The 69,258-nt window shown below is 45.8% G+C and overlaps 7 protein-coding genes across 10 annotated transcripts; 3 read left to right on the top strand and 4 right to left on the bottom strand.

Moving 5' to 3' along the window:
- Positions 1–887: 887 nt before the first annotated feature.
- LOC101769267 (E3 ubiquitin-protein ligase At1g12760) lies at positions 888–6,166 on the bottom strand. 2 transcript variants are annotated; one of them, XM_004956088.3, is made up of 5 exons: positions 5,477–6,166; positions 4,316–4,435; positions 4,072–4,204; positions 3,455–3,619; positions 888–1,523 (listed from the first exon to the last, which is right to left on the bottom strand). In XM_004956088.3, exons 1-5 carry the CDS (start codon positions 5,944–5,946, stop codon positions 1,353–1,355), a joined length of 1,059 nt encoding a protein of 352 aa, XP_004956145.1. In that variant the 5' UTR covers positions 5,947–6,166; the 3' UTR covers positions 888–1,352. The 2 variants fall into 2 exon arrangements, with proteins under 2 accessions (XP_004956145.1, XP_004956144.1); XM_004956087.3 differs by having other exon boundaries at positions 3,455–3,622; positions 5,477–6,162.
- A 2,821-nt stretch (positions 6,167–8,987) lies between these two features.
- Positions 8,988–13,152, bottom strand: LOC101768606. 2 transcript variants are annotated; one of them, XM_004956085.4, is made up of 3 exons: positions 11,613–12,559; positions 11,365–11,508; positions 8,988–9,326 (listed from the first exon to the last, which is right to left on the bottom strand). In XM_004956085.4, exons 1-3 carry the CDS (start codon positions 11,832–11,834, stop codon positions 9,183–9,185), a joined length of 510 nt encoding a protein of 169 aa, XP_004956142.1. In that variant the 5' UTR covers positions 11,835–12,559; the 3' UTR covers positions 8,988–9,182. The 2 variants fall into 2 exon arrangements, with proteins under 2 accessions (XP_004956142.1, XP_004956143.1); XM_004956086.3 differs by lacking the exons at positions 11,365–11,508; positions 11,613–12,559 and adding exons at positions 12,599–12,742; positions 12,841–13,152 and having other exon boundaries at positions 8,990–9,326.
- Positions 13,153–26,201: 13,049 nt separating this feature from the next.
- On the bottom strand, positions 26,202–27,737 carry LOC101762654. The gene is made up of 2 exons (XM_022824667.1): positions 27,227–27,737; positions 26,202–26,481 (listed from the first exon to the last, which is right to left on the bottom strand). The coding sequence occupies exons 1-2, from the start codon at positions 27,623–27,625 to the stop codon at positions 26,473–26,475; spliced, it is 408 nt and encodes a 135-aa protein (XP_022680402.1). The 5' UTR covers positions 27,626–27,737; the 3' UTR covers positions 26,202–26,472.
- A 644-nt stretch (positions 27,738–28,381) lies between these two features.
- LOC105913749 lies at positions 28,382–29,712 on the bottom strand. The gene is made up of 2 exons (XM_022824275.1): positions 29,105–29,712; positions 28,382–28,421 (listed from the first exon to the last, which is right to left on the bottom strand). The coding sequence occupies exons 1-2, from the start codon at positions 29,710–29,712 to the stop codon at positions 28,382–28,384; spliced, it is 648 nt and encodes a 215-aa protein (XP_022680010.1).
- Positions 29,713–32,457: 2,745 nt separating this feature from the next.
- LOC101768197 lies at positions 32,458–35,562 on the top strand. The gene is made up of 2 exons (XM_004956084.4): positions 32,458–32,931; positions 35,018–35,562. The coding sequence occupies exons 1-2, from the start codon at positions 32,636–32,638 to the stop codon at positions 35,277–35,279; spliced, it is 558 nt and encodes a 185-aa protein (XP_004956141.1). The 5' UTR covers positions 32,458–32,635; the 3' UTR covers positions 35,280–35,562.
- Positions 35,563–38,184: 2,622 nt separating this feature from the next.
- On the top strand, positions 38,185–49,065 carry LOC101761833. 2 transcript variants are annotated; one of them, XM_022824554.1, is made up of 9 exons: positions 38,185–38,588; positions 40,539–40,839; positions 41,018–41,154; positions 42,188–42,301; positions 42,382–42,450; positions 44,170–44,287; positions 45,091–45,251; positions 45,322–45,451; positions 45,819–49,065. In XM_022824554.1, the coding sequence occupies exons 2-9, from the start codon at positions 40,540–40,542 to the stop codon at positions 48,483–48,485; spliced, it is 3,696 nt and encodes a 1,231-aa protein (XP_022680289.1). In that variant the 5' UTR covers positions 38,185–38,588; position 40,539; the 3' UTR covers positions 48,486–49,065. The 2 variants fall into 2 exon arrangements, with proteins under 2 accessions (XP_022680289.1, XP_022680290.1); XM_022824555.1 differs by lacking the exons at positions 38,185–38,588; positions 40,539–40,839; positions 41,018–41,154 and adding an exon at positions 41,171–41,549.
- Positions 49,066–64,197: 15,132 nt separating this feature from the next.
- LOC101767784 (clathrin light chain 3) lies at positions 64,198–65,607 on the top strand. The gene is made up of 3 exons (XM_004956083.2): positions 64,198–64,655; positions 64,773–64,926; positions 64,998–65,607. Exons 1-3 carry the CDS (start codon positions 64,198–64,200, stop codon positions 65,445–65,447), a joined length of 1,062 nt encoding a protein of 353 aa, XP_004956140.1. The 3' UTR covers positions 65,448–65,607.
- The last annotated feature ends 3,651 nt before the right edge of the window (positions 65,608–69,258 follow it).

Here is a 69,258-nt window from a genome sequence, read left to right as displayed (position 1 = left end):
TTAGATGTGGTGTGTAGGTGGGATGGTAAGGAAGCTACGCGCGAGGTTGAAGGTTGTGGATTCGAATCCCACGCAGCGCGCACGCGCATATTTCGCGTGACTTGTGGCTTGCGACGTGTGCGTGTGGGGGGCCTCCTAGGAGCCTAGGATTTTTTTTTCAGCACCTGCCGTGGTGACCCGTTTTATCCCGGTTGGTATTACCAACCAGGATAACCGGGATAAAAGGGGGTCTTTAGTCCCGGTTGAGTGACCCGGGACAAAAGACCCCCCGTTTTGTCCCGATTGGTTTATCCCGGATGGATTTTCGGAAGATTTGCACCCTACCAACCGGGACTAAAAACCACTTCTCTGCTAGTGTGCATTTACATATTCTTTTGGGATTTTGATGTTTAGGCTACAAAATTAACAATGTTACTTCATGAAATATACAACACTGAGTCAACTCAATAAACTGGTTTGTGCCTTTAGTTATTTCGCTTTGAATTTGGTATAAATACCGAATTCAGTTGAACTAAAACTCCCAACTCCAAGCTACATTCTGAACTGAAGATTTGGGAGGTCCAGAATCCAGATACAGCGCATCGAGCCCTCAACAAAAGAGCACAAGGATTTGGTGTAAAAGTGATCATGTTAAACACCAACCGACAAACACCAAGGGAGATGAAAGGCTACGAAGAACATATATAAAGAAAAAGAAGCATGCAAAGTTGTAATGCAAGATGCCTAGGCAGGACTGAAGATATGTAGCAGCCGCAGCAGTTCTCCAATATAAACTGAAAATTTGGCTTTCTACATGCCAATGGTCAATCTTGTTATGTTCTAAACACTTGCTATACCTTTACACTTTCATAGGACTCCAAGATCCCGTCTCACACCGTCACACGCAATTCAAAAGAGATGATACCGTCATTGTGCTCTGCAATGTTTCGAAAGTGAACACATACACAATATTTTGCAAATGCGCGTAAACCAATCTCGCATCATCTGCCTAGATGATCACACCCCATACTCCATACTATCCTCAAAACATTTACACCAAGAAACTGTATACTAGCCTCCAATTCATGAATTATTTTACAAATGGATGCCTGCGTTCCATATCCAACACAGCTAAGCACATATAAATCTGCAATGCAATCAGATCAAGAAGAAAGAGTAAGGATGTACAATCGCTGCAAGAAACTACTAAAAGAATATTCACGAGAACCACCATCGCAATCATCTGTGCATCACCTACAACTTGCAACTACATGATCGGTAATCACAACTCTGTTTGCAAATGCAGTAGTACTGAAGAGCACGACAGCTGGGACATGTCGAGAAGCTTTGGCACGAATTTTGTCTTGTGATACCTAGACCTCTTCTCTGTCAAGGTTGCTCTTGACGATGTTGAACTTGCACAGCGGGCATGTTGCGTTTATGTGAAGCCACTTGTCGATGCAGCTGCAGTGAAAATGGTGGTTACAAGGGAGCTCACGCAGTTCCGCACCATCTTCATACGGGCACAAGCAGATACAGCATTCCTGCATTTTAAATGGGGCAATCAGATAGTCTGATTAGAATAGCATTTTCTGACTAGTAAGAGTGAACATCCTCAAGAAATATGTCAGTGTAACCTAATTGTCCAATGCTACTACAGTACTGCTGTATAATCTCTTCATTAGCAAGTCAATAAAACTGGAGCCAAACAATAACACTTTCTAGGAAGACAACAAAGGTTTGAACTAGCCCAACATATTCACAAGTGAACATGAGCACTCCATAAGGACTGGCAATAAATAAAGTGAATAGCATACTGCAAGAGGCAGTAATGCCAACTAACCAGGTGTAATGCTCAACCAAACAGTTTAAGCTCACACATGGACAAATCGGGACATTAATCTTGCAAACACTGAGCATACTACTGAGCCTATCATTAATTGAGTTCAGTTGCCTGTCACATGTCCACACGTGTACGACACCGAACTTGATGCTTACAACAAAACATGGGGTTTCCCTGCTGCATCCAATTTTGGTATATTTGTTTCAAAAAACATAAAATAGTTGACCTCATGAGCCAGCTAGATAGGCTAGCACCAGAAATTACTTTAAAAAAATTCCAGATCTATATTCTATCATATAGAAATAGAATAGAATGCAATTGCAACAGAATTCAATTAGATTTCCTGATATAAAAATGGTAAGTTGCAAATGTACATGCTAAAATAAAGCTGTGCAGTTACGGATCTATTCTACCGTCATTTTTCTTCCTTTGTACATACATACTACTAAAATGATGGAGCATTGCATCATATTCCATCTAAACTAATTCATCGCCGTCAGAATTTCCAAAATCTCATTATTTTGAAAGGTTGTAGCTAGGTAAAACATTGTTTAAGAAAAAAAGATCAAATAGCAATAACTCAAACTCTTCTTAAATATGGATATTTCACATCTGAAATCAGATATAGGTTACTTCTATTTAATACAAATTTTGTACAATTTCAAACTAAGCTGGATTTTTTAAATGTAAAAATTAAATCATTTGGAATCAATGTACCAACCTTGCTTTACAACTTCAAATTTGGGTTCAAATTGCAGATATGATACATCTCTTTAGAAAGAATTCTCAAATTACTCAAATTATTTGCACTGAATTCTAAATCTTTAAATGTCAAAAGAACAACTGTAGCTCCAAATGTTTGGGGAAAAAACAAAGGTTGATCATTTCTGAAAACTAGGTAAGATGTGCATCAATAAAGCTCCCAAGTTTCAATAGTGCATACAACAAACCCAAAGAAGTATGGCAGTGCAATGCTGAATTTCAAACCCTTCCACATTCCTAATGCACAAAATTGGCCATTTCAAAACTGAGCTTATATGTACATAGATAACTAGGATCATAGGTCAGAACCACTGGGAGCTGATGAAGTAGTAGGACAGCCTATAGCATAGCAAGGTCTCATGCTCTATATAGGCACAAGGGCACATCCCACAACTTAGGAAGTTATGAGAAGAGAAAGGCAACAGAGAATTGAACAGATTGACATTCTACACTAAATCTAAACATAATAATGCCTAGCCACATGAAGACAAATGGATCTACGGAACGATGGAAGTAATATGGCAAAGGAAGGGGAACAACTTCCAAAATAGGACCCCTCTGATGTGGAAGCCATAACCTTTTTCCAAATATAGGCAACATCCAACTACATCTTCAAATTTGCTGAAAAGCAAACTCCAGTGTAGGAACTGATTATTCATAATATGGATACATAAATTTAGACCTCAAGCAACAAGAAACTTTTATATGATGTGAACAGTTTGCTCAAACATCTTAAAATCCAAAATCATTTAAACACTAAATGGTAATTTCTAGATTCTACACGTTCAGAGCTAATCACATATCTACAGAAGGGGAATGATAACAAGAAGGTGTCGCTAAAACTTCTCAAGATAATGATGAAAAACTTACTGCATCCTCAGCTGAAAGAATGTGTTCGACAGGAGGATTGGTGCCACACTCCGTCATCACTCCGCCCACAGGCGCCGCAATGCCAGCAACTAGCTTGTCGTGATCACCCATCGTACGGAATTTGAATTTAGAAAGGTTGTTTATGTCCTCTTCAGATGCTCCCTCCTGCTGAAATTAAAACAAGTAAATAGTATCAATACAAACGATAACAAACAGGGTGTTTCATTTCATTGGATTTGTGTAAAGACTCAAGTGGCAGCGAGGAGTTATTTCCTTTCTGCCAAAGACCATCTAAAGCATGAACATTCAAAAAAAAAGTTAGTAATAAGTAGTCGTGGTAGTGTCAAAGGGATAAAGCGAAAGTGAAAAGGTTAAAAAATGATGGTTACTGCATATCAGTATATGTAACATATAAACAATCAAGGGCAATGCTTCAGTTAAAATTACATATACCATTACAGAGCATTATATTCTCGATGTGACATGGGTGTATCAAAGTTAAGAAAGGGATAACAGGGTGTTTATATCATCTATATAGGGTATTAGCCATTGCATTTGACCGAAACGTTGGAGAAACATTATTTAGCAGACCATGGTGGTCACAGGAACTGGCATACCTGATCAGTTACAGCATATAAGATCGCAATGATGCACGGAAGACAGCAACAAACAGCAATTCCAATCACACAAGCCAAGGCAACGCAGAAGACCACAAAGAAAACATCAAATGCTAGAAAAACAATTGATAGCCTGTAAAACAAGAGAAAGAAGATAGCCGTCTTAGATAACAAATTTGATGAACTAACAGAAGACCATTCTTTTTTTTTCTTATTCACACATCAAGGTTAAAAACAGGCATACCAGTAAAGCTGAGGAGCATCATGTGATAAAGCTTGGCCACCTGCAGACACCCAATAGAACCCAATGATCCACCAAATGAAGGAAAACATCGTGTTTGCGGACTCCAAGTGCTTTGCAATACTGAATAAAGAGAGAATAAAATAATAAGTAGGATGTCAAGAGGAAGTGACTTTAAGCATTGTATTGCAGTACTTCGCAGTGTGATTTACGTAAAATCAGGGAAATCATGTGAAGAATGCAGTACTAAACCACCAAAAAGGCCAATTATAAGCAATTCCATAAAACCAATGGAAAATTTTTTGGGGTCATTTTCTCTGTTAAATATCAGTTCATATTAAACAGTCTCTGATAACAAGCTACCCAGCTCTTGCGCTGAAACTCTTGTTTTAATTTTTATACTGGATGATAATTCCATGTCCTATCAAATTCACTTGTTTCTGAATGGATTGCAATCAAGTGGCATATTAGCATGAAGTGAACCTTAAAGAATCAAAGGTAAATATATTGAAATCACATTTATGGCAATTACAGGGAACACATCAAAATCCAATAGAAGCATTTTGGCAATTATTAAGTTGGCAACTAATAGCATTATAAAGTTGTAGAGATTCGTTGTTTTAACATGGTTTTCGGCATTGCCAAATATTAAAGACCTTTTTCAATAGTGGGGATTCGGTTCCAAATCCTAAAAGAATCATAGAGAAATTGCTCAGACCCTAAGCCAATTTCCTAGTTCCACTGCAACTTGCAAAGTCGAGGGTGCTATCATCATCAACTCCCAAAAATTTCCATAAGGAGGCAACCTTAACCAAAATATCAGAGTTGCATCCACAATAAGCATCCAATCATGCCCCTATGCACAAATTTATAGGCATAGAAACATCACAAGGTCTCCAATAGGCATAGAAAGTCATTAAAAAACAAAGAAAAGGCAAAATCGAAGATTATTCCCATCCAGTTCACAACTCAATCGAGAAGTGCTTCACTGACCAACAATAAAATGTATTGCCGTCAAGGCGTTAACCTACAAGTTACTACAATCAACAGCATGAGCACAGAAATGGTCAACACAGCTCAACATAAGGAGGTCCTCAGGTGACATGGAACTATGATCAAATCATCATCAGCTCAAGTTGGGGATGGATCCGAGGAGAGGCTCACCTTAGCTTGAAATCCCCATCACCCGCGCCGTCCTGGTCCGCGTCCCTGCTCCGGCGCCTGTACTCGACGGTGACGCAGAGGACGTGGAGGAGGCACTGGAGCACGTAGCCGGCGAGCCAGACGCGGAGCGGCACGGCGGGCTGCTCGCCCAGCGACGCGGCGAGGACGGCGGCGGCGACGGCGACGAAGGCGAGGTTCCAGAGCACGTCGAGCACGACGACGGGCTTGGAGTAGGCCCAATCGGTCTGGCGCTCCTCGAGGTGCTCGGCGGCCGTCTCCCGCACCGCCACGGATGGCTCCCGCATCAGGCGCCGGCTCCCCGTGCGGCGGATGAACCGCGCCGCGCCGCGGAGGCCCGTGAGCCGCCCGAGCGGGCCGCCGGGCGACGGGGAGGCCGGCGAGGGGAGGAGCGGCGACGACGGGGAGGACGGTTCCCCGCCGGAGGAGCGGCGCGGGAAGGTCGACGCCATGGCGGGTGCCAATCAGCCAAACCCTAGCTCTGTTTTTTTTTCCCTCTCTTTTTCTTCTTCTTCCTCGCGTTATTTGGCGTTGCTGGCCGTGATTTGGTGTGGTTTTGTGGTGGCGAGTTGATTTTGCTCGTGAGTTCGGCAGAGACAGTTGAGGCCTGAGGGGAGGGAGGTTCCGGCGACGGGCCGGGGGTTGGCCTGGCCCTCGGAGGTTTCTAGCGCCGCTAATGGTGATCTTACGTTCAGGCCCTCGTTAAATTCGAGGGAGCCATCCTTGTTAAGTTCTCATATCGGTCCCTGGCCTAATATTAGCAGTCACTTTGACATTTGACAATAAACGTGGTCAAATGGTACTCATATCATATCACTGCCAGATTGGAGGATCAGACAGGCCAACAATTCAGAGGATAACTGGAGCTCAATAAAAATAGTCCAGGGCCAACCGCCCAACCGGAACGCTACAGAGGGAAAGCAACATCACGACCCATATGCAGATATGCTGGCTAGGAGCTCATGAGTCATGACTTTGCCTCAAGATGGGTTTGGATCATCTTATATGTTGCATCGAAGCATCTGCCACTTTGTATACATCATGTGTGAAGCATCTGCCATTTTGTATACACCACCTGTTGTTTCCGTCCACATTAAAATTTGAAAAATCTATTACGTATCATATCGACTATCAATGGTAAATCCCTCAAAAAAGTAATAAAAGGTTGAGGATATGTCTAACTAAGAGAGACATTTTGAGAAAGTATACTGGGAATGGTGAAATGGCCAAGTCAATCTTTTCTATAATGCGCTGAGACGAGCTGTGCGCATGCCAAATTTTTCTTTTTATTTAACCCCTTATAATCTAAAAGTTTTAGTAACAGTACATGCAAAACTATTTTTTATGAAATAAATCTTTTAGTCATGTCAATCAGTGGCGTGTGAGATTCATGAAAATCCCACACAATGACACAATCTAAAAGAAAAATCTCTGCCCATGCTTGCTTCGTACTATTCTAGGGTGTGAGATTTGTTCTTTCAAAATGAGAACAAACAGGATTCCATGAACTTAAATAAATAGTGTCTATTTGCACTCAGAGATCTACAACTCAAAACCAAGTAAGCTACGTTAGGAACGCCTTTGCCTTGGTTTATCCTTGATGCCCACTTTTTCTCAACATCTACACATACCTGACATTTTTGGATAAAATGCAGTCAAACTTTTGAGATAAATTTAAGAATATCAAGTTTGAAAATATAAAAAATCGTATATACACATTTTTTTAAAATTACTTTCATAATCTTATAAATTTGTCAGATTTTTAAGTACACTTAATAAAAGAATATCCGAAGTTACACATTGAAGATAGTCAGAAGTTAAAAAAAGAATATCAAGAACTCTTTAGTCTTTACTGAAGCTAGATGGCATACATTTAAAAGTGATTCATTATGCTAGGAGTAATAAGATAGATAAATTGGTTAACGGTAGCACTGGAGTTGGGGAAGAAATTGTAAAGTATCTAGAATATGAACACGATTATAATTTACAAACTCGAATCATAGTTAGCTCGATAGCGGTGTGATTAAGTTTTCGCATGCAAGGACGGCGTGGAAAATTTCAAGGTTCCTATGCCTTCTTATCAAGCCACTTGGGCCTGTGAAGTGCGGAACTGAGCCACTGGATTATGATGGCGTTCTAATGGACGTGGACCGTTTGGTACACCTGTAACAGCCATGAGCCCATGACTACATACATAGGCTAATACGATTACCACGTGCGAGAAGGATCGAGAGTAATCTATTAGCCCACTGCAAATATTTTTTATACATCCTCATTTTCTTGGAAAAATATGCTCATTTTACACGCCAATCATTTGACCTCGTTTGGAGAAAGGTCAAATGGTATTCCGTTGCGATTCGAGATTTTGAGTAATACGTGTGATGGTATGTTTTGTTATACTGTCGTCACGGTCTGACCAACCTTGGCTTTGAACGGAGGATTATCCCAGAATTCCAATATGGACCGTAGCTGTCGAGGTGAACTGCAAAGAGTAGCTGCGCAAGGTCGGATGTTGACTAAGGGGTGTTTGAATACCTGGTGCTAAATTTTAGCAGTGTCACATCGAATGTTTGGATGCTAATTAGGAGGACTAAACATGAGCTAATATAAAACTAATTGCAGAACCCTGTGCTAATTCGCGAGACGAATCTATTAAGCCTAATTAATCCGTCATTAGCAAATGGTTACTGTAGCACCACATTGTCAAATCATGGACTAATTAGGCTTAATGGATTCGTCTCGCAAATTAGACTCCATCTGTGCAATTAGTTTTGCAATTAGCCTATGTTTAATACTCATAATTAGCATCCAAACATCCGATGTGACAGGTGCTAAATTTTAGTAGGGTGTATCCAAACAGCCCCTAAGACCTATTTATTTGAACTTTCTAGCCATTTGTTCGAAACTTTCGGAAAAGCTTAAAAGCGGCGGGTGTGAGGGTGAAATAGAAACCTTAGCCTTCTCAAACAAGAGAGAGAGAAGAAGAAAAATCGGAAATATGGCAGATACGGTGTTGCACATACTATGGCCTCTGGCCTTGACCAACCCAGAGTAAAACAAACCAGACTCTATGGGCGCCAAGTATAATCATGTACTAAAATGAGGGCTATTCAAACCCCAATCTAGCCTCGACTCACATCTCCCTTCTCCTGGGTAAAGATGGGAATGACAATGTAACAGAAAATAATTTAGAATTTGTAAGTGTCCCTTTAGCTCAATGATTTTCGCAGAGAAACACAAGAGGCATTTCCTGACCTTAAAGTATCGGTTGATCATAATCGTCCACTTCCTTGATAAATCAGAACACAATAGCCTTTCTCCTTTTCTGCTGCAACTGTTGGAAACCTTATAGGAGCAAAAGTTAATACAACAGATACAAAAGGTGGCTTTTATATCTTGGGAAAATTGCAGATTTACTATTACTTTGAGCCCCAACTGCAAGCCACTGTTCCTTGATAAAGATGCAACCATATAAAATAATGCTCCGGTCGGGTTGAGCATGTCATCATCCTTATTAGTGATTTTCTTTTTATTTCTTCAGGGAACAGTTGCAGCAGCATGGCATCATGGGTCAATAAGATTTTTATTTTCGTTATTAATACACCATATATATGTTATCCGAGTTAATTATAAACAAGACAAAGTGGTCCTGTAAATACAACAAACTGCACGTATAAAACTTGATTGTTCATAGGCTTGCTGCGGGCAATATGTAAAAGGTGGCTCGAGATGTATAACAGAGCTTCTTGGTATCCTTGAGTGTGAAGTCAATAGTGGTAACCACGACCGACCTGCCCTTCCTCAGTATCTTAGCTTCAACATCCACTTCAGACTGCATGAACATGGATAATGGATATTAGGAATGAATACACAACTGCACATGACATGGTAAAATATCTGATGATGAGAGGAAAGAACTCAAATGGCTTTATATTCCTATCATTCATTCACTTGTCTGAAGTATTCTTTAAAGACCTTTCTACTAGAAGTATTATATTCAAGTTTAACATCGGCAGAGAGTGGTACTGCCATGAAATTCTAGGAGTGGATTTGTAATGCTTGAAAAGGAACTTATCAACCCTAGTACAAAGACAGCGCAGAAAAATGGATTATGGCAACAGCAAAGAAACAAGTTATGTGGCGTCCTTCCCGAGTTCATTGAATTGGCAACAGCAGTACAATTCGCAGCAACATCAATGGGATTCATCAGCTATTTGCGATCAGCAGATAAGATTGTACGATTACTTTGTTTTCATACTGCTCCTATCATGTACTGGACTCAACAGAGATTGAATGATTATGCAAGTTAAATGCAATGTTACTGATGTAGTGATGTCTCATTGACATGGGCCTCACAGCAAGAAGCCTGCGGAAGGACATAGACTTATGAAGTGGCATCTGATAGATTTATTCCAAATCAAAACCATAATTTAAAGCTACCTGACTTGCCATGCTTCAGGGGCCGCTTTATCATATTCCCATTTTCCAACAAGGACACGATAGTACAACGCACAATACTACTGAGTGAACAAAGAATTACTAGTGACATTCTCAAGCTTTCTCATCCTTTTTTTTCTCAGATTATATAAATCATACAGAAGCCAAAAGCTTTTAGAATGTGACAGTTATCACATTCAAATCAAAGTTATTAATCCATCGGATCTTTTGAGGATGAAAATCCTCTTATGATCATTATAAAGGCCAAAATTGCTATTAGACCCTCTGTTTCAAAAATAGATGTCAACATTAGAATAGATGCAATCGAACTTTTATGAATTTTGACCACTGATATAATCTAGAGTTATTTATACTTTCCAAACAGATATGGAATTGTAGCTTTTGATAAGCACCTGAATACCTATTTCACTATGTTTCTCACATCAACTGTTTCTTACCATTTGTGCTCTCCATAATGCCATGACTCTAGTACTTCATAGCTAGACATGCCTATGGCCACCGCGTATTTCACTGCATAGCAGCCAGTTTTTTTTAACCCAGCCCCAAAAATCCGCTCCCACAGAGGAGTCGGACCCGGGCTGCTGGGTGCTACTAAGTACTAAGGCAATACAACCACCACTAGGCTACAGGCACGTTTGCTATAACCTCCCATACGCTTTCTTACTTGGTCATTCATGCAACCTTGTTCTGTTATACATTATTTGACACACTTGTACTATTGAGTCATGGTGTGTTTACCCATACCCATCACCCCCTTCTATTAGATCCCTTACCTTGCTTTATAAGAAAAAGTACCTGCAATTTACATGGCCCATTAGCTTCAACTAAACTGTCGGTAGATTTTAAAGTATTGATTATTTAAACTTATTGTTCCCAACAAACTAGATACTCCCTCAGTCCCAAATTACTATTCGTTTGGTTTTTCTAGATGCATAGATTTTGCTATGCATCTAGATATATGCTATGTCTAGATATGCAGCAAAAGCTATGTACCTAGAAAAGCCAAAACGAATAGTAATTTGGAAGGGAGGGAGTAGTATCCAATTTCTTGACGCACCGAGATTGACATATTTCAGTAATTTTTCGGACAGAATCTTAACCTCAAATATTGGCTAGAGGTTCTACCAGAGCTCACTAGACCAAACAACACCATTTCTTGAAAGGTTGTATGTAAAACCACTCTCAATCACAAACAGTTATCAGTTCATAGAACCATTTTTTGTCACTGGATTAACTGATTAAATCAGTAACAAGTGTCCCCAACCCCAATTCCCGACATTGCCACGAAGCTTCGAATTGCTGAATGAAGTAACTCACTATATCCCAATCAATGGATGCTGGATGGTATGGAGGTCGAAATTGTTGGGAAACCAAAATGCATCAAGGTGCTGGGAATTTCATTAGAATCTCACATCGAGGCGCGCGGCGGCCAGGTACGCGGTGCTGAGCTCACCGAGGAACATCTCCTTGTCCCCGGCGGCGGCCCGCACGCACGCCATCCCGACGGCCTCTGCGACGGCCGCCACCACGCCGCCGTGGAGCGTGTTGTACGCGTTCTGCACGCACAGCCCACGCGAGAGCACTAGTAGGTAAGCAGCAGCAGAAGAAGAAGAAGAGAGAAATTTCAACGGGGCGCCCAGTAGCAGCAGTAGGTGCTCACGGTCACGGCGGGTAAGACGGTGATGGTGCAGGAGACCCGCGGGTCCGGGGAGGCGGAGACGGCGATGGAGGAGAGGATGGCGCGGACGAGCGCGGAGTAGGCGTCGGGCTGGTCGGCCGCGGCCGGGAGGCGCACGTCGGCGCCCAGGGCGCGGATGAATGCCAGCGCCACCATCCGGGAGTCCGCCGGCGATAGCTTCTGCCTAGGCTCCCCCTCCGCCATCTCCTACTCCGCCTGCGTCGCTTGCTTTCCTGCTCCGGGGCCCGGCGCCGCGGTGGTCGCCGGCTCCGGTCGGGGCGACTCCGTCTGAATCGCGAGGGGAATTGGGGTGCGGACTGGGGAGGCTGCGCCGTAGCAGCGAGTACACTCCTTCCGTTCCAAATTACCGAGTTATTCCCCCTCAAAATATCTCAATGTACAAACATTCGTAATACCAAATAAGTACTATTAATTTGTTCATTAAATATATTTTTATAGTATATCTATCTGATTTATAATTTTGATCTCGAGAAAGTTGGAATTAGAACGCAGAACGCAGGGAGATACGTGTGGAAAAAGAACTTCTAGAAGGACCGTACCAACACGTATTGTTCCAAGTAAAACCAGATATTATCCAATCTCCTCATCTCTTGCAACCTTCGTAAGCAGATATGCCAGGCACGATGTTCACCTCATTCAAATGCCTGGCGAGTCGGCGAGTCAACCGCATTTTTTGCAAAGTTATTATGCAGCAATTTCCCAATCCCAACCACAGGTTCTAGCGTGATTTTGCTATCATAATCTCTCTGTATGTCCCTGGATCAACCGATCACTGCAAATCATCAAGGTGCTAGATCTTTGAACTAATGCAAGAGATTGCCTCGTAGCACACAGATTACGTCGTGAAGATCGACTCAATCCTGCACTGCCAGTTGAATGGCGATCGAAACAATTTGGGGAAACAAAATCTGCATGCCAGGGTGTTGAGAGTTTGCTGAGAAGCTCACGTTGAGTCGCGCGGCGGCGAGGTACGCGGTGCTGAGCTCGCCGAGGAACAGCTCCTTGTCCCCGGCCGCGGCGCGCGCGCACGCCATCCCGACGGCCTCGGCCACGGCCGCCACCGCGCCGCCGTGGAGCGTGTTGAACTGGTTCTGCACTTCGCCGCGCCGGTCGGAGGTAGTAATTAGTAGAGACCGAGTGGGACTTTGTCCTATCCAGCGGGGAGGCTAATTAAGAAGGAGGCGCTCACCGCGAGGGCGGGGGACATGGTGAGGGTGCAAGAGACGCGCGAGGAGGAGACGGCGGCGGAGGAGAGGACGGCGCGGACGAGGTCGGCGTAGGCATCGGGGCGCTCGGCCGAGGCCGGGAGGGGCACGTCCACGCCCAGGCCTTGGAAGAAGCGCAGCGTCCGCTCCCGGGACTCCGCCGGCGACAGACGCTGCGGGTTGACCGGCAGCGGCGGCGGCATCTTTTCACAAGCCTGTTTGCTTTCTGCTCTGCTTGGCTGGGGGTATCTGGCGGCCGCGGTCCGACTCGGGATGGTGCGTATGTGCAGTGACGACTGACGAGTGTACCGACAGATCGTTTGCCTTGTAAGGGCTAAGTTATGAGATGTTAAATTTTAACACACGTAGGATGTTTGGATGTGTTGTTAAAGGCCCTGTTTGGGAAGGGCGTGTTAAAATTTAACAGGGTGTTAAACTTTAACACCCTCAAATAAAGGTGTTAAACTTTAGTATCTTGAGGTGTTTGGATGATCTGTTAAAATTTAACATCTTAGGTTGTAATTGACAACTTTACCCCTCATCACTCCTCTCAATGGCAGCCAAATACCCCTTCTTCCTTCTTCTCCTTCCTCCTCCTTCCTTCTTCCTCCTTTCCTGCGCCTGGCGCCTCCGGCCCCACCCTGCTCGGTCCACGCCGTGCCCGGCGCCAGCGTCGGCGTCGGCGCTGCCGGCCGCCCCGTCGGCCCCTCCCCTGCGCCTGCCGCCTCCGGCCCCGCCCCGCCGCCGGCGTCCCCTACCGCGGCGCTAGCGGCCGCGCCCGCCCGAGCCCCCAACGCCACCACCGCGCCCGCCCAAGCCCCCACCGCCACCACCTGCGCCGCCCGCCGCCCGCGCGAGGCCGCCCGCGCTGGCCGCCGCCCGCCGCCCGCGCGAGGCTGCCCGCGCGAGCCCGCCGCGTGCTGCCCAGCGCGGCATCCCGGCGCAGGAGCGGCGCGGACCGGCGGTGGCGCGCGATGGGCGGACCAGCGGCGGCGCGACGGGCGGACTGGCGGCGGTGCGCGACGTGCGGATCGGGGAAGGAAGATGAGGGCAGTGGAGGAGAGAGAAGAGGAGAGAGAGGGGGGCAACCAGGGAATAAGTGGGGAGGGGGACCACTTTTAACACCTTTAGCACATTTTAACACCCCCTCCATGTGTTTATGAAAAGAGGGGTGTTAAATTTTAACACTTCATCTTTAACACTTGTGTTTGGCAACCAAAAGTGTTAAAATCTGTTAAAAAGGGGGTGTTAAACTTTAACACCCCCTTCCCAAACAGGCCCAAAGTTTAACATCTTTGCTGAAAAATGATTGCATTAAACCTTGCTCTTAAATGCTGTCTAATACCCTGTGCACATGTATCTGTTTGCTTTGACGCCAAGGGCTAGCGTGCTTGCGTGCTGTTGCTGCTCGTGCTTGCGTGCTGTTGCTTGCGTGATGTTGCTGAACTTTCCTTTGTTTTTTTTCTCATTCGGCCAAATCAAAGAACTGAAGGAGAAAAAACATTCAAATTATTTTGATTGTCCTATAAACACGATAGAATACAAAGATTGCACAAATGTTGTCAATATCATTACAACACAATCATACAAATAATCTACGATTTGTTGTACAAACCATTAGCTAATTCATCACGAAATGCATTCATATTACAATCTTCATCCTCTGCTTGGGTATTTGTCGCATGTTCTTCGTAGTTTGGCACTTCAGCCATGGGAACGTAATTTTCATCCCGATCGCACATACCGAAGGTCCTATCAGCCATATCATTCTCTCGAATGAAATTATGAATTGCCATGCATACTACTATTATTTTGCTTTGTTTGTGCATTGGAAAACTTGGTATACCCAACAAAATCCTCCTCCTCATCTTCAACACTCCAAAGGACCTCTCGATAACATTTCTAAGGGACGAATGTGCGTAATTAAAAGTCTCTTTCATACCTTTTGGCATTGGGCCACTCCTAAACTCCGGTAGATGATACTTTGTACCCTTGCAGGGTGCAAGGTAACCTGGATAATTTGGATATCCCGAGTCAACTATGGAAAATTTGCCTACAAATGAAGATAATTTCATGATGTTAATAAAGTTGGCACGATCTATTGTACAAATAAAAACAATGCAAGTACAGAAATAAGTGTACCTGCAGGAGGATGCGGAAACTTGTCACCATATTTGTTTACGGCATCACTGAAGACTCTCATATCATGAACCGAACCAGGCCATCCACTGACAACAAACATGAACCTCATGTCGAAATCACAAATAGCCAGCACATTCTGTGAGGTATATCCATGTCTCCCGGTGTGCTGAACCACCTTATCATTTGGCACCACAACTGGTACATGCGTCCCATCTATAGCTCCTATACAATTGTTGAAGTATGGGGCAAAATGAGAGTTTTTCAATCTTTGGTGCACGGTCTTAAATTATGAATCCTTTGGCTTAATAATATCCACTGCTAGCTTAAAAATACTACACAAAACACTATCAAATATACGACTTATTGTTTCTAAGGACCTTACAAACCGGTCCTCAACCTGTCTAAGGGATTGTGGTGCGCCAATTATCCAAAGGAACATTCCTAAAGCCTCCATCGTTGACATTCCTCTAGTTGCCCTCAACCTATAGATGTCGACCAGCAAGTCATGCAGTCTGTGAAATAATGGGTTTGACATTCTAAACATGTTGTAGCAAGAGGTTATGCTAGACAGTGTTTCCTGCACCCATTCTATAACCGACACAGTAGCAACCCTCTTTGGACCTTTGTCCATGTAAGTATCACAGTACGTACCAATCATGATTGCAGCATTCAATATATCCCGAGTCCTTTTACGATGATACTGTCTCATCTTCTTGAAAGTAAGAATCTCTTTAGAAAAGTCGTCATCAGATTCACTTGAGGAAAGCTGATCGCCATCCTAAGGCAGCAAACAAAAACATGTCAGTCAAACAGTCACATATTTAGCATATTCAATCCATAAAAATAACAAACAGCCACATATTTAGCACATTCAATCCTTAAAAAGAACAAGCAGCCACATTTTTAGCATATTCAATCCATAAAAATAACAAACAGCCACATATTTAGCACATTCAATCCTTAAAAAGAACAACAACCACATATTGTTCAAACAACCAGACTTAGTACATAAAGGAACTCTAATTTTCCAAACAGCCACATTCACTTTTTAGGATCACTAGCTACTGCTAACTCAACAATATTATTCTCTTTGCAATATCTCTTCAAGTGAAGCAGCCTTCTTTCAGGAGTAAGTATGTTGCAGAAAAATTCCCTCTCATAGGGATCTTTGAATAAGTGTCTGCCTGCATAGAACTCAACAGTATCTGGGGTTGCTCCACATTCCAAAGCTAACTGTTGACACTTCTTAACAAACTGTGCCATCTCTTGCATAGGGGTCAGCTTCTGTCTTTTCTCATTGAGACTGATAGCAAGAGTCTCCCCCACATTCCTGAATATGTTATCATTATTATCTTCAGAGGTAGTCAACTTGTCAACTAGGCTGCTCATCATCTTCATCAAAGGGCTTTTAGATTTCTTTGCAGGACTAGTGGCAGTGGACTTGGTGCTGTTGCTACTTCCCCTCTTCCTACTGTTATTGCTGACTAGACTGTCATCATATTCATTAAAAAAACCCATCTGGACCATATTGATCTTCTTCCTGTACATCTTCACCATCTTGTTCTTCTTCCTCTTCACATCCATGCACAAAAGAGGTAGAGCCATCCACTACAACATCATGAAACATCTCCTGTAGGTGATCAATGTAATCTGGAACACCATGCTGAAATTTCTTATATTCACTATATTTGCCCTGCAAATGGATTTTGAGGTTATACAGGAATGCACATAAAGTTACTGCAAACTAATTGCAAATTTAGTGAATGCCCCTCACCTTGGTGTTTTTTCCACCACCAATCTAGGGTAGAAATAGTACCATCAGCCTTCCTTCCAAGATCAGTATCCTTTTGCATTAGTTTCCAGAAAGAATGCAAAGTTTTCAGTTGATTAATTCTGTTCCTGATCTGGAACTTGTGATGTCTCGACCCAGTGACCATGTAGTATTTCTCAACAACTATCTTCAAATCTCTTGCCATCATGGATCCTTTGTGACACTTGCCTAATCTAATCTGCTCAACCCATAAATCACAAAACAGCCTGGTATTTGGTTCTGTCCATTGTGCCTTGTCAGTTCTTATCTAGTGCATAACAGAGACATAGAAACCCATCACACACAGAAGAGGTTACAACAATGCACATTATCACAGTGTAAAAACTAACCATCACAAAATTAACACAAATTCCTATTTCTAACTAACAACAACAACCTGAGCAGATGAACCTTAGCAACACATTCTAACCATTTCATCTTTCTAACCTACCAACATGGACTAAGCAAACACACATTGTAACCTACCAAAACTATGAACAGATGAACACACATTGTAACCTACCAAAGCTAAAACAGATGAACAGATGAATAGGATGAGTATCAGAATTAACCCTGGAGGTGGGGAAAATAAGTTTGACATTCTGTGCACCACCATCTTCATCGTCAACATCAACCCAATCCTCTCCACCAAAGGATTGGGTATCATCAGCAGTGGCTATACCTCCACAACCGCTGGAACGTCTTCCGCGGCCGTAGGAACGGCCTCCGCTGCGTCCGCCACTGCTGCCGGCACCGTCGTGCAAGGAACCAACGAAGAGAAACCTCGTCGCAGGTACTTTGCTGACGCCTCCCCGGCTACCGCCGGCGCCTTTGCTGCTGCCGCCGCCTCTGCCGCCGCCACCTCCTTTACTACTGCTGCCTCCTCTACCTCCACTGCAAGGCACGTGTAAGCCAAGGGTACGAGTGCCGCGGCCCCGGGGTGCTCCTTTTCCCCGAAGCATCTCGGAGTAGGAGTTGAGGTCGGCGAAATCTTCAGCCTGGGAGTTCAGATCCAGGGCTTGCAAGCCCTCACAAGGAGCTCCAGAAGATTCCGCCTACGAGAAGAAGTTGAAGCCGCTGGCGGGGAAAGGTGGATTCGCGTGGGAGAAAAGCTCTTGCAATCCATCTTCGCCGTGCCTATCCATGAGCCCCGGGGAAGGGTTCAGGGCAACGCGGCACACTCCTAGCTACGTGGATGCCGTGGATTTGGGACGCGGTGGGAGGAAACGAAGAAGGACGGGAGGGAAGTTCCTGGTGGCGGGGCGGGGATGACGGCGGGGGGAAGAAATGGAGTGGGAGAGGAAGGTGATGGGAGGGAGACAACGGGGAGAGGGGATGGCGGGAGGGGATGACCCGCGGGCGGGATGGATGGCCGGCGGGAGGAGATGGCAGCGGGCGCAGAGGAAGCGATGCGGGAAGGGGAGGGTTGGGGGAACAGATGCGGGAGGGGGAAGGAGTGGGGGAATAGATGCCGGGGGGGGGGGGGGGGAGGTGAGGCCTCCCTTTTCCGGCTGGTTTTGAAAAATAATAGAAAAAAAAAGGGGCCACCCCGGGGAATAATCTGGGAGGGAGACCACTTTTAATACCTTTAGCAAATTTTAACACCCCATCCATGTGTTTATGAAAAAAGAGGTGTTAAACTTTAACACTACTATTTTAACACAAGTGTTTGGCAGCCATTTTGTTAAAAAGGTGTTAAAAGGGGGGTGTTAAACTTTAACACCCCCTTCCCAAACAGGCCCTTAGGCCCACGAGCTGCTGTATCTTATCTTTTCATAACCTTTTCCATTTTTGTTACTATATTTCTAATTTTGTTTATCTTTGGGGTTGATTTGTATCTCCAACAATTTACGAAATTAGCCAAAAAAACCCTTTCAAATTACACACTTGCAAGTACCCTAACAAAAATTAGTAATAATGTAAGAGCATCTGTAGCAGATCCACTTTCCACTTTTCTCTTTTCCCCTTTTCTCTTTTCAACCGTAAAAGGGACTTAGTGAAGCTCCAGCAGATTCCCTTTCTATTTCACTTTTTCCTTTATTTTTTCTCAATCCCCTCTCTTCCCCCTCCCTTTACAAAGGGCAATTCACCCATCTCCCTTTCCTTCTCCCTTTCTTCCTTTCTCTCTCCGACCGTAGGATCTGCTAGCCTCATAATTTCTTGGCCGCATGATCTACCTCTTCAACTCCTCACCGTCCGGCGCCATCAGCCGCCTCCCTCCGCCCATCGCCGCCAGCAAGCATCGGACTAGCTCGCCGCCGCTTGAGTTGCCCTCCGCGCCACTCGCCCTAGCTACCCTTTGTCTCCTCCGTGGGAGGCCGCGGCCGTCCCGGCCATGTGTTCGCGGGAGGCCGTCGTGCGCGCGTCATCCCAGCCATGGGCCGCCGCTCATGCGCAGCAATGCGCAGGAGGCTGACGCCCGCCCATGCCTTTCTCCTCGAGAGACGGCGAGAATGGAGACAGAACGGTGAGAGAAGAGAGAAACGGAGAAGAAGAAGAAGAAAGGTTTTCTTACCATTGACAGGTGGGTCCCAAGTGTCAGAAGAGAAGAAAGGGGAAAGGGGAAAAGGGATCTGCTGTAGCACCTCTCCCTAAAACTCTAAAATTATGAAAGGGGATTCCCCTATAAGGTGATAAAGGGGAAAGGGGGAAATCAATCTGCTAGAAATGCTATAACACACTAGTAAGGTCCAGTGCTTTTAAGTTGTTTTCTTACTCCAACCGCCCATCTGCCTTAGGGTTAGAGCTCGTAGGAAGAGTTTTGGCTACCAGTCTTACAACACCTTTAGAAGTTTTTTCTAAGAAGTGACTCTGATATTGCATAGCCATACAATTTTTATGATTATTAAGAGATGTGCTACATGAGTCTTTTAACAATCTTACAGTGAACCTAAACGTATAGACCGATGGTTGTTTTTTACTCACTTAAGCACCGCTGGGAAGGGGGCTATGCGGCTAATCGGTGTGGTAGTTCCTATCAAAGAGGATGGCCTAGGTAATAATGGATCTAGCTGGTTATGACTATGCAAAAGCAGCGGGGGCACATGGTTGAGGAGGTGATGGATATAGCATGGATGGCAAGAGGCGGTGTAGATGGGGGAGCTAGCACCAATGCAATATCGATAATCCTCATGCCAACACCATCATTGATATGAGAGAGGTCAAGGAGGTCATCAAAAGAGTCAATGCAAGTGCAGGAGAATTGGAGACATCCGGGATTGAATGCCAAGAGAGAAGCCAATGAGATAGCAAGTGCAACGAGGGAGGTGGCTAGTGATAGGGGAAGGCCATGAGAGTGGAGGATGATAGGTGCCGGGGAATGATGGAGTCATGATTGCCCAACCAGCCAACAACACAAAGGAACTTGCAAGGGTAAGAGTGGTGTTTCTCCCTTTTTATTGGCTTTCTGTGAGAGGGTTCCAAAGTAGTCAAGATATCTTGTCTTGAAATCTAAAGCATGGAAAAGAAATGAACACACCTTAAGTTGTACACTTGTACTAGTGTCAAGAATTGAAACATCCATCTCAAATTGTATGTTGTTTTATCTTTTCTAGGTATACATAGCTTCTGCTATACATGTAGGTAAGGGACAGATCTAACGGTGTGTTTAGAGGGTATCAAGCCCCTACCACCCCACAAATAGTGGAGCCCCCTTGAGCCCTATCCATTTTGAAGGAAAAAAGTTCAAAGAAGAAGTGAGAGGATGAAGAAGGGAAGGGAAGGGAGGGGAAGAAGAAAGGAAATGAGCCCCTTCCACCTTCACTTAAACCTGAGCAAAAGAGGTCCGGCCTAAGTCCGATGGGCTAAGCCCGACCCGACATGCATTTAGGGTCATGCGAGATGCTGATTTTCACGGCAAAAAAGGGTGGGCTCAAGCCTAGCCTGAATAATAAAATCAATTACATTTACACTGAAAAAAGATGATGGAATGACCCAAGCACGATCTGAATTAGGCCCGATTTTGTTGGTCCGATGGTGTTAACGGGTGCACTTGGTGTTGACACTCGTTAACACTTTTACCCCTATGTATCTTTAATAATAACATGAATTTAATACATAAACTATTGATTACACCTAGTAAACCGGTCATTTTTACATGCGCAACGTATTTTGGAGGATGTTTGTGTTTTTGCTGGAAATTGGGATTAAAAGTATATTTTTGGATAAAGCGCTGAACGAGCGTCGAACCAGACAAAGGCGAAGGTCAACGGGCCTAGGAAGGGGCTAGGCCGATTGGCCTAGAGGAGCCCAGGCCGATCGGCCTGGCATCTTCTAGCACCCCCTGGTGCCCATCTTTGGCAAGTAGCTCTCCAACATTGCTTAGGGGCTAAGTTTATAAAGATATGGCAAGGACAATCTCGAAATCAAAGAGGAATCGGAGAAGATCAAGCGAAGATGGAAAGCCATTGAAGATCAATCTTATCCCGAAGCTACCAACGTGCCAGGCCCACATGCAAGTGAAAAGAGGATTCCAGAGCACCTAAGGAGACTTGAAGATGAAGCAGGACGTGAGAGAGCAAAAGGAAGGTCCAGGCCTATCGCCCTGGGGTTTTCCTTTGCCCCCTCGCCTTCCAATTTTTGCTACGTGCTCTCTAGACTATAAATACCCTGAAAAATCCATCGAGTCCGATATCCAGGACGATGTACTCGACGTGAAGCAACAAAGAAGCAGAAGGAGCTTAAGGGATACCTCTCCAGAGAGCCGAGAGCCGTGCAGTTTGTCGGGAGTTAGCGTGGGTGAACCTCTGCTAGCGTTATCACCCTGCGAGGAAGATGACACTGGAGTTCTTGAGCTAAAAGACATCAAGATCAAGGTAGGATCCCGGTGGTGATCTTGTGATGTACAGTCATTCATGGTGAAGTAATAGATGTGTTTATATTCTTAGCGATCTAAATATCTTCTTTGATGGTTTTATGCTTTATCGGGTTTGCTTGCTTTTCAATCTATGAATCGATGATAAATTGCCTAGGGTGTTCTTGTGGTCGTGGTGACCAGATTTGCATGCCTGATCTACCGATGAGTATGACATGTTTTTATGATCATGCTCTTAACCTACTTGCGCTGACAGAGGTGATCGTAAGAGAATCTTTTTGTGTAAGGTGGGGGGTTTCGGGATCTGGACCGGAGGTGTAGATTTAAAGATGCTTTTTACTAAGATCATATCTGTGTTGCTTTGCTATGCATGCTCTGAATTACAATATATGCGTAGTCTGGTTGCTCTAGATTGGTTACCTTTGTTCTATCTGTTATCTATCTGTATATGCTTAGTGGATTTGATCTGAATCTCTCATAAACATCAAGTTAATACTAACAATGCTAGTTTGAAATAGATCTTGTGCTATAAGTTCCACGGATTGATAAACCTTGGGGGAATACTCTGAGGGAAGAGCTACAACATATCCGTACGTTTACGGTTCACAACTTGACATGCTAACAATTGTCAACACTTGGGTGGAGATTTTAGGCCCGAAAGAAAATCGGGCTTTTTGCCGGAACGGCCTGAGCTCAGCCCAAGGTTTGGTCAGGTCTACCTTCGCTCACTCCGTCACTAGTCTAGCTATATGTTATATCTAAATATATAATGAAAATTATATATCTAGAAAAATCAAAGTGACCTATAATTTACAATTATAAGAATAGAATAAATCTATGCTGAAGAAATAGAGTTACTTCGTGTTGGGCGCATAGCTGAATTCCAAATTTCCCGTATTATGTCCCGGCGTCAGCTAGCCACGCCTTGCAACAGGTACAAGCATTGCCAAATAAATAAACTGACAATATGATACGAAATAAAATTCCGACACTGCTCTTGTGCGCTAGATGCTGATCTATGGCAGGAGCAGGACTGCCACCGGTTTATTACATTCGTGGTTGTGCAAGGCAAGCAAGTTGTCACGAGCGGAGGACCCTTGACCAACAACTACCACGTGTGTGCCTACAGCCCTACACACGAGGCGGTCGATCGAGAAGCACAGCGCACAGCGGCCAGCGGGTCACGTAAAAACCATTGTGGTAGACAACTGTGTTTGCGTATTGTCCTGAAAAGAAATTGCTCGCTTGCTGACTGCAAGGCTTCTTTGGTCCATGGATTAAATTTTAGTCCAACTTTAATCCATAACTAAACTCTGTTTGGTTCCATAGATTAAAATAGATTAAAATCCATAAATGCTGTTGAACAAAGACATTTTTACCCTTTCTCCCTATCCCTCGTACCCCGACACCTACTCCTTCGTGGCGCCAACGCTTCCTCTGCTGTCTGCTCCCTCCCTCTCCATTCCTCTCCCTCCTCACCTGCAGCAACGTGGCCCATCCCCATGGCCACCGGCACACCAAGCACCACCGCCTCTCCCTAGGCCCGACCCCCATCGACGCCCTCGCCGACGAGCTCCGGTCCCCTGCCTTCTCCTCATCCCAACGAGGCGGCGGGGGCCGGGCGGGAGGGCAGCGAGGCCGGTGGCGGCGGGCGTGCGTGGGGCTTGGGCGCCGCAGCAGGGGCGGCAGCGGTGGAAGGCATGGTGGCCGGCCACGCCTAGGCCTTCCTCCTCCTGGATCTGAGGTGGCGGGAGCGGGCCATGCCTAGGTCCTCCGGCTCACCGGCGCTGTCGGGGTCGAGGTCCAAGGCGGAACCGTTCGCGCGCTACTTCCCACGCTCGTCGGGAGGTGACGGCGGCGGGGGTGGCGGCCGGGCGATGGGCAAGAGGGCGGCGGTGGCCGGACGGTAGGGAGGCCGGCAGAGGGAGCCGGGCGGGAGGGAGCAATTAATGAGGGGCAGGGGTGTCATGTGCATTCTTTAGTCTATTTTAGTCCAGTTTTATGGACTAAAGAACTAAAGGCTTTAGTCCTACTTTTAGTTCAGGTGTTTGGGTGTTTAGTCCAACTAAAATGTACATTTTAGCTCATGGTGGGAACCAAACATCCCGTAAAACATAGCACGCCAGATGAGAGCCCGAGACGAAGGAGCAAGCGTATAACCTGTTAAGCTAGCTTCACCACCCATTGGCGGCTTAGTTAGTTTCCTTTTTCGAAATAAGCCAATTTAATTAGCTTGGGTGGCAATTTGGCAAAGCTAAAACATTGCGGGGAGAGGAATGCCATAATGACATGAAAAAGAGCTGCGAGCGAATGATACACAGGTCAAGTGGCCAACATGTGCAGAAGCACCGAACCCATTGCAAACTCCACGGGTAAAGTTTCTCGATCCTTACTCGAGTCGTTGACTCGATATGGATGATCACATTTTACTCAGTTTCGCTACTCAAATGCACTGTTGCACTATTTTTAGGTAGCGAATTTTCTGAAGGATTTTTTTCCTATGAACGCATCTAATCTACTCCACTAGACCATAGACTATGTTTGTGAGTGCTTTGAAGCATTTCGCTATTGCATGAAAAACGATGCGAAATAGGAGCGTTTCGGTACCCGAATGTATTGTTTCAGGGTAGCGAATTTCTGACGGAGTTTTTCGTAACGAACGCATCCAATCTACTCCATAAAATCCTAAACTATGTTTGGGAGTGTTTTAGAGCATTTCGCTACTGCACGAAAAAAGATGCAAAACGGATAAATTTCGCTACCCAAATGCACAACAATAAATAGATCCAGATCCAGCCACAGACATAGTAAAAGTATGAGGCACAAATTCTATGACTGAACTCATATGTTTAGGGGATGTTTGGATATGAGGTGCTAAACTTTAGCAGGGTCACATCGGATGTTCGGATGCTAATTAGGAGGACTAAATATGAGCTAATTACAAAACTAATTGTACAGATGGAGTTTAATCGCGACATGAATCTATTAAGGCTAATTAATCAATCATTAGCAAATGGTAACTGTAGCACCACATTGTCAAATCATGGACTAATTAGGTTTAATAGATTCGTCTCGTGAATTAGACTCCATATGTGCAATTAGTTTTGTAATTAAACTATGTTTAATACTTCTAATTAGTATCCAAACATCCGATGTGATAGGTGTTAAAATTTAGCAGTGTGTTTCCAAACACCCCCTTAGTCAACTACTTCCTCCGTTTCAAATTGTAGATCATTTTACCTTTACTATATATCTATACAGAATCTATACGTAGATGTATAGAAAAAATACGTATTTAGAAAAAGCTAAAACAACTTTACAGTTTGGGATAGAGGGAATAATAATTTACGTTCCGGTTGCACCTCTCCCGTATGTAATCTAATCTAATGCTGTGTAATGTATTAGGATATAAACAAAATGGGTAGCTTCTGCGCATCCGACCTGTTAAAATGTTGGCGCAAATTTAGAGCCAACACATGAAAGCACTCAAACATGCAATGTGCAGAGGGGCTTCCTGCAGCTCCTCTGCATAGATTGGTCAGGCTGGTTTGATGGCCGATTAGACCGGTTTCACCGGCGAGCTTGGCGAAGAAACCAACGAACGCTCATCCGGGAGGAACCTTGTCAAGGCAAGTACACCTTAGGTTGTTCTAGGGTTGGCATGCCACCTAGAATGTCCTTAGACGCTAAAGAGACGAAGGAAGAAAAGCAAAATGGGTTGGAAAAACTAGGGCAAAGAGAGAAATGTAAAAAGGCAAAGAATAATAGATTGATTTGTTTTTTATTGATTGGATACCTCTCCATCGGCCATGGCCCTTTATATTTATAGGGAGGGGAGGTCTTGCTCATTAGGAGTTGAAATCCTTACAAATCCTGTGTCAAAATACAACTCCTAACTCGGACTACACAAACCAAACTGGTCTGATCGCCTTGGCAAGGCAGTCTAACCGGTTTTCCTGGGTGCAGATTTTCCCGAAATCATAACTCCTGATGATACAACCTTTCTAAAACTTTCTACCTGAATCCGAGTAATGAAGGAAAATGTATGGTCTCCCTCGAACAAAAGAAGGAAGTATAAGGAAGTACGAGAGTTTACCCGATGTAAAGTGCTCAACTCTGGTCTATACCCGACCTATGCTACCCATTCCAATTGGCCACTTTGTTTTTTCAATCTCGAGATCGATCTCACTGATATGTTAATAGGGGTAGGGTTGCATGTGTACATTTAGGCTTCATTTGGCAGCACAGGGTTAATTAATCCTGGGAAGAAATGATCCCACGGGGATATTATTGGATTTTGGAATCCTCTCCACCGCAGGGCAGTGCTTCCCCCTCTCCCCCGCTGCTGTTTGGGGTCCTGACGCGAGGGGGCAGCCTAGCAGGAGGGTTTTTGCCCTGTCCAGCTGTGTGTGCGCCTCCGGCTGCCTGTGTCTTCTTGCACGCTTCTTTTTTTTTAAAAAAAAAGTGCTAACCCAGAATACATGGCATGCAGTAGTAGTCCTAAGGTACTAAGGTAACAGCATCTCTTTTCTAAAAAATACCTCCAAAAATACCTAAAAATTAGGGGGAAAATTAGAAAATAAAAAATAGCAACTTGATAAATAAAATCCGTAACATGCCTACAAGGTCAACAAGCAACATCAATCACCAAATTACATTCGCATCCAGCTGGACTAAATGAACAGATGCTCTTTGCATGTTTTAAGCATCTACTTAATTAACTACAATGCTTTCAACTTAACTGTGGCCACATAATCTAATTATTGTATAAGAGATTTAGCTAGTAAAATAAGCCAAGGACTTTCCCTCCAACATGCTTTCTCCTATTCATATTCTTCCACCATTCACTGTTCACTGATTCTGAAAAAAATAAACAACAGTCAGCATTGAAAAGTTGTAAACAATAAACAATTTTAGTCTGATCTTCTAAAATTGTACAGTATGAATTTATCATGATTTGGTAAGCATTTTATATTTCACAAGCTTCCTAAGTTGTCTTAAGTTGTCTGCTTAATCTAGTTTGGCTTGTGCCCAAATCACACATAAGACGGTAACAGAAATGGTAAATGGACTAGACAACATCCTACTAACCATGCCTATTTTCTCCACGCACTAGCATGAAGCCAACAAACTTGTGCAGCAACAAAGTTGACACTTGACTTCACCCCTAGATTTCGTGGACTCAAGTACCAACCCCAACTTGTCATGAAAAACTGCTACGTCGTGCAGGTCGGCTGGCTGGAATGTGAAACTGTGACTAGAAACTAGCAAGGCCAGTCGGTTGGAATGTGAAACTAGCAGGACTAGACATGGAAAGAATTGATGCTCGTAAAACAGGAAGCAATCATCCAATATAGTATTATTTGTAAGCCAAGTAACACAACTTAAAAATTACTATGCATGCATACTACTGGTTTACAGAAAGCAGGTAGCTAGAACTCAAATCAAAGATCTGGCACAACTAGGCAATAGGAGAAGTGGCAACTTACAGTAATATATAATGGCCACACTCCTATAAATTTGTTGATGAAAGACCAGATTAACTTATCAGACTCAAATAGCCTAATCCAACAAACACACCTGAGCAAAGGGAAAGGGAGCATACCTGAGCAATCTTTTTTTTCAACCAAATCAGCCGGACATTTGGGTTTTTTGTGCCCACTAATATTTTTCTGTTTGTTTCACTTTGGAAAACTTCATTTGCATCAGCTTTTTGTTCATCCGATAGCCCTTCCATGGCATCCACAATGTCAATACATTTCTCAATTGAGTAGTCTTCTTCACGTCTTCTCTTCTCTTCTAACTTTTCTAGAGTTTTTCCAATTTGATCCTTTCTAAAGTCAATGTAATCCCCAAGTTTTGCAGCCATCTGACTTTGTTTGCGTTTCTTTCCACCGGTAACATCTTGGTCCTCTGAATTACGACTAGCTGGAGCAGATTGAACTTCTATGCTTTCTACACCACCAAGTCCAAAACTGAGTAGATTTCTATCAATAGATGCCATGCTATGATTGCTTTGCTCTGAGATACTTGTCTGGGGAGTGGGTTCAGTTGGCAGCTCACTGTTATGGGGAGTGGGTTCAGTTCTTTGCGGTGGTGGCTGAATTGATGTAAAATTTAAATCCCCTGTGGCCACACTTCCTATTAAACAAATAATCAAGGTAACAATATCAACATCTTAGCATCTACAATAGCGAGAGTTCAAACTAGGAACATAATCTACAATGAAGTGACTCTCTAAAGCACCATCCACACCATAGCACTAAAACAAGAACAGAGGCAATGAACAACAAGATGAAAGCATTACCTTCATACAATAATTCCAAGCTGTTAAATAAAGGAAATAGCTTCTTACGGAACTTGGCAACTTTGTGGTTATCCTATTGAAGTACAACAAAAAAAATATGATTAGATGGTTTGTATAAAGGTTAGCTGTTATATAAAGGGTTGTTATATAAAGTTGATTCTCCATTTAAGAGACCTAACCTTAATCAACTTTTCCCATCCTTTTGGTTCTGCAATGATCATACCCAAAGTGTCATTCCAGCCAACACCACTTTTCCTCGCTTCTTTTATTATCTTATAGTTTCCTTTTAGCTCTTTCTCCTTTTCTTGCACTTGTTGCTTCGTGAAATGTGTCGTTGGAAACATATCATTGAATTTATTTGTGATATTCCTCCAACCTTCAGTAGTCCACCCATTTTGTCCCTTAAACATTGGGACGTTGGCAAGCTCTTTCAGAATATCCACAAGTCCCTTCTCATACGTGTAGCTCCACGTAGCTCTTTCCGTTGACATGGCTGCAAGAAATAAACAAGATTAGATAAAGGTTGTCATAAAAATAATACAGAAATAAGCAATGAAGTAAAAAAAACAATACAAGCTGTCATGAAAATATTTATGCTTCACCTAATTATTATGGGCAGCCCACATCTGAAGAGCAATTTGGTCTCGTAGGGTGCTTCCTTCATTTGATTGCAATTCATTTGGATAGTTGTTATCCCCCTCTGGCAACTCAACATAATCAGATGGGTTGATATTATTTGGTTGGTGATCTAGCCACCCTTCATCCCCATTTAGCTTTCTAATGAGATTATGAAATACTGCAGCTGCTGCTGGAATTTTAATTTGATTCTCTATTGGATGAAATGTCCCAACTTTCAGGATTGGAAACCGCTTTTTTAGCACACCAAAGGCCCTTTCAATATGATTGCGTAGCTGTGCATGCCGGTGGTTGAACAATTCTTTATAATTTGCATACTGATTTCCATGTCTCCTAAACTCACTCAGATGATATCTAACTCCTCGGTATGGAGCAATGAATGAGGAAGTATTTGCGTATCCACCATCTACAAGGTAGAACTTCCCCACAGGAACACGAAAACCCTTCGCACGTGCAGACCGTAAGACCCCTGCATCGGATGCAGATCCTTCCCAACCACACGAGATAAAAGTAAAATTTAAATCAAAGTCACATACACACATGACGTTCTGTGACAAGGTTCCCTTCCTATTTCTGTAGGGAGCGGCTCTTTCTTGTGCAATGGTGATAGGAACATGAGTGCCATCAATGGCCCCAATGCAGTTCTGGAAGAAAGGCATAAAGCGAGAGTCTGATGCAATCTTCACATGTGTATGACTCACATTTGGGAGCTTCAAGAATCTATGAGTCAATGCTGGAATTATATCGAAGAACTCTGTTATTTTTCTATGAATTGTCTCACCACTATGTTGGAATTCTTTTTTTAGCCTATCGGTGCTTGCATTATGAGAGAGCATGAACATAAACATTCCTAGCTGCTCCTCAACTCTAACACCACGGGTGTCACGTAATAAGTTCTCCACTCTAAGATAATTTGCTATAACTCTAAATATCTCAGGTTCCATTCTGAACTCCACTTTGCACCAATTTTCGTGGCCTTCCAAGATTTGTATGACCTTTTCAGCACCAGGCAGAGTTGAGGTATGCTCCGACCTTTTCTCCTCATATAAACACTGCTGAAGAGCGGGAACCATAACTAGGAATAGTTCGTCATCCTCTTCTTCCTCCTCTAGCATGAATCTCCTAACTTCATCCTCCCAAGATTCCATTATCTATATGTATGTATATGGTAAGGCAAGTAAACTATGTTACTCAAATGCATATGGTCTAGAAAAAAGAGGACAATGCATACTGTCAATATTCTAACGAAATAGTTAATATATACCAACATCAATTTGTTTATGCAGCACTTATAAGTTCGACTATAGCTGAAATACACAAGAATCTATAGATCTCACACAAAAGTGAGTCCAGACCTTATAGCTGAAAATAGCAGTACTGCACCAGTGGCCTTGGGACAAAGAAACTATATAATATAAATCATGCAATAGTTGTGACAAATTAAAGAACTATATACTAGCAAAATTTAGTCAAACTTTCCTAACTAATGTTAATTGTTGGGGTATGTAAGTAGTGCAGAAATGGGGCTGAACCAACAAAACACCAACAACTGGATAGATCGAGCATGCATTCAGCATTGTTGAAGGGACCAACAGTAAAATCAAGAACGGGGCACACTTCAATCCTGGAAGCTAGAACTAAAAAGGAAGTGCAACTCGATCAGATCCAATAAATTCGATCACAAGGAAGAACAAACGATCACAATGAACAAGATGATGGAGGAAAATTCTAGATGATGGAATAAATACATGTACAATGCACCAACAGTGAGATCCATAAAAAGATAAATACTAAATTATACTGCTGCCACAACATCATTTGGAGAAGCAGTATCTATACTGATGATATACAAATTATACTCAAATGCAATGTGGATGATATCAACAGAAACTTTCAGTTTAGACATTGATTGTTTCCTTCCATTAAACTCCATAAATCATTTTTTTGTATCGGCATTGCCTTCTGAATGTAAAAGGGAAATCCCATTGGGTGTTGTCGACAATGGTGGCAAAACTACAGATGAATATTGCAATCAGTGCTCAGTGCTCCAATCTAGGGGCAGCAAGGCAATGGAGGGTTGAAGCACCGTACATGCTATAAGTCTGTAGTACTGTAATAGGGTATAGACAGACGAGCTGCTGGATATGCTCTTAATCATGACAATGACAAAAAATGGCCGACAAAAAGATAAGGAAATATTGCAAGAAAACATCTTTTCTATAAAAGAAAGTGACAGCAAATAGTACACATGCACATTGGTATTAAGTTCCAACACAACAAGGTAGCTCGAAATGCAAACGGCAAATAATTGCCAAGAAAACGAACCAACCTGACAGACAGTACTGCAATCTCGAACATTCTCCAAATTTACACCTTAAAAAATTGGATTAATAAAGAAAATGGCAGCCAAACATTAACAGTTCAGCTCCAAAATTTGCGCACAGCAATTGAATTAACATACACCCCCCCTTAAGGACCAATCAGAACACAAATGGAACTAGTCGACCAGGAAGCGATTGATCTGGTGCCGAGCTGGCACCCAGATCTTATTATCCGCATCAAAGCGATTGATCTGGTGCCGAGCTGGAACCCAAATCTTCAGTCCTACTTGTTCTTGCAATATGAAGTCAAAGCAATCTATGTACAGATCTTGGAATTAGAACAGGAAGACTCACCGGAGGATGAGGCAAGGTAGCACGGAGTCACGGAGCAGTCACGAAGCCACGGAGCAGTCACGGAGCCACGAAGCAATCACCGGAGGTGGGGGCAGTCACGGAGCAGATCTCCAGCGAAGATCGAGCCGGCGTGGGGATGGGGAGACGACGGGGAGGCGACGACGAGCCGCACGGGCGACGCCACGACGGGGAGGTGCAGGAACAGGGGAGCCGCACGGACGCCGCTCGCAGGTCGCCAGCGGCACGGGGGGCGGCGGCGCGATGCGGTCGTCAGCGGCACGGGGGAGCACGGCGGCGGCGGCGGTGGGCGAGCACAGGCAAGGATGGGGATGCGGACGCGGAGGGGGGGGGGCGCCTGGATGCGCGACGCGGAGGGGGTTGCGCCGCCAGGAGCCTCGAGGTGAGGACGGCTCGCCCCGGGAAAAACTCGCGGATGTGGTCTGGCCTCCCCGTCCAATGGGCTCCCAAATGAGGAGGCGATTCGGCCCGTGGTGAAATGCCCGCGTGGGCTTCTGACCCAGGGAAAATAGCGGGATCCCCTCGGGGTTCTGAGTTCCCAAAGGAGCCCTTATAGAGGTGAGTGTGAGCGTGAATGTGCGTGTTTATATATACCCGTGTTAGTACTGTGTTTAAAAAACTTATTTCTTAAAAAAAGATAATGAACCCATTCGTCGAATAGCATCAATACCCAGCAAAGAATCATTGAGGAAGTTATATTTCCAATTTGTGACGTATGTGCTATATTTTCTTGTATTTATTATAGAATTGTATTATGATATTTTTAAGTGGCAGGCAACGTGTCTATCGATAACCGGATGTTTGTGATAATTTATTAATTTTAAAATTTATTGGACACGCATATATTGGGCATTCGTAGGGTGAATTTCGAACACCTGTATACGTAGTGTTCGGGAAAAAAGTTGCACATGAACAAATATAAAAATACGGATTTAAAAACTAACTACACGTGACACGTGACACATTGACACCTCGCGGCGCTCATCTCCGTGCCCCGTCGGGACATCGGGTACCGGGGCGTCGGCGACATGCCACACCGCACCAACCCGGCAGTCGGCAGGAGAACGCAACGCCCGTCCGGTAGCCGCTGCCATGTGGCCCCGCCCACCACCCGCATTCGTTGGCCGGTCCCCTTTCGCTCCACCAGATCCGCCGCGTGACTGCCCACCCAAAAGCAGAGGCTCACTCCGCGCTCCCCTGCTCCGCACCGCACTCTACACCGACACGCGACCGCACTGCCTTTAACTACGCCCGACACCACCCCCAGCTAGCTCTCAGCTCACCACCATCCCCAGGACACCACCACCAGCAGCTACAAGGGAGAGGGGCAGAACAGAGGAGAGAAGCAGCAGGGGAGCGCAGCAATCTCGCTCTTGCGATGGCGTCCATCATCGTGCAGGCGGTGGTGATCCTCTTGGACGTCATCGCCTTCGGCCTGGGCGTCGCCGCCGAGCAGCGCCGGAGCCGGGCCACCGTCACCCCGGACGCCGCCAAGGAGTACGACTTCTGCGTCTACGACTCCGACATCGCCACGGGATACGGCGTCGGCGCGCTGCTCCTGCTCGCCGCCGCCCAGGTCGTGCTCATGACCGCCAGCCGCTGCTTCTGCTGCGGCCGCGGCCTCAAGCCCGGGGGATCCCGCGCCTGCGCCCTCATCCTCTTCCTCTTCACATGGTAAGCAGTCTCCAGCCCGATTGGCATCGCCCACCCATCAATTGCTTACCTCTTCTGCGGCCCGGGGGCGTACAGCAAAGCTAGATTGGGTGTTTGGATGGCTGATCCCGTGCTCCGAGATCCAGTTCTCGGAGCAGATTGAGGTGGGATCTGCACCTTGCTTCGTGTGGTCTGAGCTGCCGGCGCTAGCTAAGATCCGTTTGCCGCAGGTGGCCTTCGGCTGGATCTCGCAATTTTGAACTGAATCTTGCGCTGGGCACCTCCCCCTCTTTAAAATATTATTAGGTGAAGTGCATCTTGCTTTAGCGGTAAAATGTCGCTGTCCTGTCTACAAAATTAAAATTCAAGTAGTTAGGTGCCTTCTAAAATTCCTGTCACATCGAATGTTTAGATACTAATTAGAAGTATTAAACATAGACTAATTACAAAACCAATTGCACAAATGGAGACTAATTTGCGAGACGAATCTATTAAGTTTAATTAGTCCATGAGTTGACAATGTGATGCTACATGTTTAGTCCTCCTAATTAGCCTCCAAATAATTAGCTTCCAAATATTCAATGTGACATGAATTTTAGTCCGGACTAAATATCCAAACATCCCTGCTTCACTCCATTGCTTTTTTGGTGAGCGAGTGGTGAGGTACTGAAATCCATCGTACTACTTCTCTAGCCAACGCAACCACCTCTTCCAGTTTAGTCCCCCGCTGGTAGGGCCTACCTGCTGGCCTGCGGCTTTTGCTTTCATTACAGAAGCTGCACTTGCACACCAAGGCTCAATGTTCAGCATCTCAAAGTTGATAGCAGCGGTGTCCTCCATTTCTGACATTTCTGTCGCCTCATGTAAGCTATAAGCTCCACTAGACGTACTGCCATGTTTCTGATATTCAAGCTATGTCCTGTTAATAATTTAACTAGTCCTTGGTACGAGGCTATTAGCAGTTGACTTCAGTACATGCCATAGATCTGCTAGATTTCTATATTCTTGATGGTAGATTTACAACTGCTCCTAGTGTACTTGTGCGGGTCGCTTTGTAGGATTTAATGTGTGGAAGAGTTTTTGTGTAACAGTTGTTGAATATATTTTTCTGTGATATCATGGAGACGTTGAAAGCCCTTCCAGTGTCACGTGATTGATTTTTTATGCAATCGCAGCTTCTGAAATACTACTTTCACCATAGTATGCTTAGAAAGCCCATCAAGATACCTTGCGAACTATTTTTGAGATATATCTATTTATATAAAAATTATAGAAGTCAGCAAATGATACGCAATAGACAGATTTCTTCATAATTTGAATGCACATGATACAACTGTTGGCTAATTTTACTGGAGGGATCAAATAATACGTCTTGCAATCTTGCCATTCTCAAAACGGTCCCCTTGTTATGAATGCCCTTAGCTTAGCTGATCAGTTGGTCATGGACTTGCAATAAAGTAAAAGCAATGTTAGATACCTTGCTACAGCTCACCATCTATGCCTTGATATCCTAACCAATTAAACTTTAGTACCGACAGTTTATGATTATTTTTTTGCACACTTATTGACTTCTGTTAAGTTTTTCTATGTACCTGTGGAACCACATTAGTTTTTTAATAATTTGTCATCAATTTGTTTATCTGTTGCTCTTGAGATCACCATGTGACAGTGACATTTCCGAAGCAATTCCTAAGTCAACATCAATTAATACCCTTGCTTTGTTTGTGTCCTTGCCTGGTAAACCTTCTGGTGGAAGCATCTACAATAATCTATTCACAATAGCCTGTGCCACAGTTAAATTTCATTTGGAATCACTTCAGTTGTCTGTCTTTTCTGGATGCTGCTTGCTTGCTTCCCTTCCTCAATCCATATAGTGAAACTATCACTGCCGGCTTCAAGCTGTTATGACATGAACAGAGATTCTTAATTCGTATGTGTGGATTGGAGTTATACTATATTTTGGTGTGCATTCGTAATATATCAAACGCATTTGGCATCCAAAACATTGATTCAGCATATATGAAAATAAAAGCTCATCATTCAAGTAATATCAATTGCAGTTCCCATCCAAATATTGACCAATAACATGTCTCATTCCCATTGACAGGGTAACCTTCCTCATTGCGGAGGCGTGCTTGCTGGCGGGATCAGTCCGCAATGCGTACCACACTCGGTACAGGGGTATCTTCTATGGCGAGTCCCTCTCCTGTGAGACGGTGCGCAAGGGTGTCTTTGCCGCTGGTGCGGCCTTCACCTTCTTCACAGCCATCTTGGGCGAGGTCTACTACCTCAGCTACTCAAAGTCGCGCGATGCCGCTGGTGGCGCACCCTACGGTGGCTCCAGCATTGGCATGGGCCCTTACAACTAAAAGAGGTCGCTGAAGACCGGCTGCGGTATTTTCAGCTCGTTTCATGGTGGAGGAATGCAGTGTTCTTGTTAACATTACCTTAGTAGTTACGGTGTAATTGGTTATTGGATTCGCAGTTTCTTTGCTAGGTTCTTGTATGAGGTTTCTCGGTTGGGCTGTATACTATTTGGATTATTGGGTTGGATTCTGGACATGGAATACATGTATCGTAGTTGCTGTTCATATGTATGTACTTTCATCTCATGGCTGTTTTAATGTTTCCGGCTGTAGGATGTTTAATGTTCCCCCATTGCGTGAAGAAAATCGTTCTCTGATGAGGAGAGACTACGAGCGTGAAAGGTCCAAGTCAGTCGGTAGAGGAAGATTGGCTTCCTCTGTTCTCTTTTACTATGAGTCTCAACGTTACTGTAGAACATAAAACAACCTACTTTCATCACAAGTTAGCCCCAGAGAGGGCCAATTTCCTCAAGCAGGACAAATGAGAAGAAGAGAAGAGATACCATATGGACATATAGTAGGTTAGTGCTCTTAATTTCTTATGAAAAATGCTCTGTAGAGTTGGTAATTATCCTAGCAAACTTTCTTGCTTTCATTTCAATATAATGCAGGGGCAAAGTATCTGTTGGTGAAAAGGATTTCGCGATGCACCCCCACCTTTTGACTTAGCAGTTTTCTAACTCCCAATCTCCAGATGCGAAGAGGTATGTTGTCTTCGCAGGAATCAAAGGCAGACACGGAGCATCAACTTCGCGTGTGGAGATCTAGACGGTGCGAAGCTGGAGAGGGGATGGACCACTTGGGTCTTAACTGTAAAGTGATGAGTTAAAGTATGTACGGTAAAAGTGGTGTAATGTTATTATAATAATCCGAATATCCTTCGAATAAAGTTATAAGAGGGGCGTCCAGTTGTAAAGTATAAAAGTCACGACTCTATAATCTATAATCAGGAGCATCATGAATGGAAACGGACACGTTCTGAATGGAGGAGAGCATATTTTGCTTGCTCAAAGTTATTTTCACTTTCTCGCTGTTTTCTTATTTACAACTGATTGGCTCCTAACTTCGGGGACGGTATCCAACCCCAACAGTATCTTTGGTCAAAAAAACAAAGACTGCTCCTAGCTTTTTTAAAAATGAAATATGTCAACAAACTTCACTTCCTCGGAGCAACTTCAAAAGCTCCCTTAAAATTACCCCAAAACCTTATTTAGGGGAAAAACAAAAAAAAAATCTCCTCCAATAGCTTCCCAATGCTTCTTGTAAAAATGCGCGGACACGAAAAACGCCTCCATTGCCCCGCATATATGCAGGAGACCGATCCTTCCCCAATCCATTGTTTTTTCTCTTCTTTCCGTCTTCCCGTCGTGCAGCACCCCAACGCCGGTAGATCCCTCCTCTCCCGGCGGCAGTGCATCTCTTCCTCGTGCAGCCGCAGCCGCCGCCGCGACCATCCCCATCGCCAATGGCCGCGCAAATCGACCCAGAGCTGCCGCGCCCCGCAGCTGGGCATCACGGGGTTTGCCACCCGCCATGGCCGCCACCGCTCTAAGCTCATGCGCCGAGCTCCAGCCGTCTCTGTCCAATAGCCACTACCCACCGCACCCCGACCTCTTGTCTGACCTCCCTATCCTCTCCTCTACAAGCGCCTGCAGCCACAGGGCCAAGGATTTCAAATCCCGCGGTCACCCATGCCCCTCCCGCCGCCGCCAAGACCTCACCGTCGACGGCACCCCTCCGGCCATCATCTTCACCAGCTGACCCCACAAACCGAACGCTGGTAATCCCCTCCACCCCGAGCTCGCCTCCTCCGCCCGTAACCCACACTGCCGCTTCACCGGAACGCGGCCTTGCCGCCGTGGCCGCGCCCAGAGCGCTGCCCCGCTCGCCACTGACCGCCTATGGCCCGATTCCCACCACCACAACAAGCTCCGTAGACGCGCCTTGTCTCACTGATGCTCATGGTGATGCCTTGGCGACACGAAACCCGGCGCCCTCCACGGCGCGCACCAGCTCGGCCTCATTCTCGATCGCACGCGACCCATTTCGAGAGATGATCACTAGCCGTGGCTTGTCACCCTCGGCCGTCTTGGTGCACTGGCTTCTCTTGCCGCTGCAGAGTTGCTGTTTCCTCATTACTGTCGCCGCCGCTGCAGCAACAGCTTCCTTCTCCTCTTCCTCGGAACCCGGTGCCCTTCGCGGCACGCACCAGCTTAGCCTCATTCTCGATCACGCGCAACCCATTCTGGGAGATGATCACGAGCCGTGGCTTGTCACCCTCGACCGTCTTGGTGTGCTGGCTCCTACCGCCGCAGAGTTACTGTTTCCTTGGTACTGTCGCCGCCACCGCAGCAACAACTTCCTTTTCCTCTTCCTTGATGATTGTCAGGATGCGGCCATGATGAGCGTCGTCGAGCATCTGGCCGAAATCCTGGATTGTCTTGCATCCGTGCGGCGTCAATGGCGAGCTCGTCGTGGATGCGCAGACCAACGACGGCCTCTGGGAAGCATTGTGTGCGACATTCGTTGGCGAAATCAATGGACGGGTAGTCGCAAAGCTGCTCAACGATGTGGTCGTACTTGGTTATCCACCGGTCGTGGTACTCGAGCATGCGAAGACGACCTTCTTGTTGTAGTATCACGTGGTGATGTAGAGAGGAGTCCACGTGTTGAAGTGGTCAGTTTTGAAGTATTGTGGAGTTTATTATTGGGGATATGCTGTGGGATAACCTAATTTTGGGAGAAATTTTTTTTAGTAGATAGTTTCGGGTGAGATTTTTTTAGACTGCTGGAGTTGCTCTCTTATGTGACATTTGAGTCAGCTCATAGTGGTGATTGTACTTATGGAGAGGATTGATGACTAAAATGCCATCTGACTATTGGGTCCCTTCATCAGAACCTAGTCCCACTCCAGATCGACGGTCCGGGGGCGGCGCGGCGCATGATGGGACCAGCGACGGCGGCTCCGTGCCCGTGCACTGCGAAGGCATTGCGGCGCCCAGCAGCGGCAAGGCACGGTGAGGCCCAGCGGCGGCGGGGTCGGCGGTCTTGCGAAGGCGCAGCGGGGGTCGAGTGCCGGCGGCGCTCGACGGCAGGCGTCAGTTGCCTCGGCCGCCGCATTCCTCGACCCGTCAATCAGCCCCACGCCGGCACTGATTTCGGCGCGGGTTTTGTCCCGTGCTGCCGCCGCCGCCGATGCCACCGCGCGGAGGGATGGCTTCAGCGGCCGCTCCTATAACGGCCGCCTCCTCCGTTTCTCACCCATCGGCCCCGTCTTTACTTCGAGTGGAAGCGGCAGCGGCAGCCTGTCAGGTTTCTTCTCGATCGCTTCCTCTCCCACCATAAGAAATCTGTTTCCGTGATAGATGGGATCAGTGTAAAGCTCTGGTTGCTCACGCACCAGAAAATTCGGTACCAGTTAACCTGTAGTATTGAAACCCGATGCTTATGCTAAGCAATTGAAATGTCTGATGGTTTGTTCGATCTGATCGGGTAGTTCAACGTACACAGTACAAAAGAAAATGATTAGGAAAAATTTCATTTAAGCAACAATATCAGGAAGTTTCAGTTAAGCAACTGGATCAATTAGCATCGCATTGGGCGCAGTAACAGTGGGAATCCTGATGGTTCTCACACCATTTGGCACCTAAGCAAAATGCATCCTCAATTGATCGGGGAAGTCAAATTGAATTTGCATAGGACCAGGCATCATTTTACACGCTTATTTAAGAGATGTATCTGTGAACATAATCATCTTTTGAGATGAATTGTGGATGCATGTGTTTGTTTATGAGAGAGATATTTGTGAACATCATTGTCTTTCATCATGCTTCGCACTAGAGTGGCACAGAAGGAAATGAGGCCAAAATTTACTACCTGCCGCACACAGGGGCAAATATGTCTTTTCCCCTCTCACTTGACGGCACCTAACTGTGGAATGGGTGGGGAATGACAGATAAGCCGTGAAAGTTAAAAGTCGATGGCGGATATGGAATTCGAAAACTTTTGAGTGGCAAATAGGGCACCAAGTAAATTTCCAAAGGCGAATGCAGAATTCTCTCGTAGTTATGACTAATCTAAATGGAAACATATAGAGGGAGAGGGCTCTCCCGTTACCACTCGGTTGAGAGCCCCCTCTGCTCCTTAAAAAAACCAAACCTTATTGCAAACTCCCAACTCACTCATCATCTCCTCCGATTCCGTCCTCGATTGCTCCTCCATCGAACGCCGCTTACCCGCCTCCACCCACCCAGCCATTGGTGCCACCACAACTCCCCTCCGCCTGCCCGCAGCCCCCACTGGCGGGGGGCGGCGCATCGCCGTCTTGCTGCGCTGCCTGCACCTACTAACACGGCACCGCTAGATCCGTCCTCTCCTAACCCCACCGTCGAGCCTCCCCCGCCGCCGAGCTTTCCCAACCTCCTTCCTCCACCACCAAGGTGGTCATCCTGCCTACAGCCCACCACACCACCGGGCCAACGACCTACTAGCCACGGCAGCCACTCCCCAACCTGAAATCCCGGAACCCTATCCCCAATTCTGAACCCTAAACGGAGCCTCCCAGAGCATTTTCTGAGTTTGTTGAGTGAATAGCAATCCAGGTGAATTAGACAAGCAATAATTTTCATCACTTAAAGTTTGACTTTCTTTTGTTCCAAAAGGAAAACAATGAAATCTCAAGTATGAACTAGTTTACATTTCTGGCAATATATCCTTTGTGGTTCTGTAATATTATCTACACATTTTGATCTACTTTGTTAGTAATACTTAATTTACCTTATCTGATTACATACAAGCTTTAAATTATACTTGTTGATTAAAAATGCTAGTCATGTAAAGTTAAGTTTGAAAATGTATGATAACCTAAGCATATTGCTTCATTTTCTGGTATCATGCATATCCAGAAAAGTCTGTAGTCGTGAAAAATTAAGGTTTGATTATGTGTTGATTCAGTGTAACCATGATACCCCCTTATATCTTATTTGGATTTACCATAGAGTTGAGATATATTACATTAGATAAATAAGAAAAAATTGGCCAAACCATGTTGATTAAGTGCTTCTAGTTTACCCTGGCTCTGCCTTTTCTGATTTGGCTGGTGGTAGAATCAAGTTACAGATATAATAACCATTTATGTCAACACTTAACAGAGATAATGTCCAAACTAACCAATATCTAAATAGAACATTCAAATCTAAGCAGCTTCGTGAAACAATGTGCAAGATTAGTGACTTATTGCAAATTTTTTACTTGGCAATGTAGAATGACACCAAGCAAGCAAAAACGGTTGATGAATTCCACAAACTCAGAGCAATGCAGACCGTTGAAGAAAACAAAGTTTGACTCATCCAATTGTCTAGTAAGTTTGAAGCCGCATATTGGTCTTAAATGGGACCAATATCTAAAGAGAGTTGTGCCAATAAAGGAACAAGTTGGAATTCTGTGGTCAGACTTGGCCCCTTTCATAGAAAGCAAGAAACAGCGGTCAGGCCTTGCTGATGTTACATATGTTCCTTCAGAGATTTTTTCTCTTGAGAACCTGAGAGGTGTGCTATCCTACAAGGTATGCCTAGCTTTTCTTTTATCCATAATATTTACTTTACTTAGTCTTTTATGGTGATTCCTTTTATTTCTGTATGGTGCCTCGGCTTGCTTTAGGTCATTATATTCTGCTGGTGTTAGCCCCCTATTTCGCGCTATATCTCTTGCTGTGCATCAACTGATGTTCTTCTCGGTTGTAGGTATGGTCCACATGTCTGACAGAAGATGAGAGGAAGTTTCTCATACAATTTCTTCCAGGCAAGACTGGCGAAGAAGAAAATGTACGTTTGTTGCTTACTCGGAAAAATCATCACTTTGGAAACCCTCTTCTCAGCTGGCAAGTTCTCTGTCCTGTTTCCACTTTTTATTTGCATGTCTAGGCTGTTGATGCATACAGTTATGCCTTCTGTTTGCTCTGTTGTTTGTTTATACTTTCTGAATGTATCTGCTGTGAGCTACTTTGTTTTATTGCCTATCCAGTGTATGAAGACCGTAAGAAGGTATCTAGTAGGGTTTATGAAATAGGTACATGTACTCTATTCCCTCCCACAAGTCATGCTTGTCTTGGTACAACATGATGGCAACTTGTTCTACCATTCTGTTTGTGATAACTAAAAGATGTTGTGATGGACATTGGAGGGACTTTCAAGTTTCAAGGAGAGTTAGCGAGGGAATGGGTGCCGTGGCTGGGGCCAGCGCACAGGGGCTGCGGAGCTGTTCAGACATTCCTTTGTAATTCTTCCTTGTCTCATTATTGATGCTTTATATAGTGGAAAAAATATTGACCCTTACGCCTAATAGATCGAATCCAATCCTAACAATATGGAACATGGAACCTTCTTAATCTAGTCCTATCTCACTTAATGGACAAGCAGCTGTTCCGCAGGGGATGTGAGGCCACTGCCACAGTATCAGTGTGCTTACTGTTTGAGTATACAGCAGACTTCTCCAAGCTGCTTGCTGGCCTGCTAGCCCATGAACCTTAACAGATGTTCTTACTACTTACACATTGAATAACCAGTTTCTTTAAAGTGGGACAATTAGCAACTTTATAATCTACACCAAAGCTACTGATACTTTTGCTATGACCTTCCCTGGGAAATGCACATTGACCTAAACAATTTATAGCTTATCCAGTGCCTAAGTTTAGGGTTCTCATTATTCTATGTCGTGGTTAGTCCCTATTAGATGCACATTAATGCACTCAATCTGTTTATCCTTAAATAATATTGCACTATACCATACCAGAATGATGTTGCCTCTAACATGTTCAGTCAAAGTTCCATCAGTTTGGCTACAATACTATTTTTACCTCTTGATATGTTTGTAAGTGTTAGATGTGGAGCATTGATTAAATTATTGAACTATAGGTCATCTTCTCTTTGCTATGGTGGTATTCATCCAGATGCTGTACTTAACAAGGAGAAGCACATGAAAAAGGATGAGAAGGCATACCATATTAATTTGCTTAATTACCATTCCAAGTATGCCAAAACCAAAGCACGTCTATTATAAGTTTACTATTTAGGTGATCCCTTGATTTAATTGCAAACGGACTGTGCAGAATGGTTGGTACCTTGAAGAAATGGAAGAAGAGATGGCTAAGTTGTGCTGATACAGAGAACTTGTTCAGGTTGGGCTTGCTTAAATTACCTGTCTCTTGGGTGACGCAATGATTTAATTACTGGATCTGCTCTGGTTTTCCTTCATATATTGTTGACCTGTTAAATTAGCTAGATGAATTGCTTTATGTTGTCAAATTCTTTCGCAGTTCAAATCTGCTGGTACATATGTTGACCCTCAAGCTTGCTTTGACTGTAGTCTATAATTCTTGAACCTTTCTGAACTCCATTCTTTCATCATACTACTGCCTCGCGCAGTCAACCATAATGCTTACTGTTTCTCATTGTTGTCTGATGTGCCCCTGTTTTGTTAGTCTACCATGATACCACCTATAATTTTCATGCAAGATCAACATAGCCGCATGGTATTTTATGTCATCTTTTGCCTATTCATGCCTTCAAGTGTTTCAGATTGCTGGTCCATGGAGTTCGAATATGATTTTTTTCCTCAATTGATGTAGGAGGGCTGCGGGTCATTTAATTAAACAATGAAAGAGTACTAGCAGTACAGCACGCTCAAGACTCTTAACACTCTAGACAAACAGATATATGTGTGCAATGCTTGCACAAGGAAACCACCAAATCGCAAAAACACCTATCCTAAAAAAGGGTCTGGAGGCCATGAGCCCCGACTGTGCACCATAGGGCTCTCTCCTTATCTACTGTCCACACTACCAAGGACCCACTAGGGCTATGCATTTATGTTTTCTCGAATGTGCATGAGAGTTGCATGTCATTTGATTAAAGAAGATGAGAAAAAAAATCCATTTATAACACACATACGCACCCAAAGTAGTTCTAGAACATGAGTACTACAGCCTAATTTTATAAAGAAACAACCTGGGTTCCTTAAGAACAAGAGCCACAGATTGGAGCCCAACCTGCTGAAGGATAAGAAACCATAGTTGTCTCACAAACACACAAGATACTAGCTAGTGTTGAATTGATTCATCATCCTGGTCACAAAAGAGGACATGCCAGCGGGTGTGGGAGAATTCATTTTGCCAATCTTTTGCTGTTCAATAACAGCAAAGTATGGCAAGCCAAATGATGAACTTGCACTGCTTTCTATCATGAGTGCAAGTTCATCATGACATATATCTTGCTAACAACCAGAGATAGAAAGTGAGTGCTAATTCCATGATGGAATGTACGCTTATTACAAAATGTTTCTGGTTAAGTTCATGTTGGTTGGTACACACGAAGTAGTCTCATCTTTAAGTCATGGATTTAGTGTTCCAGTGCTAAGTTGTCTCATGTTTTAGTTTTCTAGCAATTCAAATCGACAATTTTAACTTCTGTAGCTGTAAGCACTAAATAACTTAATTTCCTCTTGTAAATGGTCTCGTACTCTCATGTTTTAGTTTTTTGGAAAAACTTAATAGTTACATTTTTTCCAACTTCAAGGGGAATATCAAGTGCAAACTCGACGTTCCTTGTGGTCCAAACCTGCATTGACTTACTAGTGCTGTCCTAAACGCTAAACGGTAAACAGTTGGTCACCTATCATTTAGCCAATTATCGGGCTAAACATCCACTTAAACGGGTTAAACAGATGTTGAAACGAAAACGGCTAGCTAGTGTGCAGTGTTTAAACGCTATTTAAACGGGCTAAACGTCCGTTTAGGCAATACTGCATTTTGAGGAGCTAACTCAATTCAAGATGAGACAGCAGTGAATTTCTATGAAACTTACTAATAGATAAGCCATTGTTTCTTATGCTTTTGCAGAGATAACCCTGCTGATCAGAAGCAAGGAGTTATGCAGCTGACAACTACAAAGAGTGGAATACCGCTGCTACAGGTTGCACAAAGTGTTGATGTTTCAAAGGTTATGTCATACATCAAGGTAAGATCGCTAATCTCTATCTCATAAGGGTAATCGTGGTTTACTTTTGCTCAGCTTGTCCAGCGGAGCTTCTTTAAGAGAAAATAATGAGACGTCAGTCATCTAGACATTCACCTCTGTAATGTGCATTTCTTCCCGCAATTTAGTACATCTGCCAAATAAGAAATAAATTGCTAAAATTAGGTCCTCTGTTTGTATATTTGCTCTCCTTGCCCACACAGTTTTAAAGTACTTTTACCTTCTATTTTCAAAATGTGGTATTGCTGAACTGAAAGAAGAAAGATATTTGTATTTTGCCCATGTGGTTAGTTTGTAACAGTTCTTGTAGTCTGTTATGGGTGTCTCTGCTAACAGCTATTGATGTGGGCATTCCATTGTCTCACTTATAGTTCTTTTCCATAGATGTCTTTGACTTTCTTAATTAGCTATTACCTTCTTTTGTAATTGTTTCATGAAATGCGAAGGGGTGTATTAATGTGCGATATGGTGTAGAAATGAGTCAGAATTTCCTAAATTAGTCTGCATCATTAGATGTGACCGTTGTCAGTGAAACTGATTATCAGCAACGACTGAACTGTTCTTGGCATTAATTTTATGCCTGGTTATTACTTTTGGTGTTTCATTGTTAAGATGCATCGTTCATCACCAATATTGATTAAGAATATTGATATAAATTAAAAAATATATTATAGTCAAAGAAAGTGTTATTGAAGATGATCTACTTTTTTTCAGGAGTTTAGAACATCATTGTATGATGTATTTTACTGAATGCTGTGGTACCTTTGCTTTTGTAACCTTTTCAGGTTAGTAGAACACAGCTCATGCATATCAAGAGACTGAAGCAATCTGGGGATGGCATTCAGATAAAGCATGTTTCACGTGTAATTGGTGGCCTTGATAAATCCCATGTAAAACCATATGGAGCTTTATTAGAGGATGAACAGAGGCGACTGCATGAACATTGGTCAGTAATGCTTTAATTATAGGGAGATCATACGTGGAATATTGTTCTTATGAAGAAGTATACATAACAGGCTGAACATGTCGTGCAATGATGTACCTGCTGCTGTTAAGGTTCTTACGGACAGGAAGGTGCTGATTGGGAAATCAAGAAAACTATTAAACCTTGAGCTTGAAGAGAAGAATGCATCTTTCTTGAGAAAGGTTTGCTGTGACTTCTCTTTCATTTCTTATTTTTAAATCTTTTATTTTTGTGCCTGGGAGAGGTCCTTTACTTGAATGTATTAAAAAATAGTGGATGATATCAGTTCATGCTTCTGTTATGTATCTTGCCATTTAACAATGTATCATATCAGTGCAGCAGAATTCCTCTTCAATCATCACTATAGATGAGAATACCATGGCTATAAAGCTTCTGAATTTGTAATAGAGGCATCTATTATGAAAGAACCTATGTAGTATTTCATTATGAATGGTGAATTGCTCTGCAGTACTATTTTATTTATATTACTTTATTTTTAAATATCAAATAGGTGATTATGGTTTATTTATTTTTGTTTATGATGAGAAGGCAGACCGGTTAACACAGAGAACGAAGAAGCTAGGAGAGCCTGGTGCTGGTGAATATGATGGTAGCCCAAATTTGGAAAATGACCATGTATACCATTCACCTCAAAGTATGTTGCAAGGTGGGAATGATCAGAGCACACCTCTTCAAGATCGGGATGATGAGAAGACTACAGATATGGAAACCTCTATTCACCGTATTGACAGTCTGAATGTGGAAGATCATGATCTCATTGTTGCCAGGGGCACAGATGTAACTAGTCAGACTGAGCAAAACTCTGATGTGCAAGATCAACATTGTAATGGTGTCAGCTGCGTAGATAACAGCATCTCCTGCTGTGCCAACAACCCTGATGAGCAGAATGAAGTTCTCACGGACATCAAATTGTATAAAGATGCCATGGGGGTTAAAGATGAAGATATCAAAGACATCAGCTACGAAGATACAACTTGTAGCAATTATAATGCAGAGAGTCAACAGATAAGTTCCATCAATTATGCAAGCCCACATATTAATACTATTGAGAAAGAGAATTTGCAAGTAGAAGACCTTGATGGTGTTTCTTACAAAGGTCCACCAGTTCATGCTCATGAGCAAGATCAGGACCTGCAAAGCATCAGCCATGCAATTGTGAAAAACAGTTGTGGACATAATATAAATATTTCTTCAGAAATGAGTCATCCAAAAGCGAATACTGTAATTACGGACCAAGAAGAGACTGGTAGCATTATGATGATACCATCAAATAGTTCTTCACTATTACCAAAGTCCTCTGGAGAACAAATGCATCTGGGAGATTTTCTGGGTGTAAATGACCAAGTAGCAAAAGGTGAAAAAGACAGGTGGCAGTTCGTAGGCCCTCTTCAGCCTCATTATAATCCTCCAGAGGGTATAACTTATGATGGTTTAGGTGACTCAGAGATTAGGCAGCAATATGTCTCTTCAGGACAACAGAGTTCTTTAGTTTACTTGGATAATAGTGTTTTAAGTCAGCAGCAGGTTCAACTCGCCACCACTGTCTTCCCATTGGACAATCCAGTATCATTTATTGAGCCCTTATCAAATCCGCAGAACAATGGTCAGCTCGACACAGCGAAGGACATTGAAGTGGCCTCCTACCCCCTTCAACATGCAAAAAGCATCAAACAGTCAACTGGTATGCTTTCTTTGGTTAATAATCATTCGGCTCAATCTGCTCCATTTCCCAGATCCCTGAAGGAGCAGCAGCAGTTAACTAACCAGAGTTGCACAACTGCACAACTGCACGAGGATAAAGATCACGATCATAATGGTGTAAGCTGCGTAGATAAAGGCAGTTCCTGCTGTGCCGACAACCCCGATGACTGGAATGGAGATTTCATGGACATTGAATTGCGTAAAGATGGCCTGGGTGTTAATGATGAAGATATTCAAGAAATCAGCAACAAAGATACAGCGGTTAACAATAACTCAGAGAGTCAAGAGATCAAGTCCATCAATTATACAAGCACAACTATTGACACTCTTGACTGTGAAAATACGGAACTCGAATATCTTGACGGAGTTTCTTACAAAGATTCGTCAGCTCATGTTTGTGAACAAGATCACAACCTGGAAAGCATTAGCAATGCTATTGTGAACCACAGTTGTGACCATAGTGCAAATATTTCTTCAGAAAAGAGTCATCTGAAGATGAACACTGTAATTGTGGACCAAGAAGAAACTGAGAACATTATGATGATTACATCAAACAGTTCTACAATACTACCTAAGTCCTATGGAGGACAAATGTATGTGGAAGATTTTGTGGACCTAAATGACCGAGTAGCAAAAGGTGAGAAAGACAGATGGCAGTTGGCAGGCCCTCTTCAGTCCCACGATCATCCTCCAGAGAATATAAATAATGGCTCAGGTGACTTACAGATTACACAGCCTTATCTCGCTTCAGAACACCAGAGTTCTTCAGTTTGCTTGGATAATGGCGTTTTTAGTCAGCAGCAGGCTCAACTCGCCAAGTCTGTCTTCCCAGTGGACAATCCAGCATCAGTTATTGAGCCCTTCTCAAATCCGCAAGGCAATGGTCAGCTCCAGACTGGGGAAATTGGAGCAGTTTCAGATACCCTTCAACATGCATGTACCATCAAACAGCTAATTGATGAGAGTGACGATGGCCTCTGTGCACAACTTCATGAGGATTACTATGCTGATGTGAGTTCTCCAATCAAAGTGAACCCTCCTGTTTCTGAACAGCATTCTTATACTGCTTCTGCTTCAATAGATCATAATAGGCATAACTGGTTCCCCGAGGGGTGCCAGTTGCATAATAGTAATTTGTGTGGATTGGAGTCCGGTGACTGCTTAGCCCAGGCCTTGCCAGTTGGAAGCAGCACAGATGGAGCTCTGATCAGTGCCATATCTCAGTACAAGCAGCCATCAGCACACATGGAACATGAAGCAAAGAATCAAGTTGGTCTGCCAAAAAATGTTCTTCCTAGGACTCAAGAAGCAAGCCCTCCATTTCCAGATACGTGTAACTGCACCCAGAATATGGCCAGCAGTGGAAACAGTGATGTAGCACCAGATTCACTGGATAACATGCAATTTACAAACTTCATCCAGTCGAATCCCGGAAGGGCACCTGACTTTACAAACCGTCCGTCTGGAGGCCATGGACCAGATAACTCTTTCTGAGACTGGATGTAGCAAGTCATTAGGTGCTGGCAACGAAATTGGGGCAGGCTGGAACCCGCCTGTTTGCTGGCATTACTGACATCGTACCAGTTTTGAGCTGTTCCATCAATTGTGTGGTTTCAGGATCTGTGCACATACTTTTGTGCCATGCCTGTATGTACGCAGGCGCTGGGAATATGGGTAGTCGGAAGTCGAGGATTCCCATTTTTCTGGTTTCCCCTGCTGTTCTTTTTTGATTTACTAGTTATAAGTACCGCTCCAATTTCCATCTGTAGGCTGCCTCAAGGTTCAAGGGTCCTCAGCAAACTAGATCTGATGCTGAGTCAGTGAGTCGTGTTCTACCGGTGCCAGGTCTGGATCTTGTTCGAAAGTTTCCGAACATTACATTTCATGGCCCCTTACAGTAGTCTGCGGGCGTGCTAAACTGCTTGGTTAATCTGAGCAGTGCATATTTGAGCCGTTGCCTAGAATGTGTACCAGTTTAAAGTGGTGTTTTTTTTTCCTGAACTGTTTTTCTTATATGGATTTTCTGTTCTCATGCTGCGGTTGATAACATGAAGATGTTCAGCATAATACACTACTCATGGTCTCGTGAAGCTGTCTTTTCGGGCATCAACAGAAACCGGTTCCAACATGTTCCTCTTTGGTCGAGACGCCCCAGTTGCCCAGTATCAATTCACTATTGCGCTTCCGCGCAGTGATGCATAAAATGTATTGATGAAGAAGAGCTGACGCCGTTCCGTGGCATGCTCAATTGCTCATTGCACGGTGAGATGGTGAACAGAACTGATGTACAGAGGAAGAAGCTCAATGCTTGGAAGAAGCTCAATGCTTCAGCGTTAGTTGAGCGTCTCGGCAAGCAGGCGCGGCCGTCTCGTAGCCAGCCGGGCCTCCCTCCTCTCTGCTACCAAAACGACGATTGAGAAAGCATGACCGACCATTTGTTGCTCACAAAAACCAGAGTGCAAAATCGATGCTTACAGCCGCCAAAATGCCAACCACACAACCTACGGGCAAGGTTCCACCAAAGCTACTTACTGCTCCTTTTCACAACCAAAAATTTCGGTGCCAAATAGAATTACCGCCGAGCTACCACACCAACTTACGCAGACCCTCATATATACCAAATTGGAGTGGGCCAGTATCTTTTACTGTAAATTTTGAACGAACAATTTGCGTTGGAAGATCAACAAATCAATGGACTTGACTCTTGAGTAGTGCCTAAGTTAATCTAATTTCCCCCAATCATAAGTGCTATCTTTATGCTTTTCGTATATATGACATGAAACATAATCCTATGTCATCAAACCATATAAACATGATTGAATGGATTAGCTTGTGGTCATCTCATACTGAATTTGAGCTGTCCTGTAAAGATGTACTCCAAGTAGATTTTGAAATGCAAACGGTTGAGAATAAGCGACAGGAACAATTGTTGTGATCTTTTGCACACTATTTAATGCACACTTAATAGAAAAGAAAAATCGATGTACCTAACTATGGGCCTGTTTGGTTAGCATTGCTTATAAATAAGCAACTTATAAATAAGCAAATAAGTTGCTTATAACCCAAACACTCTTGCTTATAGACTTGCTTATAAGTTGCTTATGCATAAGCAAATAAGCAACTTTTGGGTTGCTTATAGTTGCTTATGGAGCACTTTACTCCTCCTACCCTCATTCTCTCTCCTCTCTCCCCTTTCTCTCTCCTCTCTCTCGTCACCACCGCCTGCGCGCCGCTTCCGCCGGCCGCCGGCCGCCTGCGCGCTGCCCGTGGCCGCTCCCGCCCGCCGGCCCGCCTCCGCGCCGCCCGCCGCCGCTCCCGCCCGCCCGTCGCCCCGCTCGCCGGCCGCCTCCGCGCCACTCGCCGCCCGCTCCCGCGCCACCCGCTGCCGCTCCCGCCCGCCGCCGCTCCCGCCCGCCCGCCGCCCGCTCGCCGCCCGCTCCCGCGCCGCCCGCTGCCGCTCCCGCCCGCCGGCCGCCTCCGCGCCGCCCGCTGGATCTCCCGCCCGCCCGCTCGCTGGATCTCCCGCCCGCCCGCTGGATCTCCTTGCTCCTCCTCCCGCGCCGTCGGCTGCTCCTGCCCGCCGCCACCGCTCCCTCCCGCCCGCCGCCCGCCCGCCTCCGCGCCGCGCGCCCGCCGCCGCCCGCCCGCCGCTCGCGCCCCGCGGCCGCCGCCGGCCGCCCGCCGCTCGCACCCCGCCGCTGCCCAAACCAAGGGGTAGGAGCTGGGCCATTTTCAGGGGTAGAGGAAAATGGGATAGCAGGGGCAAATATGTCAATCCTAATCATATAAGCAACTCAAACCAAACACCTAGACTTATAAATATAGTAACTTAAGCAACTTATAAATAAGCACCCATAACCAAACAGGCCCTATATTCATGAAACTCATATGCTTACTTTTGCTGAGCTAACAATATGTGGCTGATCTCAAATACTCAAGATACAGATGTACACCTCCGCACAAAATAACTTTGTAGGATCTGCAAGTTCAACAATCAAGCTTATTAATCTGTATTCTATAGCGAAAGATTGCAGCTTGAATTGAATGCTTTGCGACCATGACAGTTACAAGGAGCATAACTTTCTAATACCATCTGCTAAATTTAATTACTCAAAGCTCCTAATAAAATATAATGCTCCTGTCTATCTGATAGTTCTCTGCTACCCAAGAAATTTAGTCTGTTATGTACATGTTATTATGGCACTGAGCGAACTTGCATGCACCAAGAACCTGGCTGAAGGATTTCAACAACTTCAGTGTTTTCCGGAGCTCATCGCCTTCCTTCTCCTGGACAGGACAGGTGACTGCACGCAAAGCATGGGCTCATCTGATGCAGCGACATCCTCAAGGATATGTCACTATGAACAGCACAAACGGAGTTAATTTATGTTATATCAGATACATGGTGTTATTAGGACTGTGCACTTTACTGTGTTAGGCATTACATACTTTGTTCAATCCTTTACAAGTAGATCAGGAACCTAATCAAGTTATTGGGGCAAGCAGCTGCAATTTAATCAAGTTGGGGCAAGCAGCCGCAATTAGCAGCACTTGCTGTGGCGTCCGAGAGAGGCCGAGGTCGACGGCGTGGGCAATCAAAGGTGCACCTAGGCAGCATGTCCTGGTGAAGCCGAGTTGTGGAGGCACTCCTCAATCTTGTGGAGGTCAGGAACAGCGTCCGCCTTCTCGGCGATGGTGGCAGCATGCCAGCATGCGGGAGCACGCTGGACTGTGCGGTGGGATGTGATGAGGAGGAGCGGAGGCGCTGCAACTGTAACCCCGCGGCCACCGCTTGTGCTCCGAGAAGAGCTTGAGGAGGCGTGGTGGCGGCAGGAGCATAGTCGAAGCCGCGCCGCTTCCCAGCGGCGAGTTCTCTAGAAGGACGACGGAGGAGGTGGAAAGCAACGTCGCGAGATTGGACCATAGGGTGATCCGACGGCTCAAACCTTAGGACGACGTAGCCGAATGAGGCGCGAGATTACATGAAGCAAGTTTCGTTACGTAGAGATGGTTGGCTTGGGACATGTCAAAGGGACCAAACCTTTGGGAAAATGCGTTGACGAGAAGGGGAAAGACAACGCAAGGAGAGGACGCGAGCAGATTACTGCACAATGGAACAGCTAACATGAGCAGAACTGCTGACGTGTATGCGGGAAATTCAGATGCAGGAGTCGCAGTAAAATTAATCATGACCCTCCTTTTGTCGTTACATGGGCCGCGGCTCTCTTTGGGTCGTGCCGAATTTCACCGCGCTTCCCTTGTAGATACATGATTCGAATGACGGACCTCGAAACTCAACAGAGGTTCGCGGTGCCCCGTCTTCCTCCGCCGCGACTATTGTGTACGCGAAAAATATGCTCTTGTCACCTTCTGCGGCCCATGGCGGCCCACGTGGCCTTCTTCCTCCTTCCGCTACTGCGCCGCCGCCTTGCTTCGCCGTCGAAAGTTAGGGTTCGAGCCTTCGAGGTTTTAGAGCTTCGGATTCTGGGTTGCCGCCGGTAGGGTTAGAAGGTTAGGCTTCGGGGTTCGGATTGCCGGAGGTGGGGTCTCCAATGAGCTTCGGTTGTAAAGGGAGGGCCTTGAGCGGCGGCGGCGATGGGTTGTGGGCGGGGTGGCGAGGCGACGGATGCGCCGGTCGCGGGTGGTGGGAGATAGCCGGTGGGCGGTGGAGGAGGTGGGGGAGTGACGGTGAGCTCCCCAGTGGAGCCGCGTTAGGATGGCGGCGGCTGGCGGTGCAGGAGGACGGAGTGGGGGCGACTGAGAGGAGATGGGTGGGAACCGGAGGTGAGGGCGGTGGCCGACGGCAGCGGATCTGGCAGCTCCTGTCGCCGGAGATGGAGGTGGATGGCAGTGCGGGGGAGAACGAGCTGAGCAGAGACGGGTGAGTCTGAAGGCGACAGCGTGTTTTTTCACCTTCGGTGACATATAGTCGCGCTCGTCTTCCTCTCCCGATAACAAACACTATTGAATCGTATTATTAGTTGATCGAGCGCCAAGGAAGCAGCACTCCGGACCGGAGAAGAAATGGTGGCGGCTCCGCTGGGCGGCGCCCGGACGTCGACAGCAGCTAGCGGCGGCGTTGGCGGCGCGGGCAGGGGCTTTTCTGCCTTTCTCGACGGCGCGGCTCCCTCCGGCGGCCGATTTCGTCGCGCGACGGTCAGGGGCAGTTGTGTAGTTAGCCGGGCGGTGGAGACACGTACGTATCGTATTCGTATATGCGGCCGGTGCGCGCGTCTTGCGTGTCGCCGTATGCGTACACGGGCGATTAGTACCGTATCGGGAGTTGACGTACGTGTCGCTACGTTTAAAGGCGCCGGCGGAGCGATGGGCTTCGCCTCCGCGGAGGCACCACACACGTCGACGAAACAAACTATGTACAGCTGATGGCATACACACTGATGACTGTTGTATGGCTGAACTGTACATGTAAATTTAAAATTGTACAATAAAAAATACAAACGTGTACAGAACGAACGAAACGAAACGAAACGACCGAGAACGAGTGTGCTAGACATTAGCACAGGGCATTTTTTTTATGCCGTTTTCCCCTTCACCTAAATCGATCAGCAGTTCAGCACCCAACGTCCTGGACAGTGGGTGGACACCATCATCCTAGCTTGTGGGCTGTGGCCAAATTGTTTTTTTTTGAAAGAAAGCCTGTGGCCAAATTGTAATATATTTATTAGTACTACCATTAACTTGAAACAATAATATCTCTAATTACAAATTAGTACACTTTCATAGTCTCCGTAGCACTATTTTGAGTTTTCGATAACTAACTTTTATCGTAATATATTTATAGATTTTTAAGAAAAATTTACTTATTGTATGAAACTAAATTCTAAGATAAATTTAATTACTTATATAACTTTAGATATCAAAACCGGTAATGCTAGCAACCGGCCATCCGGACGCCGATGAAAATATTGGACGCTACGTGGCAAATGCTCGTTCACATGCTCCACGCCTCCACCCACCTTATCTCCAGTCAGCCTTCTTCCTTCTCCACACCACTCATCTCTCATCACGAGGCTCTCGCACGGAGCTGGAGCTCGGGTGGTACGGCCCTTCACACGCACGCGGCCCTCCTCCAAGTAAGCTCACTGGTACCTCCAAGCTACTCCGCGCCGCCGCTTGCCATGCGGCTGCTGGAGGAGCTGCTCCACCGGGGAGGAGTTGCTCCACCGTACAGCAGCTCGAGCGCCGCACGGCTGGGCGCCGGCCGCGGCTCCCCATGGCCAAGGGCGAGCCGCGCCAGCCGCCGGAGGAGCTGCTCCGTTGGGGAGGAGCTGCTTCGCCATGCGGCCGCGCGAGCGTCGGGGTGTGGCCGGCCGCCGCTCCCCTGTGGCCAGGGGTGGCCAAGGGTGCGCCGCACGGGTTCTCGCTATGTCGTGCTCCGCCAGCCCGCGCCGCATGCTAGGTTGTGCCGAGAGAGCATGTTGCAAACGTACATTTCAAGTGTTTCAGATGTTTCAGGAGTATGTTGTAAGTGTTTCATATGGATATTACAAAAGTAGATGCAGATGTTGCATATGTTGCAATGGCTATACACGTATGTTGCAAGAGGCTGTTCCAAATGTTTCATCAGTTTTTCAGACGCATGTTGCTTTTCAAGTGTTTTCTGGCATTTGCAAGTGTTTTTAGACGAATGTTGCAAGTGTTTTAGCTTTTTCGGACCTATGTTGCAAGTGTTTCATCTGGATGTTGCAAAAGTAGATCTGGTGTTGCATATGTTGCCATAGGACCCCACCTGCCGTAGCTGCTAGGGCGCCGCCAAGCGAGCGCAGATGGTCTCGCGTCCATGCGCGTGCGAAGCAGGGGGGTCGGGGTCGGTGCATACGCGGGCTTCTGAATTGATCATGTTGCGTGCAACATGGACGTAATGTTGCGGTGGGGTTTTTCCTGGGTAGATCTGATGGCTGTGGTTGCCTCCGATCAACGGTTGTGGCAACATCCGATGCTAGAGCCCGGATCGGATGTTCGGGCACTAGTTATCTAAACTAGATATAAAGTGTTTATTTTTTCTAGATTAAACAAAGTAGTTAATGAAGTACAATGTTGCATTGGGAGATGGTCGAAATTAGGTTCATCAATATGTTTTGCTGGTCTTTCCTTTGGCTCCCCTTCTCTTCACCTCTACAGTAGCCACCACTGAATCCTACGCCACCGGCATAGGTGGACCCATAGGGTATGCCGGGTGGGCCTCGGCACACCGGCCCCGGCACACCTTGCGGCCCATGTATTCGACAAGTAGGTACACTCGGAGCAGCGGAGGAAAAAAATGATGATTTGTTCGCTTGGGCATGGCGCAAGCACCGCGGAGGCAAAAAAAGGATGGTTCGCCTAGGCCTGGCATGTGGACCGCAGACTGAGGCAAAGAAACTACGATTGGCCTTCCGCCTTTGCCAGATGATTCACCTTCCGTGGCGCAGGACTGATTGCACATTGTGCGATGAGACGATTCGCCTTTGGCGGACGACAGCCTCTCCTGGCGCGGGCGGATGCCGGACAGCCAGGGCAGCGGGGTGCGAGCAGTGCGCCATGCATGGCGATCCGATGATTCGCCTTCCGCGGATTGCGCGACGATTCGTCTTCGGCGGCCTCTCCTTTCACGGGCGAACGGCCAGGGCGCGAGCAGTGCGCGGCGATCGCCTGCCTGTAGTCCGCGGATTGCGTCATTGCAGAAAGTTTGGCAGTGTGTGGCTATGCGGATTGCGGATCGCAGCCCCTGATCGGTGACGCTGCTGCCGCTGACTCGTGGATTATTGGTCCGAGAATTCCGACGGGCGACGAAGGTTTAAGATTAATCTATCTTTTATTTTTTTCTTATTTGAAAAAACTTATGTTCTTAAATATTTTTATTTATTTATGTATGAGTACTTTTTTATTTCAGTTCATGAATTTATTGAACGGACCATCAATCCATGAACATTCTTAAATTCATATATTGTGAGGCTGTGATTTGTAAGTTTTCTACCTGAAAGTTTAAAACATGATTCTATCATTGCATGTTTGTTTTGCTAGAGTGTCCAATTAGTTGTTATACTTACATTACATAGATATTATTTTTTTCAGAACGGTTGGATTATGAAGAAAGGCGGAGATATTGCGTCTCTTTTTCAGAAATACGCAGCAAAGAAGGCAGAAGCTGCTTCAAACACTATCCCAGTTGAAACTATTGTGGAAGAACATAATCAAGAGCAGGATGGAGTGGTAGTTGAAGAAATCGCGGATCCTGTGCCCTCGCCTCCGCCATTGCAACCACCCGCATCACAGCTGCCGGTTTATGACATCATCACCTTCCACATGATCCAGGTGAAAGGCAGCCCATTGAAAGTTATCATGTTAATGATCAAGATGCAATTCGAAGAGCATGTATTATTAAAGGCCCATTCAAACCTATTAATCATGATTTTCGATCAAGAAAAATTGGAGGTAGGGATCGCCAATTCAATTTTGTATGGATGTATAATCATGAATGGCTTGAATGTAGTATCAAGAAGGATTTTGCGTTCATTACAAAACTATATGCAACATCATTACTATGTATTCCTCAATCCATGTTGTGCTCATTGATCTTAGTGATGATATTTCACATAAGGATGATTGGATAAAGATACATTTTGTGCTTGGAGCATTTGAAACCTTTGAGTTTGTTTTCTTTGTGCACTTAATGTTTATTATTCTTGGATACACAAATGAGTTATCCGAGTGTTTGCAGAGAAGGGATCAAGATATTCTTAATGCAATCTCCCTTGTTAATGTGGCAAAGAACAAAATGCAACAGTTGAGGTCTGATGGTTGGGACCACTTCCTTGAGAGGGTCACTTCTTTTTTATTAAACATCATAAAACATGATGTTGAAGTTCCTGCTATGGATGGTGATTATGTGCCGTATGGAAAATCAACAAGGTATGCCCATGCACGAAATCAAACAAATGATGATCATTTTAGAAGAGAAGTATATATTGGTGTCATTGATTAAATTAGTCAAGAGCTTGATAATTGGTTTGATGAGATCAATATGGAGCTACTTTCTTGTACGTCAGCCTTCAGTCCTTCCAATTTATTTGCTTCGTTTGATGCACAGAAGGTACGTAGATTGGCTGAATTTTATCCTAAGGACTCCTCCAAGAATGATTTGCTAAAACTTGAATTGCAACTTGATAATTATATTGATGACATGCAACGAGATGATAGCCTCAAGGGTCTAGACAACATTGTTGATCTCTCAGTTAAGCTTGTTCAAACACGAAGGCACAAAGTGTATGATATGGTTTACTTACTTCTCAAATTGATATTGCTTTTACTAGTGGCAACAACGAGTGTTGAAAGGGTATTTTCTGCAATGGTTAAAGTGAAAACAAAGTCAAGCAATAAGCTAGGTGTGATAGTATTTTGGACGATTGTCTAGTCACATTCATTGAGCGGGATATTTTCTTCTAAGTGAATGAGGAAGATATAATCAAGACATTCATATCATTTAATTAAAAAGCAGCGGGTAAACAAAACAGGTAAGTTTCTTTTATACTATATTTCGAACTATTTGTATTTCATTCGAACTATTTATATTTATACTGTGATTTGTTATTTTTTCTATCTTAATATTTGAATTTAAAACCTATCATGTTATTTAGTGCACGTGATTTACCGAATTAGAATATAATTTTATCAAATTGTAAATGATTTTATCGAATTATATAAGATTTTTTTAGCATAAAAATCCAAGGTCCGCCGCTGGCCTCCGGCCCCGTCCTTTTCCCTCTCTGGCGTCTCACAAGCGACGGGGAGGATTGGGCCGGCCCCCGCTCTTTCCTTCTGTACATGTTTAGTTGTTTTTTGTTGTTCCCTTGTGTGCTCGGATGAGTGTTCCTCGTCCTCTGGCTGCCGTCGTCGTCGTCTCGCTTATGCTCGCCGCCGTCGTCCTCGACAGCCAGGTTCTACCCAATAAAGGTGCCTCCTTCATCCCCTTCGCTTCCGCCCGTGCCGTTTTGCTGGATCCCCTCCCCTTCGACCCCTTCCTTTCGTCTCTGGATCCGGTGACTTCCTCCTCCGCCGTCGCCTCCATCTCCGCCGGAGGTTACCATGGAGTAGCTGCGTGCTCTGCTCTTTCTTGTCCCTTGCAGGTCTTTGTGGTTGTTCGATTCGCACGCCATCCATTGGCTCTGAAGACGCCGTTCATCTACCCGCCGGTGCCGGTTGCATCTCTATCTTTGGGTTGCCGGCGACTGCCTCCTCTGCCGACGTCTTCATCCACCTTAAGCCTCCTTAGTGAGGCCCCTCCGCCCTGGCTCCAAGCGTCTGTTGATGGTTCCCTTGGGATGCCGACCCCTCTGGTAGCCCGCGCCGGCGAGCTCGTCAACGACGACGATGATGCCTTGCTGCCTGGATCTGCGGCGTCTACGTGCGTTCGCGTCTCTCGGGCTATTTGGGGCCTGAATGTAATTAGGTCCTCTTTTGAGGACCTATCTGTAGTTTTGCTACTCCTTCAACATATACATATGGTTTTATCAAGAAATGTTTTGCTTATAAAAATGAGCTACACAGTGAAAACAAAGCAATGAGGCAATAAGGGCTTAAGAAATTAAAAATGCTCAATACTGTACACTTGGCCATTAAGTTTTAATCAAGTGATAAAGCTTTTAATAAAAGAAAATCTTCTGACATGTGATCAGCTTAGATCGATAATTAAGCTTGCATGCATGCAATTTTCATGGTGCCATAAGAACGGAGGTTTTTAAGGAAGCGAACTTGCATTGGAACCTGCCTACTCAGGTTCAAATTCCACTACATAGTATAAATACTTGTATTTTCTTTAATTTTTACACTTGCAGTGAGGTACCTGCGTACTTTACAAATTTTGTAAGATCTGTCGGCGTAGTACTCTTTGGAATAGTGTTCATCGGGATGAGCATGTGTGTCTGTTATGTTTTCCGAAAAGAAAGAATTTTGAAAAAGAAAATTTCCTGTATACCATTAGAAATTATACACATCCCTTCTGTGCCATTGAAAATTTGAGCAACCCTTGAATACTATTAATTCTAATTTTGATCCCCTATATGCAACTGCCCTCACATTTTATATCACGGAGTTAAAAATTTGAGTTCTATCTCCTCTTTGCTTCCTCCTCCGGTCCTCCATAGTCCCTCTCGCATTACAAATCAACAGTAGCCAATAACATGCTTCCTCCAATCGCCAATAAAATGGATTGATAATTTTAAATCGAGGAGCTGGTCGAGTCAGAGTCCATCTTGTCCTTCTAGGTGCTGGCGTCGAGGCCGCCGACCCTGGCTGCGCTTGCCAAGGCCGGCTGGAACTCCCACTTGCGCGGGGCAGCCATCCTCAACTTCAGTGTCGGCCGGCACCATGGCCGCGCTCGTGGACCTGCTGCTGGACTTCGCCACCGACGGAGGCGACGACCTCGCCTTGCTCGCGAAGCTCGCGGAGCAGCCGGCCGGGCCACGCCGTCGTGGCGAGCTCGGAGCTAGTGCGCAGCTCATGCTCTTCCTCGGCGAGTCAGCGTCACGGTCGGCCGAGGAGCGTTGCTACTGGCGTCGCTGCACGGTGGGAACAGGGGCGAAGCTAGCTCCAAAATTACAGTGGTGCACAGCTTAAGCAGCATAAAAAAATACTACCTTCGTCTTTAAATATATGACGTTGAGAACAAGCTAAATGAACTAATTTACTTGTCCTAAACGTAAGTATATTTAAGAACGGAGGGAGCATGTGGTAGTATTGTTGGAAAATTAGGCAATTGTATGATTAAATTCCGAAGCAAGAATAAAATCTAGCATTCAAATCTCTAACATACTAGGCAACAGCAAGCACAACATCATGTTCTCATAAAACATGCTGAAGTAACAGATCAGATCACGGCGTATGTACTTTGCGGGTGCAGTCGTGATGGGAAGCGGTGCCGACGGAACGACCACGGTGTTGCGGATGGAGCTCAGTAGACGACGCTGAAGACGACGAGCCGCCGCAACGCCGGACTTGGACGGAAGACGAGCCGTGGTGAAGACCTTGAGCAGTCACGCTGAACGCTTCCCAAAAACCTTATTTGCCCTCTCCCAGTGCAGGATCACAAGAGCGAGAGGTTCCGGAGACCTGCTCTCCCGTTCATCGGTGCATGCCGACACTCGGGATGGAGTAGATTACGGTGGCGGCGCAACAACGAGAAGAGGCAAAAACCTAACTAGTACAGACCACCTTAGGGATACCCTAACCTTGGGTCTTCCCGTATAGTAGTCTATATTGCGTCTTTTCCATGAGGGAGGTGGTCCATACAGGAAGGAAAAGCCCCAACACCCTCATCTATTAGCAATATGGGACTAATAGATGGTGTACCCTGTAACGACCTTGGTTAATCAGTCGAGCTAATCTTAATCCGAGTCCCTAATCCCGCTGACTCAGCTCTTCCTGAGCAGGAGCGCTCGATCCGGTTCTCAGTCCCGACCCCTGAGAACCCAACCAAAACCGCCGGATCCCTTCTAAGTCCCAAAGGCAGTGTTCCTTTCAATCTTGGAGCTGTGGAACAACCGAGACTGACTGATGGACCCGCAATCTTTCTCCCCGGGTCTCCCGAGGCAGACGCGCCCGAGCAGCATGCGCCCGCTTCAGAGCTCCCCCGCCGCGTGGCTCGATCTCTCCGACGCCCGCCGCCTCGCCCAGTCGCCGGTCGCGACAGGATGGATCAACGCGCCCTTCTCCCCAATCGCAGCGGAAGCCCCCTGCAACCCTTTCTGCCTCGCCTCGTCTCGCTTGCGCCCTCGCCGGCCGCGCCAAGGTGCCCCGTCGCCGTCGTGGCAGAGTTTTGCCGCTGCTGCGTCAGACCGCCTCGCGACCCGCGCCCATCATCTCGCCCGGATACCCGACTGCAAGCCCCGAGGACCTCCGGCTTTTTCGCCTCTCCACAGTCGCGCCGCCCACGAACTCACTTCACAATGATTCCGCTCTCGCCAACCACGACTCTGGCAGCGACAGCTCCTTTTTCTTGCTTCGCTAGTGATGTGCCCCGGCAATGCCGCTGTTTCGCGCTCGCCCGAGCCGCCGCTCGCCCTGTCACTTCGCCTATTGCAACCTCACTTGCGGCGCCTTTCCCCCTGTCACACACCCATCAAATCCGCCGCTTGACACGACCAGACTACGCCCGCCTTCGCCAAATCTAAATCCCGACAAAACTGCGCCTGCGTCACCTTGTCTCCAGTGCCCAATGGACGAAGACCCTGCCACCAAAGCTCTGTTCCACCGCCCATCGCCGCTCAATCGCTGCCGTGGTAGCGCACTCCATCCTTTTCTTCCTGGTCTTCGTGCTGCTCAAACTCTCTTTCTTCCGCGCAGCTATAAAAGGCATACCAGAGTCCCACCAGAGTTTCCTTCGCCATTGCTGTTTCGCCGCCCCTACTCTGAGTGCACTTGAGCCCTGCCACTTGAACTCTTGAGAAGTTCCCCTCTCCGCTCAAACCCGCTTCTCCTCAATCCACCCAGCTGTCTGTTCCTCCGCGCTGTGCTAGAGCTTTCTTGTTGCCCACAAGAAGCACCGCCACCGCCGGAGCACCGTCAAACCTCGCCGCCGCCCAAGACTTAGTGCTTAAATCCTTCAGCCCAAGTCTATTCCTTCCCGACCCCAAAGCTTCACCAGTAGACCTGAAGGTAAGCTGCCGACCCCTCTCCGGTTTGCCCGACCCCTTTTTCCATCTCGCCCGACCCTGTCTGTTCGCCGACCCCTACCCACCTCGCCCGAGGGCTCGGCTGTATCTTTTCCCTTGACCCGAGGGCATCTGTGTAATATATCGGGGACTCCTCGGTGTTAAGTTTGAAGTTTGAGGACCCCGGCATAGTTATTCCTCAAGTTTAAGGGTCAGACCACAAGTTTATCCCCATCCGACCCTTTTGTTCTGTTCTCCACCAACTAAAGTGAACTTCCCCACATTTTCTGTAGCCTTGCTACAAGTATCTGAGCTTTAACTTGCAAGTGTTGCTGAAATAACCATCTCTACGCTAACTTCTGCATTTGCATTCGTATAGAGTTACATCTCGCCGACGGCGTCTACGAGCTACACCCGGCACCTGAAGACGGAGCTGTAGCAGAGCCGCCAATCCCAGAAGCCGAAGCAGCCCCAGCTGAAGACCAGTTTCCCCTCCTCCGCTTGAAGGCAAGCCCTGAAGCATGAACCCAACTTTCTAAACTTGCACATGCCTTCCTTCTTATGAATGTGCATTTATGTATAGGAGTTGTTTGCAACCCTAGATGCATGACATAGTTCCTTTGATCTGAACACTAGTCTGTTGGGTCGAGTAGTTGCAATGCTTAAATAGGAATAGGTAAAAGCTGAGTGATTTCCTGTCGCTCGCGAGTTATAGGAGTTGGTTGTTTTCCTTCTGTTACAACTATAAGGACAATGGACGGGGCAGGGTTTTGGTTAACTCTTTTGGTGGTCGGCTGATCACCTCGTCTGTTTATTGAATCTGTTAAGGCCCGACAGTGGTGGTGTTCGTGATCAAGTGTTTGAAAGTACTAATCTCATACCCAGTATGGGATGGGGAAGCCTAGTACTTGATTGAACCTGGACGTGAGCGGTCGCTCCACTGTCCTTGGAATGAAGTTTCCCTGCAGCCGCATGTGGTGGCAAGTGTGGTCACAGAACGGCAGAGGCCGGGTCTGTGGAACCTTGCACCAAAGGAAGTGGACCCGACATGGGTTAGGAAATTGATGGGGAAGGCCGACAAAGGAAGCGATCCTCGGTGGTACGCGGATGTCGTGAGGTTAGGTTCACCATGCATGGTTAAAGAACTCGAATCGATTTGTCTGCCTCTCATAGTTTGAGATTGCTTGATCGCAATACTACACTGAGTAATGAAGGAGTCTGATGATGATATGATCTTGATGATGAGCTTATATACATAAAGTTGGATCTATGCTTTCTTAGTGTAAGATGCTAACATAGACTGGTTAATGAACTTAGAATCTAAGCTAAAACTTGAAAGCAAGAACCTAACATAGTGCTTTTGGCAAACAAACCCTCAGCCAAAGAGCCTTGCATGTCTAGAAGTGGTGGAATAGTTTTCCCACCGGTCGGTTAAGTCTTGTTGAGCTTAGCAGCTCAGACTTGTTGTGGCTTCTCTTTTCTGGTGAAGTTGCAGCTTCAGAGCTTGCTGCTAGCACTTGGCCGCCTCAGCTCCCTCCGGGTTGGACGGTCGAATGGGATCCTTCCTCGGACAGCGGGGAATGGGATCACTGATGTCCTGGCTGGCCTCACCAGGGACATCCGACCCCCGACGACCCCCGACGATTAGCTTCCGCCGTGTTTTTGCTTTCCGTTGTTTTCTTTCAACCTTTGTAAAACTCTGATTTTAACTAGTATGTAATACACTGTTAAACTAATGGTGGATCTATTGTATTCTCTGGAACCACTCACCTTCGTGTGGGTTATGCTAATTCGGTCCTGTTAAGTGGTTAAATCGGATGAAATCCGACGGCTCTTCGAGTTAACTTGATTAAGGCATGAAGATCGCATGTTAAGCGACTTATCCTTGCTTTAGTTGAGTTAATCCGAGGTGTTCCGCCACATACCCCCTCTTTACGCTAATGAGCCTTTGAGATTTATTCAGAATTATCATTTATATGAGCAAGCCCATATATCTAACAAGTATATGGTAAATATAAGTGTGGCTAGTGGTAAAAATTTTCTATGCACCAGGCAAACTCAACGTAGCTTTGCCGAGGTGGGAATAAGATGCTCGCGCTGCTGGGCAAGCTTCCAGGCCTGGTGCCGGTGCACGACACGGGATAGGCAGAGCATGACCTCCATGGCTCATACGAGGGGAAGGGGAAAGTTCTTTTTTCATCCATGTCACTTACGCTCGGGGCCACGGCTCCATCCATCACGAGCAACGGTGAAATTTAACGAAATGGCATATAAGGGATGAAAAAATAAATTCCAATGGTAATGAAGAGAGGGTTGAATTTTCGATGACATGTAGGGTTTGAACGGCATACAAGGAATTTTCTCAAGAAATAATGTCCGAATTTCAAGAAAAAATAAGGCAAAGAGGGGAAGAAAGTTTCCCGCCACTTGCGGGCGCGAGAAAATAACGGTACTTGTGTACTTGGCAACCTCTGGTCCACCAACCACCATACCTTCACCTCCACTCCATTCTTGTCGGATCCAAAACCTCCCACCAAGCCAAGTTTCGACGAGCGATCATGTCCTCCTTCGATTCCATCACGGCCGTCGTAGGCGATGACGACGGGCTACCGCCCGTCCCCTTCGACCCTGCCGTCATCGAGGACGGTGGCGAGCAGCAGGGCCTCGGCATGCGCCGCGGCCACCGCTTCGCCGCGTCCTATTCGTCCTTCGGCACAGCCGTGTCCGAGGACGACCTGGGCGGTGTCGGAGGCGATGGCGGCGGGTACGGCGTCTTCGGCATGCCTCCTGACTCCAACGGCGGCGCCGCGTACAGGTTCTCCGGGGACGTGGTGAACGGCGTGGAGCATGTCATGGGCGCCCTGGATGTGATGGATGGCGCGGCGCACGGCGGCGTGGGCGGGGGCATCGGCGGCCTCGACGAGGACCTGTTCAGTGGGCCAGCCGACGACGGTCTCGTCCTGCCACCGCCGGAGTCCATGAGGGAGGAGGGCATCCTCCGCCGAGAGTGGCGCCGGTTAGTGATCTGATCGGTTCTTGTCCCATTGCATGCCATCTCAAATTTCCATTCGAATGCCGAGCGCGATTTCTGAACTGAAGATTGCAATCTGCCAATGAATGGCTTGATTTGCAGCCAGAATGCGTTGATGCTGGAGGAGAAGGAACGGAAGGAGAGGGAGCGGCGCAGCGAGATCATCGCGGAAGCAGATGAGTTCAAGAAGTCCTTCCTCGAGAAGCGCAAGCTCACGAGCGACACGAAGCGAACGCAGAACAGAGACAGGGAGAAGGTACGCGCACACACATAACGATCAAATGACGCAATGTATCCTGGATCCTGATGCTTGTGTGGAACCATCAGCTGTCCCTGGCGAACCAAGAGAAGTTCCACAAGGAGGCAGACCGGCAGTACTGGAAGGCGATCTCGGAGCTGGTGCCGCACGAGATCCCGGGGCTGGAGAAGAGGGGCAAGAAGAAGGAGCAGGATCAGCGGAAGCCCGGGATCGTGGTGGTGCAGGGTCCCAAGCCCGGCAAGACTACCGACCTCTCCCGCATGCGCCAGGTGCTCATGAAACTCAAGCAGAACCCACCAGCTCACATGGTGCCGCCTCCGACGCCGGCCAAGAAAGAGGAGGAGAAGAAGGATGGGGATATGGGCGCCAAGAAAGATGGTAATGATGCCAACAAAGACGATAAGCAGACAGCTGGAGACGCCGGGAAGAAGACGGATGCCAGTGATAAGGCTGACCTGAGCGCCAGTGCTGCTGGTGCGACCCCGGCGGCAACTGAAGCGCCGGCAAGCAGGCAATAGAGCAACTGGTGAAGAAGTGATTGCCATGCGCCTGCTATCTAGTCGTCGTATCATAGTAATAAGAACACCGGCCTGGAATAATGTTCTTGGTTGAGCCGTGGGCAAGTGCTACATTTTTGTGCAGTTTTCTGAGCTAGAAATAGCTAACGAATTTCTACTAGTTTCAGTTTGGTCCTTAAGAATTAGAGGCTGGTATAGCTGTAGATTTAGATAATCTTTTTTCCTCTCTGATCCCTGAAAAGGGTGGAATCATCATATTTTTTTTTGTTGTATTCTATAATAAGATGGCATTTGTGACTAGATTTAATTTCTTTTTTTGAAACGACTTAAGTTATCCATAGATGATATCTTCAGGTGATGTGCTTTTAGTTTTTTATTCTACTGTTTTTTTTCTGTACAAGTCACAAACTTTTTTTTATTTTTAACCCTTTTTTTTCTTTATTTTTAAAAACAACCTCACCCGGGTGTAATTTGCGCGGGGTGACCCTTTTGGCCGCGCCAGACCGCCTAACACGGCAGGAACACGCTGCCACGCCGCATGCACTGGCGCGGCGAGTCGCGGCGCCAGGTGGGCGCTGACGTGGGCGGGGCGTTCGCCGCGCCAGCCCGCCTGGCGCGGCAGGGCCAGCACTAGGTCCACGCGCCGGCTCCCTTCCTCCTCCCTCCCTCCTTTCTTCCTCCTCCAGACACACCACACAACAGCACCTTCCAGCGCCGGCCCCCGCCGCCCCACCCCCAAATCCACCCAAAATCCGGCGTTTTCGTTGGGGGAAAGTAGTGGAAATCGATCCCTGCTTCGTGTGGAAGGTATTCCCCTACTTATTCTCGTATTTTACCGTTGCATTTGGTAGATCGGAGGATGTTTAGGTGACTTAGGGTTAGGTTAGTGATTTGAAATTTCAATGAAATGCAATGGTGTTTTGTGTTAGATGATACGTAGTTCATACGCAATTGAGTCTCTGCCCGTGATATTGACGTGTAGAACTTGTTGAATGCTTCGATTTAGGTATATATTCATCCAATTGTGTGGTTTACATGACATGTATTTTTTTATATCTTCAATTAATTAGTCCCATTTTTGTTTCAGTGTTTGTATTTTGTAGATCGAGTGTTTACATTTTATCAAAATGATGTATATAGCTAGTATGGATTACGTGTGTAAAGTTTATTTGTGTATTAAATTTGTTGCACTTGATTTCCAGGTGAGATGGCGTCGTTTGGTTGTGAATACAAACGGCGTAGGTGGTATGTGCGTTATGTGGGCGAGTCCAATGGTGCTGGTCCCGTACCTCCTGCCCTTCCGGTACCTCTTTGTAGATGTGGCGCGCAAGCAGAGGTGAAACAATCAAGGCATCCAAAGACAGCCGGAAGAGCCTTCTATGTATGCAAATGGACTTTTGATCCACTGCCTGCCGCACCTTGTGATTTCTTTCGTGGATCGATGGACCCGACAAAAATGATCCTAGGATCCGCCTATTCCCATATCATAGCACAGAGCTTAAACTATACCATCAGTTTAGGCGTTGGGTTCCTCCTCCACCAAACCCACCTAGGATGACCGAGGAGGAGAAGCAGGAGGCTGCTTGTAGGCGTGTGAGGGATCCTCCCATGTGCAAGTGTGGTGTTCCTGCTAAGCTTATGCGTCCTAACTTAGGGGATCCACCTAAGTTTACTCCATTCTTTCAATGCTCCCTAAAGACTCATGTAAGTATATTACGAGAATATTAGTATGTCGTTTAGCTAGCAGTTATAATTTTGCAGTATATTGTTCATACTTTAACTTGATGTTATTGCTTGGAAGTTGGATCAGCGTTTTGTAGTTACTTTACATATGAGTAGTTCACGTCATGGGTTTTTTGCAGGATGGGTGGCCGTTGTGTGATTTCAATGAGTATATATACGGCCCAATGGCAATGTGGCCAACAGAGGAGGAAGTGCGGGAGTTTGAAAGTGAAAATGCACCGTGGCCATGTGTGTCCTCTCCTAGTGATAGATGCAAGTGTGGTATATTGGCAACAGAAGGTGTGGTGCCTTCTGAACTTGGATATGGTTCGTTCTGTGGAAATGCACATGGTGATTACTGGGTTAGTAACTACTCATCTCTTATGTTTTATGAAGGTTGTAACTTGTTTTAAATTTGTAAGAATATTGAATTGTTGTTGCAGGAGGGAAGAACATGTGATTGGGAAGATTTTTGTGGGCGATATGATTTGTTATTAAAGTTAGGAAATACATCGGAACCATGGAAGTCAAGGAAACAACAAGAAATTAAAGAAAAGATTAGGAAGAAGTATGATGTGCCTATTCCTGATGACGACTTGCTTTGGGGGAAAATATATCAAGATATGGTGCATGAGACTGGAGTGGAACCTAAAGGACTTTATGCAAGGGAAACTATTATTAAGTATTGGAGGCAAAATAGATCCAAGTATCCACGACCTCTAACTGAAAATGAGAAGAGAGAAAATAGGAGGAAGTTGCAGGAGGAGAGGGAGTTGGAGAAACAAAGGTTGAGGGAGGAAAGAGATCGCTTAGGTTATGTGGTTGATCCAAATGTGAAATACCCTGAGGGTTCATGGGAAGAATATTTGCAGCAAGTTAGGGCAAGAAAAAGAAGGATTGAAATGGAAGAGTTACAACAAAAAGCGGAAGAGGCACAGATGGAGACAATGAAGGCTCTTGTTGCCGATTTACCTGTTGGTAAGGTTAATGTCGATAAGAAAGGCAAGGGAGTTGTTGTTGCCGGAGATGATGATGATGATGATGACGACGACGACGAGTTACTATATGAAGGTGACTCGGACTAGATGAACGTGTTGATGTAGCTGGATCATGTTTCTCTGTAGCTGTGAAAACTATGTTCTTTTATGAGAAAATTATGTTTATGTTTATTCTGGAAACTACAATTAGTTGTCAAAAACTATTTTCATTTCCGAGAGAACTATGTCCAAACGCATCAAAGTTTCCTCTCCGAGCTAGTAGTCAGCGCTAGAGTGTGAAAAAAATAGTAGTAGCTTCGATGGGATCGATGATTTGGATGGAGGACGAGGAGGAGTGGGCGGTGGAAGAGGAGGAAGGCATAGCGCTGGTAGAGCGGGTGTACTTGAAGGTATTTGTGATGCAATAATAGTAGAAGACGAAGTACGAATGGGGAAATACGTACCCCTAACATTTAATGCACGTGTGTGTTATTCTTATCCATGATTGCGCACCGGTCTCATCTAATCCTATCACAGAACACTTTGTGGGCGTCTTGTCAGTACCATGTGCCTTGTGTTAAATGTAGCCAGATTTACCGGGCCTACTAATAAATATTATTCTCTATCCTAACCACGGGCTTGCTGCGCCACTCCGCCTGGCGAAGCAGAAATGTGCTGGTGGCAGGGGAGGGGGCTTGCCACTGAAAGTTCGGTTGGTGGGGGCCGTCCCGCGGCAAACGAAATGAACCGCCAGTAGGGTTCGGGTGGGGCCTTGCCGCGCCAGGCGGGCTGGCGCGGCAGGATTGAGGTGCCGCGCCAACTTCACCAAACTTTCAGTAGGTTTCGGGCGGGGCGGGGAGGGGGGGGGGCCTTGCCGCGTCAGGCGGCCTGGCGCGGCAGGATTGAGGTGCCGCGCCAACTACACCAAACTTTCAGTAGGTTTCGGCTGGGGGGGGGGGGCTTGGCCTGCCCAGAGGCCTAACGCGGCAAGAGTAAGGTGCCCCGCTAACCCGCCTGGCGCGGCAAGAGGAAATTGCCCCGCCAACTGCACCAAACTTTCAGTAGGTTTCCGTATGGCGGGGGGGGGGGGGGCGTGCCGCGCCAGGCCTCCT

Source organism: Setaria italica, chromosome II (genome assembly GCF_000263155.2).
Source record: "Setaria italica strain Yugu1 chromosome II, Setaria_italica_v2.0, whole genome shotgun sequence".
NCBI classification, from domain to species: domain Eukaryota; kingdom Viridiplantae; phylum Streptophyta; class Magnoliopsida; order Poales; family Poaceae; genus Setaria; species Setaria italica.
The sequence above is the reverse complement of the archived record's forward strand: the minus strand, read 5'-3'. Positions and strand labels throughout refer to the sequence as shown.

Bases quoted from the DNA above. Each gene is read 5' to 3' on its own strand.
- LOC101769267 (XM_004956087.3), bottom strand. From the start codon at position 5,946: ATGGCGTCGACCTTCCCGCGCCGCTCCTCCGGCGGGGAACCGTCCTCC. The intron at 3,623-4,071 runs GTATGCCAGTTC...TTTTAATTTCAG, and splicing joins TATATGCTGTAACTGATCAG to CAGGAGGGAGCATCTGAAGA. The intron at 1,524-3,454 runs GTAAGTTTTTCA...TTTAAAATGCAG, and splicing joins TTCTTTCAGCTGAGGATGCA to GAATGCTGTATCTGCTTGTG.
- LOC101768606 (XM_004956085.4), bottom strand. From the start codon at position 11,834: ATGGCGGAGGGGGAGCCTAGGCAGAAGCTATCGCCGGCGGACTCCCGG. The intron at 11,509-11,612 runs GTGAGCACCTAC...CTGTGCGTGCAG, and splicing joins CCGTCTTACCCGCCGTGACC to AACGCGTACAACACGCTCCA. The intron at 9,327-11,364 runs GTGAGATTCTAA...ATGTTCATGCAG, and splicing joins TGGCCGCCGCGCGCCTCGAT to TCTGAAGTGGATGTTGAAGC.
- LOC101762654 (XM_022824667.1), bottom strand. From the start codon at position 27,625: ATGGCATCTATTGATAGAAATCTACTCAGTTTTGGACTTGGTGGTGTA.
- LOC105913749 (XM_022824275.1), bottom strand. From the start codon at position 29,712: ATGGAATCTTGGGAGGATGAAGTTAGGAGATTCATGCTAGAGGAGGAA. The intron at 28,422-29,104 runs GTGTGTATGTGA...TATTTCTTGCAG, and splicing joins ACCTTGTCACAGAACGTCAT to CCATGTCAACGGAAAGAGCT.
- LOC101768197 (XM_004956084.4), top strand. From the start codon at position 32,636: ATGGCGTCCATCATCGTGCAGGCGGTGGTGATCCTCTTGGACGTCATC. The intron at 32,932-35,017 runs GTAAGCAGTCTC...TCCCATTGACAG, and splicing joins ATCCTCTTCCTCTTCACATG to GGTAACCTTCCTCATTGCGG.
- LOC101761833 (XM_022824554.1), top strand. From the start codon at position 40,540: ATGACACCAAGCAAGCAAAAACGGTTGATGAATTCCACAAACTCAGAG. The intron at 41,155-42,187 runs GCAAGTTCTCTG...ATTGAACTATAG, and splicing joins GGAAACCCTCTTCTCAGCTG to GTCATCTTCTCTTTGCTATG. The intron at 45,452-45,818 runs GTTTGCTGTGAC...TATGATGAGAAG, and splicing joins ATGCATCTTTCTTGAGAAAG to GCAGACCGGTTAACACAGAG.
- LOC101767784 (XM_004956083.2), top strand. From the start codon at position 64,198: ATGTCCTCCTTCGATTCCATCACGGCCGTCGTAGGCGATGACGACGGG. The intron at 64,656-64,772 runs GTTAGTGATCTG...CTTGATTTGCAG, and splicing joins CTCCGCCGAGAGTGGCGCCG to CCAGAATGCGTTGATGCTGG. The intron at 64,927-64,997 runs GTACGCGCACAC...TGGAACCATCAG, and splicing joins AGAACAGAGACAGGGAGAAG to CTGTCCCTGGCGAACCAAGA.